General features: G+C 39.1%; 1 protein-coding gene across 2 annotated transcripts; it reads left to right on the top strand.

The window, feature by feature from the left end:
- The first annotated feature begins 1,500 nt into the window (after window positions 1-1,500).
- Window positions 1,501-41,759, top strand: LOC133994608 (disks large homolog 4). 2 transcript variants are annotated; one of them, XM_062433939.1, is made up of 22 exons: window positions 1,501-1,602; window positions 11,309-11,470; window positions 18,321-18,377; window positions 26,471-26,524; window positions 27,681-27,731; window positions 27,948-28,072; window positions 30,889-31,058; window positions 31,223-31,359; window positions 32,666-32,810; window positions 33,348-33,483; window positions 33,691-33,847; window positions 33,962-34,064; window positions 34,874-34,988; window positions 37,994-38,170; window positions 38,400-38,442; window positions 38,533-38,563; window positions 39,458-39,505; window positions 39,630-39,731; window positions 39,915-40,087; window positions 40,388-40,500; window positions 40,590-40,681; window positions 41,361-41,759. In XM_062433939.1, exons 1-22 carry the CDS (start codon window positions 1,501-1,503, stop codon window positions 41,465-41,467), a joined length of 2,400 nt encoding a protein of 799 aa, XP_062289923.1. In that variant the 3' UTR covers window positions 41,468-41,759. The 2 variants fall into 2 exon arrangements, with proteins under 2 accessions (XP_062289923.1, XP_062289924.1); XM_062433940.1 differs by lacking the exons at window positions 1,501-1,602; window positions 11,309-11,470; window positions 18,321-18,377; window positions 26,471-26,524; window positions 38,533-38,563 and adding an exon at window positions 22,614-22,703 and having other exon boundaries at window positions 38,400-38,429; window positions 39,450-39,505; window positions 40,391-40,500.
- Window positions 41,760-51,760: the final 10,001 nt, after the last annotated feature.

The raw sequence follows: 51,760 nt of genomic DNA, 5'->3' as shown, positions 1-51,760 counted from the left end.
ACTACAGAGAAGACTTTTCAAACCCATAACATGGTTTCCATGGATATTGCTTATTGCTTTGTAAAGCCGAAAGCTCTGTCCTTGATTGCGAAAGTGAATGTATGTTAATAAGGGGCTCACACTGAGCAGTGATGAATAACAGACCTGCAATAGGCCGTTTCTTCAATTCCCTCTAGCCCTCTTTAAATGACATCCACACAGCTTCTGGATGCTCCCCTTACTTCAAACTTTACTCTACAAGTCACTGACTGAGCTCATAGTATAGATTCCTAAGGAGCTTTTGACACAAGATCAGTCCAATATCTAATCATCCAATCAACAATCTAAGATAGCAGCCACATTGCAAATGGCTTATAGAAACAAGAATGGGATTTTGTATAAAATAATATAAAATTGTTACAACTTTTTACATTTTTATCGACTCTACAATACAACACAATTATACACTTTATTTGTCAGCTGGAGTGTGAGTGTGTGTGTGTGTGTGTGTGTGTGTGTGTGTGTGTGTGTGTGTGTGTGTGTGTGTGTGTGTGTGTGTGTGTGTGTGTGTGTTTCACAGTGAGATGACATTTCTTTTTCTGTTGTTGTGAATGAATTTTGTGTTGCTCATTTATTTTAAAAAAAAAAAAAAAAAAAAAAAGAAAGCCTGTGAAACGACAAACACTGGCGGCAGCCTTGAGTGAGAGCGCTGACGAATGACACCCGCTTTCAGCTCAATCACCAAACCAGACATGAAGACATTTTGTAGCCTTCAGGCTGTCCGCTGATTTGAAACATTTCAGCACCATGGACAGCTCCTCTGGCGTGCCACCGCTGATCCAATAGGGGGCGCAGTAGTCACACTGTAACGTGGTTGTGAACCAGGCGGCTTGATGTGGCATCATAAATACCTCCAAGCTACCACTGCTTTGAGATTAATGTGGACTTTTTTTTTTTTTTTTTTTTTAACTTTAATACTATTAGGAGTATTATTTGCATGCTGCCTCTGGGGAGAACGAGTGCTGTCTATTCCGTTTCCTCACCGATTTCTCCTCTGATTCCAGCTGCGCATAGAGTACAAACTTTACGGTCAATCATTAGAGAGAGGGAGAGGGAGAGAGAGAGAGAGAGAGAGAGAAGAGAGAGAGAGAGAGAGATGAGAGAGAGAGAGAGAGAGAGAGAGAGAGAGAGAGAGAGAGAGAGAGAGAGACTTTTGCATATCAGTGATGCTCCCGGTGTAAAACCATAGGATAGGAACAACATGTTAATATATAGCCACAGACCGACGCTTTGAACGTGACAAACATGCATTATCTGAAGTTGCATAAAAACAGGCCTATTGGACCCGAGCACCGTTAACGGTCACATTTCAACCTGGCAGCCCGTCTATTAACCTGCACCGCCGACCCCCCTCCTCCCCTTCCCCTCCTCCCCTCTCATCCTCCGCGGCTCATCTAATTGTATCGCGGCTCTGACTGAGTGGCGGCGGAAGGAGCAGCTCTGGTGTGAGGCTTTGGACTGATGTCTCTGCCTGTCAGGAATTTAAAGTGTCTCTCGCCGGTCATGTGCCAGTGTAAGGTCATCTGCAGCAACCGGACCCTCTCTCTCATGTTCGGGTGCAAGGTAGGTGTAAGCCTGGGGTGCAGCCGACGGTTGCAGCAGCAGCAGCGATCAGTTTATCTGTTGTGGGATTTGTACCAAATGTACAACAAAAACATAATGAGGGAGAGAATAGGCCTCTGTAGGAGAATGCGCGTTTTATGTTTATGCCAGTTGTGATTGCATTGCTTCCATCTGCTGTTGGGATTTTAGCTCATTTGAACCGCGCTTTTCTCACTGCACGGCTAGTATACAATTAGTACAGTGATCACACTCACCTACAGCTCTCTCTCTCCTGCTCTTGTGCTTTCAGGCTTTCAGGTGTCAGCTTATGCAAATGTATATAACCTTTTGCATCACCGCGTGGTCTAGTTATTGCGCTCATAATGGTCGATTTGGATTTACACAGAGGCAGGCTACAGCATCCTATGCATGCACGGTTGTGTTATAGGTGATGGCTTTTCTTTACCATAAACGTTTCTTGATGTTTAATGAATAGGACATCCATCCCCATCAGACGTCTCCTCCTTATCTGTAGGGTTGGTCACTTCAGGGCCAACCATATGGGTTCGTAAAGGAAACTGCATGGCAAGCTTTTGACCTTGGGAAATGCACTTTATTGCTCAGAGCCACTTTAACATCATTCATCATCAGGGAAACTGTACACCGCAAGAGAGGCTTTATCCAAGCTTGAAATCAGGTAATATGAACAGTGCCCCTGCTGCTTCCTGATGAATCAGAGCCAGGCTCTCAGCTGCTTTTTTAACAGCCAGAAAAATAAAAAATGAAAAGAAAAACAGGCTGTTTAGCTGTGCTTTTGCAATATGGTTTTGGCTTTTGACTTAATGCTGAGGGGAATATACTGTCTTTTTCCGTCCAACATTTGTCCACTGACGAGTCCATCACATACCAAATCCCCCTCCTCCTTCCCAGCTTCAGGTGTTTCCAGTATGGCAGCCAGCTCAGAGTTCCCCTCCACATGGCACTCTGTGCTGTTGGCTTTATGACGCCAAATCTGACTACACTGGTCCAGGAATTGTCTCGACACGTGCCAAAATGATGTGTACATGTGTACAGAGCCGCGGATAATTTGTTTGTTGATTCGCTCCCTACACTGTGGTTGGTGTTCTGCGTTGTTGCAAGAATCTTATTCACTTCTTCTATCATTAATTTGTGGATATTCTTATTGGTTTAGGTCATTGCTAATGATTAATCATGATTAGTTTTACATTTAGCCTTGTAGATGACACAAATATCTATATTTGAGAATCTCTGCTTGTAAAATTAATGTGGGTGTTTGCTTTCTAACGATGTGAAAGGGTGTCCTGCTGTGCCCACAGATAATACCATGTGTTTTTGTTTTTGTGTATATTTATATAGTGTTGTACCCTCCAATAAGGCCATATACTTCCTCTTTACACATACTGTGTATTTCCTGCAGCTCAGTAGCTCTTAAACAACTTTGTCCGGTCTGTTAAGTTCTCATGGTGGGTTGTTACTGGTGGTGTATCAATAATATGGCCGATATGGTTTACTGTTCCTCTACATCCTGTCTATATTTTTCTATACATTTCAAGCTTTCATATATTTTCCAGGATTGTCAAATGTTTGCTGAAAAATCTAGATTTCAATAGCTGCTACATGACTGGTCATTTTCCAAGGTGATCTTCCAAGGATATTTGTTTACTTTGTTCTTAAACAGAGACCAGCACAGAGCCTCCCATTCATTTCAAACTCAGGATCTTAATTGAAAGGGTCTTTATGTGGCTGGAAGCATCCAGGAGTGCTTTAATGTGCTATTTTATGCTTAATGCTCATTGATGGCCTCACAACATTTAATCAGACTGCCTTTAAGATATAATACAGTGAAGTACTTATATTGAAGGCTATTCAATGTAAACTAGCCAAAGGATAGAGTTTAAATGGAAACTGAGTATTAACGTAATTAATCATTTATGACTCAGGGATCAATGTGCCTTCATCTTAATATCAAGATCGATGACCCACTCACCCTGAGAGTCAATTCTCAAATATCTTTACTGGAAAATGGACAGGTAAACGACCTGCTGTCACTCATTACCAGCCAACCAATCAGGTGATCAGGAGTAACGAGTTAGAAAATATCTGAGGATGATACCAGAGCAGAGGTGGTTTGCTGTAGTTATGTGCAGTCTGTGTTCCTGTGTGTGAAAGTCTGGGTTTTACATTTCACATCCTTACTGTAACCGTTTTTATAGCTTCACAAACACACATTTCCTCGTATGGATTTGACCTATTTTATCCCATCATTTCTATCATCTTTAAAAAGAGCGAAAACTCCGACAGTAAGAAATGCAGCAACAACGCGTGGTGGTAGACATTTACTAATGCATCGTTCAGGTCTTAGATTGAATCTACCTTTCAAATGTTGTTGTGTGAGCAATATGTGCAGGTTGTAGGTGTAAGTAGCACACTCAGTGTAAAAGCACTGTACAGAAATGGCCCTTATCTATCTGTAAAACCATGCAACAACAGGAATAACAGCAACCGACGACCAGTAGGTGTTGCTCATCAAAGCAAACAGTGTCTTGCTGATGGGATGACACAGCAGAACATAAGGGTCTTCTGCAAGAGACCCGATGGTTCATTTGACAGAACTCAAATACTCAAACTTGGCAACACAATCTTTTACAATGTCGCAACCACCAGGATAAATTGCAATAATATGCAGAATCTTCATATTATTGCAAGATGTGTTGCCCACTGACAAGGTTTGCCATTTAAAACCTTGAGGTGAACACATCAGAGCTGCAGAAATGGTGATGGGCTACTTGAATAACCAATAGAGGCCTGTTTAATAGTTCAGAAGTGGAATGGCAGTTAACGTCAGATATTTTTAAATGTATGTCGATTGTCAGACGCTGAACAGATAAGAACATTATCTATTGAGAAAGTCACTCCACTACGCATGTGGCACAGATATGCATCATCAAGCTTTGAAATCAAATTTAGCGCAAGTGAAGCGCACAGACAGAATCAAAGTAACTCAACCTCCAGGACATGTTCATTCACAGAATGCAGAACACATAAATACACTCCAAGACAGCATTTTTCTCTAAAAACATGAGCAAACCACTAAACCATGACCAGAATCTAGCATAAAAATATTTTTTCCATCCTGAAATCAGCCTCTTAGGAGGTGTGTGTCGGTTGTGGCTGTCAGTATGTAGTTGCTACTGTATGCTGGATTTTAATGTGAGTGAGCTATGTTATCTGTATTTAGACTAATTTTTCCCAAATGTTAGAGATAAACTGATTCCCCTCTTTTACTGCATATTTGCAGCAAATAAACACATTTCGAAAGGTGCTTTTTGATGCTGTTTTTGCATCATAGGATGAAAGAATATACACACTGTTGCCATTGCTGCATGTTTTGTCTTTAGTGAAACCCGTAACCAGTCTTACGTGTGTTAAAATGGCCTCCGCTTGCATGTTTGTGTGTGTGGACAAAACAGAGGAATGGGGGGAGGGTTAACACTACAATCCCCCACTACAAGTGCAACATACATGAAAATGTATGTACTCAGCATAAAAACTGTGTGTGCATGCTTGCTCTGACAAAGGGGGCGGGGGTTGGGGGGAGATAATTAAGATGACTGAGTTTTTGTTTAAGCATGAGACCTGTGAGCAAATTAATCCTGAGTTTGACTCTTTTTTGAGATAATCAACTGTGGCTGAATAGTTAATGTGACAATTTTTTGGAGTATAGCCGTTTTAAAAGGTCCTTTTTGTTTGCATTGTATGATACAATGTCATAAAATATCCTAAAAAAAGTGAAAGTCATGTGTTTTTTGTGACTACTAGTTCAATAAAAAACTGCAGTTATAGCAGGTTTGGTTAAATTTGAGGTCCTTATGTCTGTGATGTCTTGTGTCAGTTTAAGTCAGGTTTAACTGAGGGTATCTTGTTTCATCAGATTAGGGTAAGGTATTTATAATGGTTTCACCTAGTTTAGTGTAAAAATTGTACCTCTGTCTGTCTATAAAAATATCATTCTGTCCTTTCTTGTCTTACAAATAAGCATGGAGTACAACCGCACAACCCTCAGTAGAAGCACTGCAGCCAAGGACCCACTATGGCACCATTTAGTGTATCTATGCCTCTAATCTAATTATTAAATTTGAGGATGATACATCTGTGTGGGTCTCATCAATGCTGATGATGAATCATCCCTCATAAATGAGATTCAGAATCTCATTAATTCAAGGACATAAATTAACAAGAGAATATTTTAGACTGAAATGTAAGAACGACAGAATGTTGGGGGTAAAAAAATCATTTTCCTTATGTATTTTTTATGATTTTTCCTGTTTCACTGTTGTAATACAGGCCTTCCAGTGGTGAAGGACGTCCAGAAGCACTTTAGGGGTATTATATTTGTAGAGACAGTCTTAAGTTTGGTTGGGACAGTAGTGTACAACTCAAAGTATTTTTTGGTAAAAGTTTAAGTAGGATAATCAAGGATGTCTCCTCACGACCACCTTAAAAGGACCTATTCTACACCATTTTCATACAAATCGGGGTGTTCTTGTGGCTGTTTTTTTTGGAGCATGAGTTATAATAATAAACAGACAAATATATTATCAATCATAAATGTCTAAAAATATTTCCACTCTTCCTTCCTAGCTTTTTGTCATTTGGCATGTACTTTTAAATTACGCTCTTAGAAAAAAGATGTCAATCTGAAAACTGCTGCCGTCCACTTAGCATGATAGCACTGAGAGGTGAACTTTAAGAAAAAATTCTGCTCCAAAAATATTGAAATGTCTCAAAATGTCTCTCGTATTTACTGATTGCAATGACAATGTTGAGGTTCAGCTTGTATTGATGAGTAGATCTTTCTATGGTAGCAGTGATGTTCAGGTAGAACCTTTGTATTTGGCTGTTTATTTTTCAGCATTTCAAAGAAATTAGAGCGACTACACCCGACAGCAGACTTAAATTTTGTGCGAAGAGGGTGAATCTAGAGTGTATCCATGGGGGGTATAAGAAGCTCTTCTTTGTTGCAGCCCCACGTTTTGATTTTGACTGGGTGGATTCTTACAGTATCCTGCCTGGTGCAGCTTTAAGCACTCTGCCCCGTGGTGAATGTAAAGTCTGTTGTTGTTGTTGTTGTTGTTGCAGCATACATCGCTACAGGATACTAACACTTGTCAAAGTGTTGTGGTGAAACACCTTGGAGAATAGTCTGAAGTTAGCATTGGCAGAAGTTGAGTGAATTTCCTGTCCTCTAAGGCATACATATACATGAAAAAAACAGTTGTAGTGGTAGGTGTTGGCTGGCAGCAGTCATCGTGATAATGCAAATGAGATGAAAGCTTTGTTGGGGTTTGGCACTTGAAAATCAACTGAGAAGACAACAATGGCTGTAATGTCATGAATCATAGAGGAAAAGAGAAAGTTTTGATGACCATCAGGGACAAACATTGTTCTCTCATGAGCATTCTGTTAACGTGAAAAGGAGTGATGATGCTATGTGGCAAATGTGTCATTTTTCTTACATGTGATCTTGATGTCTGACAGATGCTAAAATGTCTGCATGTGTTCAGCTCAATTGTGGCTGCTGTAATGGTGCCAGTGGGTGGATGTGAGGGTTTGGTCCACTAATATCCAGCAGGTGTTCTGGCCTACATATAGATTGTAGAGGGAGGTAAATTAACTTCTATACATCTACTGATGGATGCTCTCAAGCTAAAGCCAGATTTATACACCCAGCATAAAATCCGTCTGAATTCATCAGAGCAGCAAATGTAAAAATTAATCCAAACATAGAGAGGGAAAAAATGGATTAATCACAGTTAAAGAAAATGCAAATAGATGAACTTGCAAAAGTTTAAGTTCTGTGAAGATTCAGTGGGGTTTTACCATCTTTAATATACACCTGAGGAGCTTCTTATGGTTCCTGCAAATGCATTTACAGTCTGAGTTTCTTGGAAATTACATGTGTGAGAGGTGAGGTTAGCTTTCATTCCATTACCTAATGCACAGTAATTTAAAAGCTCAAGCTTGGTCCTTGAATTACAATCTGAGATGATGGTAGATAGTATTTGACATTTGCTCTACATCAAGTTACCTCATTAAGCCATTAAAGGAACAGCTTATTCAGCCTCTCAGTGTGCAATTCTTATTACACTACAGGAAGGCCGACACATGCAACTGCACACTTTGGAGACTTTCTATGTATTGACCTTTATAACACAATATTTCCTTTAAGATGTGCTGGATTCCTTCCACCATGATTTACTGATACAATAAAGTCTACTAAACCCAAAGGTATTTCGTTGCAGTGGTAATTTAGTGGACCACTTGTACAGTAAGAAGCAGATTTTAATTTTTGCAAGCTGTTAGAAATCCCCTGCTTGTACAAAAAGAACCCTGGGAAAATACATTTTATTGACATGATGTCCAATTATGTTTATTAAACAGAGTACATCATATCCTGTTTGTTTTGCGTGTACTATTCAAGCTCTGTATTAATTTAGTGAACATAGGAGTGCATGTTATTTATTACAGAATGTTTCCTCATCCTTATCTTCATATACCAACACAGATTGTAAAATATCTGTTAGTGCCTCTGCCTGATTAAGATATAATACATCTGGCAATATATTGTAAAGACATCTTTCAACTGTATGCAAGACATTAATACTTTTAAGGCTTTGACTGGACTTAATTGAGATGGATAAAAGTATATACAATGACTAAGGCTTTCGTATGAACAACTTACAGTCCAAAACAATAAAGGAGAATAATTTGCAGGCAGACAGGCATACTCACTGTCTAACTAAATTAGGGCTGCAACCAAGGATTATTTTCATTATCGATAAATCTTCTGATTTTGTTTTTGATCAATTGATTAATAATTTTGTTCTGTTAAATTTCAAAATTGTGACATATGTCAAACACATTTTCCTACAGAGCACAGTGACGTCATTGGATGACTTATTTGGTTCAAACAACGGTCCAAAACCCAAAGATCATAAATGTTCTGTAATGAAAGATAAGGAAAAGCAGCAAATACTCAATCTTCATTCTCCAGAACAAAGTCAGGAAAAAGGTGGCACTCCACAGTTAAAACACAGCAGAAAGAATGGCCTCATAAATTATGTATCTTTTAGAAAAATGTAATCACAATGAAGAAGCTGACAAAAGCAGCAAGTACTCTAATATGTGAGCCTGGAAGCCTCACATTTTTGGCATTTTTGCTTTAAAATAAGACCTAAATGATTAATCAATTATCCAAAAACATGCCAATTAATCTTCTGACAAATCAGCTCTAAACTAAATGCTTTAAAACAATGATAAACAGTATTTTTTTTAAAGCACAATAGATAACTGCAATAGTTCAGGCTGAACAAGACCCTTCCACTTTCACTATCACTGTCATGCATACATTATAGACATCAATGCATGACTAAGAATGACTTGGTGCTTTTGATTAATCCTTTCTAGTGATAAATGTTAATTTTAATATGAATTTGAATATGTCTTGCTCACTGCTGACCTGCAGTGCAACAATATCTTGTAACAAAGCTTTTTTGTTTTGTTGTTAACATGTGTTCCTGATTTAAATATTGGTTTCTCATACTGAATACATTCTGCACTTTTAACAATCAGACAATATTTTACAATGAGTGAATGTGTGTGAGATTGTGCAGCTTATGTGAAATGTTGCAGGTATGGACCTGTGTAAAACATTCATGGAAGGGGAAATACTAACTGCTGCTGCACTCTTCAGAGAAAAGGTAACTGTCGAGGTGTAATCATCTCAAGCAGAAGCTCAATGTCTTTGCTCCCAGGACTCAGAGCTGCTCATTTTCACTCAAGCAATCAAGGACTGATTCACACCTGGAACAGCAGGTGAATACATTGATGAGTAATGAACTGGCTGGAAAGCTGTAATGAACTGTGATGATACCCAGGAGTTAAGTGTTCCTGTACTCTCTCACTGGTTTTTGGCACTATGATAAATACTTGAAAAAGGCTCCTTTAATTTCACACTAATCTACAGTATTTACATTTCTCATCAGGTGTATGAAATCAGCTTTTTAGTCAAAATTCAATTCATCAGATAGTTGTTATTCACCTCCTAATAAATTCATCTTGGACTCACTGAGTAATCATACAAGAGGAAATGCACCTAAAGCTCTCTCCAGAAGGACACTTTGTTAGAGAGCTTAAGCATTGACGGTCACATCCCCCACCAGTGGGACAGAAGGCAACATGGCAGCATGAACGTTGTCATGCAGGAGAGGGGGAGGCAGCACAGACCAAAGTGCTTAGGGCTACTTTGTGCTGTGATTCATGTAATGTAATTGTTTTGTTTGAGTTTTGACTTAATGTTTTGTTATTCTATAAAACTTTTCAGAGTTTACTAACATAGGCAGGACTGAGAATAGTTCATTAACCGGCAGTTGTTCAGTTCTGTATTATACTGTATTTGGGTAGTTAATGGTATAAAGGTAGGTAATATTTTACAACCTACGTTTACATTACACATTGCACACAGTGATTGCAGAGCTTAATAAAGAAAAATCAATTGCTTCCTGCCTACTAACATGTCATATGGCATCCTGCTTTCAACAACTATTCATTTTCTATTTGGTTCATTGCTGCTGTTTTCTGCTTCCCTTTATTGACGCTCTCACCTTCTTTTTTTCATTTTACCCATCCCCCTCACTTTCTCCTCTATCTTCATCTCTATTTCACTCCTTCTCTTACTTGCTGTCTCAGTGTAATGTGATCCAGGACCGATGCTGGCAGCCCCAACTGTGGCACTGCAATCTCTGCTCTGCTCTGCTCTGGTTGCTAGGCAGCCTGTCTGAGACAGGGCTCGGTGGTGCACCTCCCTCTCCGTCTGCCTCCAAAAAAAAAAAAGAGAGAGAGGGAGAGAGAGTGGCAGGGCTGGCCATTAGGCCATCAGCCAAAATTCAGATGATCCCTCCAAATTTCTGTTTTCAGAATGAGATGCTTCACATCTGCAGTGCAGCAGAGCATATTGTGAGTCTTGGGGGTGTTAGGCGGGTACAGATTTGTAACAAAAACACAAGTGCAAACAAACAGGACAGCGTGGCAGATCTCCACTGTGATCGCTGCCCACCTTCTGATGAGTTTGTGATGGAAAATGCTGTGTGCAGATTTTGTGTTATCGCACCTAGAATGAAGCCTACCATGTGTGGCTACCACAGTGGGCTGCTGGCAGGCTGCCCAGGTGTGGGATATCGGTAGGGGAGTAAGGTTACTGGGAAGAAGCTGCATGATCTGCTACATTAGAGCCACTGTGAGTCATGGCTCTGGTTGCTCCATGTGGTTGTGGAGGACGACCGCCTTGCTCATCAACGCACAATGGTGACATTATAAAGCTTCTGTTTCTATGATGTCACTTGCACTTGCACTTGTGGGAGTCACACATGTTATGGGATTTACAAGATGTGGATTGTCCGCATTTGGCTAAAAATGAATCTGTGATGAAAATACTGGTCTTTGTCCTTGGAGAGGAGAGTTTGTCATATATATACGAGTATGTTCAAAGGACAGAAAACACCAGTGAAAGTCTACAATAATCAGGCTGACAGTAGATTCTATTTGCGAGTTAAACATTATCAACCTTCTGCATTGTTTTCTGCCACTTCTTACACATGAGAAGTTAGGACTAACAGCCGTGTCTGCATCTGTGTGTGTGTGTCTGCAGAAGTACAGGTACCAGGATGAGGAGACGCCCCCCTTGGAGCACAGTCCAGCACATCTGGCTCCAGGGAAAAGTGCCGAGATGCTTCACATGAGTGACAAGAACCTAGCTGCCATGGAGGCTATACATGGCTACACACCACACACACATATCTCTCCTGTCAAGGTAAGGCACATGCTCAGAGACACACACACTTTTGTACACAGTTGATCAATACCTAACAGCATTACAACAGCACAATACAGTCAGCTGTCAGCACTGTTACTGTGCTAGAATAAAAACACACTTCATCTCCTTGAAAGGTGAACATACGGTGACATATGGCAGCATGCGTCACACACACATTCCTCAACCAGCAGGTCACAATTGTACCTTTATTACAACATAATGTCTGTGACACAGTATAATTGCTGCCCTCTATGTCCACTGAGTGAGTCCATTTTCCAATTTTTTCTTCCAATCGAAAACCACATATAAAAGTATACTAACCATAGCTACTGAAGAAGTAGGTGATTGTATTGATTGTATAAGAAAGACTTAAAATTAAAAGAAAATGAGACGTGATAATGATAACCCTGTTCCTTACAATCGTTACCAGTTTGAAAACCTCTGGTTCAATCACCATACAGAGAGACAATAATGTTTTCTTCATTCTACATTGCTTCATTCAGAGACATAACTCTAAACTTGTAAAGTTTATAGTAAGAGTTCAATGTAGCCCATACACTGTTACAGCACATTATGTCATAATTGAAATGTTGTGTTGCCTTGAAATGAAGCAATTCTCAAATATAAACACTTTGATAGGAATGTAATATATTTATGAGGCAATTTGATATCCGATCTTAATTGCATGAAAATCAAAGTGCAAGTGGACACAAGAAGCGTTCAGGATTGAGTAATCTGATCCCCTGAACCACATCCACATCAAGATGTGGTCAGAGATCCATTTATTGTAATTGATTACAAAGTGTGGCAGCAGTAATGGTTTTTATTAACAGATGGAAGTGAAATCTCTTATTTGTTTTTGTTTTTTTAAATGAAGACACTATAACACAATAGCGTAATTGGCACATTACAGCTTTGCAGGAACAGAACCACACGCATTTATGAAGAAATGTCTGTGATTCCTCATATAATCATCATGAGACTGATTATTTTCCATTAAGCAACATAAAGATTTAACATTGGAAAGGGGAAGAGCTGCGCGGACGCTAATACGATATACAATCATTGTAGCTCCCAGTACAGACACTGAACATCTATTCAGACACATTATCTTACAAATGATAAATCTAATCGAGAGATACAAACCTCTATGAGACATCGACGCACACAACACCGGAGCCGATGGTCACGCGGTGAAAGCATACAGCTGACATCAGTAGGAACATGAGTGCAGTCACTTTGCCCCGGAGTGCATTAATGAATACATACTGCAGCTACAAACGCAAGCTATATTGTCCACTTAATAATGATCCATCTCATATGCCCACTCATGTTGTTTAACTGCCTCACTGGCTTTTAAGACTTAAGAGTTCCTGTATTTATTTGCTTGGAGGGGGAAAAACGTTTAACTATTTCCCACATGGGATTACCGTGAAGTCCCCGAGGAGCAGATATGTCCATTAAAATGCTCCTTTTTTTAATGAGCAGAGTCGGGGATGAGTTATTGTGCTTTACAGCTGCTATTTAAAACATACAGAGCCTGTTCAGCATGAGCTGCGGCGACACATGGAGAGTTCTCCTTGAGGGTGCTGAGAGGGTGCTCGGTTTAGGAACGCTGTCAAACCAGTGAAGAGTAGTGATATTACACAGTCAGTTCAGGTATCGTTGCTACCAGGAACTCATTTGATGGCACACGACTAACTCTCAAAGAGACAGATATTTAAATGAGCGTCACATCAGCATATCACATTGGCACAGGTTAATGAAACTGCACTGTATGACAGCAATCAGCTAAAACCTGTCTTATGTAATACTGTGTCATTTGAGACCTACAGTTTAAGTGCAGGTTACTTACTTCTGCACCATTACTTTTCAGTGAGTGTCCTATCCAAAGAAATGTACGTAATGAATCCAAACCACTAATCTGATTTACATTAATCCATTTTAATACTTCTTAAATGTTGCTTTGTCTTATGTTTTACACTGTGCGCTAGTATAAGCAGCGACTTGGAGACTGTTGAGTATAAACAACAAGCAACATATATATAATACTGAGTGAAAGCAGTGGTTGTTTTGTCAGTGTCCATTACTGGAGGTTCACAACAGAAAGGTGACACATGTGAGTCTAATATTTAATGCCAATATTAGACTAGTTAGTCTTGTATTTTAATATAAACAAGTCATAATGATAGAAACTAATTCTGTATGACATGTTGTCCCTTACTGACCCTTCTCACTGCTTGAATGAATTCCTCAGCAGAGTTTGTCATCCAGCACCATGCCAAGGGATCAGTAATTATTCAAGGTGGTGATGAGTGCACCATTTATTATGATGACAGGGACGGAGACTTGTTCCTTTCTCTAAAATCTGCCGTTATGAGGTAATTTAAGTCTGTATAAAAGAAAAATGTTTTATGTGGTGTCAGCCCTCTGGTGTTTCAGATACATTACATGACTCATTCAATCCTTTACCAGAGGCTTAAGTATTAGAAATTGTGACTGTTTTTTCTGTCAATGCATCAGCATGTCCACATACTGGAAATACAGTATTGTATCATGCCAAATAATAACTACATTGGAAGTAAGAAATTAGTATTTATAAAACATCTAAAGATACATTTCATGAAGAGATGAGGCTGGAAATATTCTATATTTTAATTATTAACAAATCACATGAAAAGACTAAAATCACCAGTGAATGTATGCTACAGTGCTAGTATTGTAGCCAATCAGATATCTTATTATTCTGTGCCTGTTTTGTGTCCAAAAACTATTAAAAAAAATCATCCATGAGTCATATTACTGCACTGGCTGATATGTTCCTTGTTATGATGATCATGGGCACCAAAATCAATGCGGAGTCATAAACTGTACTACTGCCATAAATACTCACTTAAGCACAACATGTGTATTTATCAACAGCTAAAAATAGTCCCCAACAAATGCACTGTTTACTGCTGTTTGAGTAATGTTTACTAAAAGCAACAGTGCCCAGCTGTTTTGTGAAATGACTGAGCCTTAAATCTAACCATGTATTTGTGACCTGTTTTAAAGATTTGCGCTTTCAGTAGGAAAAAGTCTTTGATTGTCACAACTGTTAACCTTAGCCAGTTCTCTCTTATGGTCAGACATTGTATACTTTTTACACTTTTTACATTTAGTTATGTCTTTGATATCCAAATTTCCTATGTTAGAGCTTTCCATAACTGGGAAATTAGCTAATATTGGTTATTCAGTTTACACAGAATATGATATTTACATCAAAAAGTCCAGCTCCTGCATACCTGACCTGCATAAAATGTTTGTTAATAGGTTATTTGATAAAAATGTTTCTGTAGGAGGCAAACATTTCATTGACGGACCTTCACTGAGCATCAAAAGTTTAATGTTTCTTAATATGCCCTGATATCCTCCACATGACGTCACAGCCAAATCACTTTACTGGCTGTACTACACATCTTGATCATTGTTATAATGATTTGTGGAGTGTTTTTTAGTTAGTGGACAAAGTGCATTCTGCTGGAGGGCTATGATAAAGAAAGGAGCAGAAACATCACTAATAGGCAGCCAAGCTGAAGAAGTTGCAATACAACATTTAAACTACTCATCAGTCAGTGGTGTTTTTTCTAACATGATTTTATGCCTTGAATTATTTCTTTCTGTTATGAGCCGAGGAGCTTTCACAAGTCTTTATGTTGTTTTACCCACCAATCACCAACAATAATTAAAGAATGACACAGGACCATATTTAGTGCTGAAACCATGCAGATAAGGAAGTTTATATTTAATTTACTGCTTGTGTGTTTGACTGCCATGTTCATGCTTACAGTAATACACATTGTTCCTTCCTTGATGTGGATTTCCTGTCCGTATGTGGCTAAACAATAATAATTAATATTAGTCTATTGCCCAAGTATTATGATATTTAGTCAAACTGCACTTGCACCAAATAATATCCACATTTTATCTGAATGAATCTTGAATGTTTTCTGTTTGTATAAAGTGAGCGTTTTGGAGAATCTTCTTTCAATAGATGATTTGTTTGGCAGACTCTGTAACTAGCCTGAGTGCATTAATTTACAAACATGTCACTATGACATACATAAACGGCAAATGCAACTTGAACATCTTTGACAGCTACAAATCAGAGATCTACAGTATAAGACTCTCTAAGTTTGGTTGGTCCCTCACTACCTTGTTGCCTTTATAGCACAAAAACACTTTGGTGTCTGGAGGAATGTGTGGTTTAAAAGAAACAGCAAAAACAGTTTCTTCATATCGTCCCTCCAGACATCTGTAATGCTTCTGTGCAAAAACCCACCTAAAATCTTAAAGTGGCGCTGCACCAGAAGAGTGTCCCATCCCTCCTCACTGCCTCACTGAGGCTTTGAATATTTCCTCCATTTGCAAACACCGTGTTCAAAATATTCACAGATAAACTCTGAATCAAAACTTTAGAGAAATACAAAACTGTCTAATGAACGGCAACATGCCATATATGAATGGTGGAGAAAAGTTAGTGAAATTAAAATGATAAAAACAATAATACCCACAGTATTATTTAAATCAGCCTGGAGGATATTGTTTTCCTACAACATGGACGAGAGCACGTTGATGTTGTTCACAATGTTTTGGGAACCAGGACTGGCCCTATTTCTATTTCTGGAATACTGCCATTATTTATGAAGTCGTGTGCTCCTCTTCTCGGAGAGATGAACGCACTGTGGAGCATAAAGGTCCAGGCTCACTTTGTTCAAAGTGAATTGTTTGCTCCATTATATCTGAGGTGCAGGGCTTCTTCAATATCAGGCTCAGGCAGATTGACGACAGGGGCCCACATGCTGTTGGAGCCATTTTATCAATGATCATGATCAATGTGTTCTTATACATGCAAGTATATGCATTTAATGCCTAATGTACTGTAATAGATTATCCATTATTTGGGTAATTGATGATGATGATGATGATGATGATGATGATGATGATGATGACGATGATGATGATTTGATGTTAGCTGGTTTATCTGTACTGTGTTACTCCTCTGCTACTATTCCCTCCTCACAGTGTCATGGTGACTTTTTTGTTTTGTGACCCTTTTTCATTACTGTGTGTTATGGTGAGTATATTCAATGGAAACCGTGACCTGTGTCAATTATTTTTTCACACCTCTTATTAGATGTATGCCTGTGCTTCCCCTCTCCCCACACTATACAGTCGCCCACCTGCACCCATCTCCCTGCTTGTGAGTGGGTGCCGGCAACAAAGAGGTTAAAGCCCCTGAAAACCTGATTTAAAACCTTAAGTATTTTATTCTAACATGAAATAATAATGACTAAAAAAAGCAATAATCAAAGTTTAAGTTTGTAATGAAATATCCTTGGTTATTATTTTTTTATTCAAGAGTTAAACACCTTTAAAACTCTGTCAATCTGCTTCATCAGGTTATTGTGGGTGACTGACAGTGTAACACATGTGACATCACATTTTTCTACTTCAAATCAGTAAAAGGGCACAGAGAACATACAAATACAGACGTCTCATGAAAAATAGCCCAAACTGTTCCAACTTCTGTTTCAATCTTCTGTTCACTCATAGTAAGAAGTCGATTGAGAAAAACAGGTTTGTAAGTCCTTTAAGGAAGTTGATTTATAAGTTAAAATTTGCCTGCATGAATCTCTGATGACTAAATAAATTAATAATGCTTCACTTTGTGCTACTGTAACTATTGCTGACGTGCCACTGAGCAAAGCACTGTCCAAAGTGTCTCCAGCGGAGCCATTAATAGTAGGCCATGACTATATTATGAAAGAGAGGTGCACAGATAGTACCTGTGAAAACCAGTATCAGCACTAATTCACCTCCTATGTACATGGATCAGCAACTATAGCTGTCCCACCATCCATACTTTAATGATGTGCTTCGCTGCAATATAAAGCTCTTCTGGTAAGTGTCTCCTGAGACATGAAAATTCTGCACTGCTGCTATCTGTACAGTTCATAGGCACACAGTGTGTTGTTTCTTGAAATTTAAAAAAAATAATTCGGTCTGCAATTAATAACAGAAATAATCAGGATCATATAAGTATGTGTAAATATACAAATTCATATACACACATACAGACGTCTGAACACCATTCTTCCAAAAGATATTGCCTCATTTGGACATCTTTGTGACAAGTTCACCCAAACCATGCCATCAAATGCCCCCCACAGCATACCAGGTCCCCTCAATGAAGGGGTCAGGCATTTAGACCTGTACAGTTTTTACCTTTAATTTATCACCCATCTTTATGTTAATGTAAGAAAGTAAAGGATTTAACTAAAACATCTAAAAGTATATCAATGAATAATAAATATTATGGGTTAGATTTATATGTATGTTAATGGGTGATATATATTATGTTGTGAATTTTTATTTTCTAAATCTGAAGTTTATAATGTCATCAAATAATAGATACAGGCAAGTGACTCGCGTAATAGTTTATAACAGTTTTAGGTGTGCAAATGTCTTTAAATTCATGTATGAAATCTACAAGGATGACATATGTTGTAAAAATTCAGCAGTAAGCTGTCAGATTCAAAGCCTATAGAATAAGGTTATTGCAGATATTTTTAAATGATATACTTTATCATCAATATTCATAGATTCAGTTTTGGTAACCTGGTTTTGGTGGATCTCTGCTGTGAACCCAGATGTGAATGTGTTAGTGAGTGTCATAAATGAACCTGTTAACATCCCCTCTGATCAATAAAAAAAACCCAAAAACCTGAAGCCGTACCCACTGTTCTTCCCCTGTGCCCATCCGCATGCCCTGCACAATTACCCTCTCCCTTCTGTTGTTTTGCAGCCAGTGTTGATGTCTACAGGACACACTCCAATGTACACCTCCGCTGTTTCCACACTGGTAAGAGCACAGCGACCCGTGCCGCTATGTCACCCTTAAAGTTTGCCGTATCATCATCAGTCATCACCATCAGACTTGTGTCCTCATTGCCCGTCGTTGCTTGGTTTGGTGTCTGATCACAACAAGCCAGCTGCCCAATTCAAAGCCATTTTATCTGTACTGCCAAAGAGTATGAGGTCATCTGTTTACTGATTATATCAGTGTGTTCATAGTCATTGTCATTCAAACCTTTTCTGGCTGAAAGATTTATGAACCTTGTACTCTGACTATTTTGGGGCCTGTAGTCACATGACTGAAACCAAAAACTTTTGAAATGTTGTGTATTTAAACTATAATGTGGAAATAATGTGCTGTGTTCTGGTTTCCATGAATGCAATTGTAAAAAAGTGATATGTGAGGAGTATATCAGAAAAATATGCATTGTGGATCAGTCCACTGTTTAAGTGTACAGAAGCGGCAATGGTTTTTGTAGGCGTATTTCTTCTCAATCAATTTCAAATGCAGATCAATGGTAAAGTACCCATGAGTCTATGAGACATAAGCAACGATGAAACTAATCCTAACATGCGTCACTACGTAAGCTTCTGCATGTCTTGAATGTGATATGTTGAAGATGTCGTGTGGCGTGAGGACTCGATGGACAGACAGATGTAATCTTTTTGCAGGGCAGACAGAAACCTGTAGGTGTCAGTGTTAGACTGTGCAGATTGATTCTCATAACCTTGAAAAGACGGCTATAAAACACCTTTTATGATCAGACCGGTTGCATTAGCCTCATGAATGGCCCACATGATCTCGTCAGTGGCCGAGGAGTTCATACTTAAGTGCAATTAGCCAATCACCCCAAACAAGCCACTTAAATCCAAACATGCAAGAATGCAAAAAATTTCTTATTATCTGAATAGAAATGATTTAAAAGGAAGAAGCGGAACATAATTTCTTGTCTTTGTGTGCTCACGCTGACCTTGACTACGCGCTGTCTAACAGTGTGGGCTTATAATTAAACTATTTAACATATGGGACATTCTGCACCCTTCAGCATTAAAGTCATCAGTCAGAAAAAAAGTGTTTGTATACACTCTCTCACACATACAGGGTCGCATACGTAGATTACATTTTTCCACACTGGTTTGGTACTGTAAAGTGTGTACTGTCTCAAAGATGCATTGCAGTGAAGCCTACGGTGTGGGTGTCTTTGTGGGTGGTGTAGTACTCGTGTGGTTGTCATTTATATGTGGGTGGTGTCGTCAGTCTGTCTCTTTATTGCTTCAATGGTGTGGGGTTTGCCAGTACCACTCCAGGCCCATTGATTTATGGGTAGGATTGTCTCTGGAAGCACTGCAATGGTTTGGCAAAGTGAGAGGAGATCTTTGGGTTATGTATATGATTTAGCTTCAAGTGACTCTTTTTATTTTTTTAAACGTAGGGCATAATGTAATTAGATTTTTTTTCCCTCATCGCAGTGCACAGAACTTCTTATATTGATTGTGCTCATATTAATGAATCTTCCCTCCTATTCTGCTCTATGTGACTCTATAACTTGGCTTATAACTTGGTTATAGTGTTGTGCGGCTACATAGTATGCTATGACATCATGTGCTGGACCATGTTGTTAAAAAATTCATCCAGTTATTGATATACGGATAAACTCCACTTGGCTGATGCCAGTGTTCAAGACATCTTCACCCTTCATATAAAGACAAACCAGAAGAGTGTGTGTAAGACGTGTCACAAATACCACAATTACCCCAAAACTCCTTTCATTCTTGATATTTTGGACGAGGTTCACTCACACGCTCGCAGCCCTGGAGGCAGAGCGCTGTGGCTGCTTCATTGACACAGATCGGCCTCAAAAATATTCTTAGGCAAAATGTTTTTTAAACAATGCACACGCTACATTTATCTTGACAGACTGGAGCTCTTCGGCTGAAAACATTACACAACACATTTGCCATTTATCCAGCAGGCACTGAAAGCCCCCACCGCCCAGTTTACGTTACACTCTGTCTCTTCTAATGAAAAGGGATGCAGATCACTTTCTAACCAGAGAAATCTTCCTATACATACTTTTCACACAAATTCTCCTCGGACTAAACAGTCAAACCCTCCAAGATGAGTTTGACACTTGGCAAAAAAGGCAATTTTTTATTTATTTTTTTTTAAAGTAAGGATTTAATTACTGTTTTCTGTAGTGTTTCCCCCAAGAGCTCTCCATTATACCCTCCCCTTTCTGCTCTGCACTCTTGTCTGGTCGGTATCTGGTTTCTATCTTCATTTTCTCCGTCCTCCTTACTTTTCTTTAATAAATGTTTAAATATGTCCCTGCAGCTTCGGTGTAATTACTGTGCAGCAGCAGCTCAGCTCCTTTGGGAGGGAGGGAAGGAGGGGTGGAGGAGGGGGGGGAGAGAGAGAGAGAGAGAGAGAGAGAGAGAGAGAGAGAGAGAGAAAGAGCGAGAGAGAGAGAGAGAAAGAGAGAGAGAGAGAGGTAAAAAGAATCCATGCAAAAGGAGGAGAGAGCTGCTCATGCTGAATGGCTGAATGGCAGAATGGCAGAGTAAGACAGATAGAGAGGGCCTTGCAATTGGAAGGGTGAGAAAATTAGATAGGTAGACGGAGGAATTTTATTCAACAAAATGAGAACGTCAGCTGACAGCTTGTCCTTCAGCGTGTCCTTACATAAGTCTGTTCAGTGTGTGTGTGTGTGTGACTGTGTACTGTATATATTACACGCCTGTCGATCCATCTGTCTTTCAGAAAGAGAGAGCTCAAGTGAGCTGTGAGAAGCTGACGATTTGAAAAGACAATTTTAGTCTTTTTTAGTGTAAGCAGTTGCGTGTGTCTTTATAAGGCTACATTGACCATTTAGCTATTTATTTAAGGAAAAGAAAAATGAATAACCAGCATAATTTCTTTTTCAAACATCCCAATCTTTTCACCACATTCAGCGTCTTTCTAGTGTTTCTTTCTAGTTCTGTCCATGGTGCTGAATTTATTGCCAGCAGCAGGGATATAAGGCTTGAGCAGGACTGTGCCAACAGCTGATTTATAATGGCTCTAATTGATGAAATGAGGAAAAAAATGTATGGATTTCTGTATTTAAATTTAAGTTAAATCAAAGTTGCAGTAATGCAGTATGAGCATCTTAGATTTTTTTTTAAGATAAATTACTGTAGAATAGTTGCAAAGATTTCTGATACTTACTAGACATGAAAAGTATCATGAGTTGCTGAGATGGATTTGGACTCTTTGGATTATTAATGGCAGCTGTGGAAACTTTGGGAACAGAAGAAAAAACAACAATGTTGAGGCTTCACTATTCTGAATGACTTACTGTAAAAATGGGGCTAATAGGCCTGCAGCCCCCTCTTAGTTTCAAGTGCTTCCCTGGGTCAAGTTAGGCCAGTTTGAGATGCTTGTCCTTCTAAGTTGAGCCACAGTATTAATCCTCCCCCTCTCACATCACCAGCATCGATATTATACAGAGAGACAGCTAAGTAATTGCCATCAAACTTCCCTGCTCGCTCCTTATTCCCTCAGCAGTGGGGAAGGGAGGGGGTACAGTACAGTAGCAGCAGAAAATATGAACTGCATTCTCACTGAGCACAGACCAGTAGCAGGGAGGCACCGCTATCACAGTCCACTGGCACAGATGACGAGGAATGGAAGGATTTGCTTGTAAAGGCTCATTTTTATTCTGGACGTGTGGTTTCTGAAAACAAGACGACTCAGTCTCAGATAATAACGAGCCTTAATGAGGATGAGTAATTTTTAGAGCTCAAGTCTTGGTTTGGGGGATGGAACGGGGCTTCCTCTAATGAAGTCTTCAGCACCGACCCAGCAAGAAAGAGGAGGATACTAATTGGGCCGTGCTGATTTTGCGATTCTGGATTTAAACATTATACTGTATTGGTGTGTATCCTCTGTCCAAAACATGTTTGTTTAGATTGAGCAGAGAGCAAAGCTGAAAGGGCACGTGCTGAGTTCAAATACATATTTTAAACTGAGGCGATCTGGACGCTCAGTGGTTTCTGATCAACTGTTATGGCAGGACTTGGACCTGATGGATCACTTTGCGGTAATGCTTGTGTGGTATTTTTGAAAGCGGACACTTCTACAGTGTACTGTAACTCTTCCAGCCACACACTCGGTGGGTGTGGATGTCATTGTGTTTTTTGGAGGCGAGCAGGGTTTGCTCCCCAGTCTCAACCACCATTTAGATTCCTGCGCTGAGGCATAATGTTCATGACTGTGTGGTACGCCAAGAAGATGGGCTGCCGCTTCCTCAACAATGTACGGAAAGCCAAGAAACATCGACATCATAAGATGGTAGGCATGTTTTAACCAGTTTGGTTTTTGCTATGATTGTACCTTTATATTTGGAGAATTATGCCATGTTGTCTAGTGGTACTGAAGTGATATTTGTGGTTAGTGTTGTAGTATTTTCTCAGATACTAAGCTCGCTGTGGCACAACCTATCGCTCATAATAGATATTTTAATCACAGTGAGGCTCAGTAATCAAATCTAGAAATACTTATCAGGACGTGTGTGTGCATGTGGGTGTGAGTCGGGAGGTGGGGCGTGTTTGTGAGTCTGACTCTACTGGTGTGAAGGTGCAGTGTTTTTCTTTCAATTCATATCCTAATAAACATGGATGTGTAGGTGGCCGACAAACTCCACACCTTGATAACCCACCCACATCCGCACGCACTGCCACCTTTTCTTCCTGCACTCCACACGTAACGTGACGTCTAAATTAGCCTCTATCACATCCTTGCACTCTGCAAACGATGAAACCCACACACAAATACAGGAGCATTAGCACGGCGTCACGAAAAAAAATCACGGCTTCACATTACAAAACACTTCACACGCTCGTCTTCTCGTTTCCATTCATTTGTCAGCCCCTGAGGTAAGGATCAGTCTGGAGTTTTTGCTACTGTTATCTGTCTCTAACTCTCTATGCTCCCTTAAAAAGGAAGAGCAGCAGTTTAGACACACATTAAAATGCTTGCATGCTTAATTGTTGCTGTAAAAAAAAAATCATTAGACACACACCAACTGCTGTGACATTGCGTATTTCAATAGAGGTCATTATCTTGCTTGATGACAGGATGGCTTTTACGTGTTAAGGGCTGCAAGGTGTGCAAGGTGTGCAGGACGTGCAGCGTTAAAGCCTCTCTAATGCAACCTTTGGTTTCTATCCAGCGCCGGCTCACACATGACATCATCCCCTCTGATGGTATTGAAACACTGTTTGCACACCAAGAGAGCAGTTGGTGTTTTAATTATCATCAAGCTTAATGAAACAGGTGATAGACATATATTATTATATTGTTATTTTACCTCCTTTGGCTAAAAATGTCCATCATACTGGAGGCGGCTAGTGGTGTGAGCATGCATAGTATGTGTTATGAGCGTCAGACGGACAGCCACAAATACAGGGATGGAGATTGTTCAAATTATTATTATAAGTGTTATGATTCACATACTCACAAGGGAGCAGTGCAGTACAATATGCAGCCTCAACAGATCCTGAACCTTGTGTTTTCCACTTCCAAATTGCCAATACTAACAATATTATTTAGCTCTAAATGGAGAGAGGAAATGGATTTAAACACACAGCTTCACTCTTTTGCTGCTCTTTCCTCTGTACCGTGTATGCTAAAATACTGCTCGGTCTTTTTTCTTTATTGTTGTAATTTGTCATTGAATATACACAATCTGTCACTTAGCTTCCTGCATATAAATACAAAGGTCTAAGTGTGGATGTAATTTGAAGCTGCCTGCAGAGACATGGCAGAGGACGGGTAAGCTGAATAGGTGGTGCTAAAATATAGGTGGGCAAAGGCAGCCAAACACCATAAATCCTAACAACCGCGACGTCCAGCGACTTGACAGAGCAGAGAGAGGCAGAGGGGCCTCTGTCAAAAATCCCCGCAGGGAAACTGCCTGCATTGGGCTTAGATTTCTGCTGGCTATACTCATTATTTCTGTCTGCAGATAAGGGGTGAATTTGACGTAATGTTCAGCAGCACGGCCCGTTGGACACAGCTACACGGTGGAGCTCTGCACGGCCACCGTTATAATCGAACAGTGTGCAGTTAAAGCTGAGCTCTGGCATTTTGTGGAGGGCTGATAGTTTTATGTCTTTACCTTATGTGGAAGAATATTTTCTCTTTATAAGGTTAGAAATAACTAGTAGGATTCAACGTGACCAGTAATGGAAAAAAGGGGCTTGGAGCATAGGATGGTTGTGTAAAGAAAAGGCTTTTTTCAGAGCATTTTTATGACATGCTGTAGCTGGAAAAGCACAGGTGTAATTAATAGCCTTAATTACAACATAAGTGTGGGTCCTGGGCCCTTGTTATTGCATATGCTGGCTCACTGGGACACTGATTGAAATGGAACCATCGTTAATGTCATTACTCACAACTGTGCCTTTCCTGCAACGGCATATCACAATGTCTGCTGTGAAAAAAAAGGCCTGATGAAAAGAACCAACAGAAAGCTGCAATGATCTTTATATGTTTTGTTTGTTGAACAAGATTAGTACTTAATATTCATATTTAAGAATAAAAATTAGATTATGGAGATCTTTAATTTAGGTTAAACAGCCATACTATGCATATGTGAGATTTACAATTACTTTTTTTTTTTTTTAGATTTTAGGATATTTGAGGTTGTAATCAGATGCTATAAATGTTACTTGATAAATGACTTAAAATAAGCAATAATTGATTAATAATCTGTCAACTAATTGATAAACTGACTCATAATATTGGCACCTAAATATGCCTTTAATGCATCATTATAGGACTCAAACTTGACCTTATTGTTGGTCATCTACAGTATTTTACTCCAGTTAAGCGTTTTTTCTTTGGGTTTCCATGACAACTTAAATCTCTGAGAGTAACAGACAAAAAAAAAGTTACTTCCCATTGCATCACATGAAGATCACTGGGTAAATAGTTTTTCTTAAAAGCGGAGAAAATGTATTCAGTTGTGTGTAGTTGTTGTTTGTGTGGGACTAAGAGCTGTCAGGTTTGTGAAGGTCAGCACACTGATTTATGTTGCTGCTGCTGTTCAGTAAGCACTTTAGATGCGTGGCGTCTTTCCCATGCTAATCAGCGTGGTACAGAGCAATGACAGAAATAAATACAGGAGTTTAGATGGGGAAGTCCGACCCAAACAGTACTGTACATCACGGAGCATTACATCTCATACCTTCATGATAAGAGTACATCCTGGGAAGAAGCATGAAAGTGTGTGTAGGGAACAAAGTTATAAAAGAAAGTGGATCAAAAGGAGAAGAACAATGTGTAGAGGTTAACTGTCACACTTCAGATGAGATGACTGAGAAAAGCCCAAAAAGGTAAACCCAAATCATTTCAATGCTGATATCTCCTTTTGTTGAATTGCTGTCTTTTCTTTTACTTTTTTATCAGTTTGTCCACAATGACTTCCTGAAATGCTGAGATTCAGTCTTTAAACCATAATGATTGGAATATGATTCTGGACCTAATTTAGAAATTAACAATTGACTATCAAGCAAGCTGACGATATTGGGACTTACTGTGGTGCCTGTCACCACCTTGTTACCAAATCACAGTTTTTTCATGGTGTGCTGCGAGATTGCCACCATGTGCCGTCAGTGTGGCGGCACATGATTCACTGAGAGGTTTGTTTTGAAACGGGTGGTGGGCGGAAGGCGGACGTCCATGTCCACGGTATTCACTAGATCTCCATTTACTGCTTCAGTAAAACAAGCTATACTGTAATTTAACTACTAGCTGCACCAAGATAAGCCAACGACTAAGAGTTAGGACAACCGGCAGCTAGCATTCATTTTTTCGTGTCCATCGTGGACAATAATAACAAATTGCTCTGGAGTTGCGCGCTCTATCCTTTAGCGTGAGAGTGACAACCATAGCAGAGTGAGAATAGTGTTATCACTGCTAAGAGCCAAAATGGCCATCAGTCTTGGCTGTGACTGTAGGTTTCAGGGATATACTGTGAGCTCATCCAGGAGCTGCCTCATCTTTGAGGTTCTGCCATTATTTCTTAATAATATATCTTCTCTCTCTGCCTCCAGGGAAATACTCCTCCAGTGGTGGTGAACACTGATACACTCGATGGCTCCCCATACGTAAGGATTATGTTTAATCTCCTCTTTATTTTATTATTATGTTAGGCTCAACCATAGGACAAACTTAACAGCCTTCATATTCAGTCTGTATTATCAGTAAGTCTAGTCATCTAGCAGCATCCAGGTAGGTCTTTACTCATTGTTTTAATCTGAATTATAACAGTAATGGATTTTACTTATTTTAATTAAAATTAGGTTTCTCTGTTTGATATATATTGGACAGAACAGAGGCATTACTTTAATTGATTTATCGTTTTTTAAAGATGTAGTTTTCTAAAATGAAAACAGTCAAGCACCTCAAACATATTATTATTGGCTGTGAGGGATTACAGAATGAGGTTTCTCAGAGAGAAAGCCTCCCATCACGGACCACTATTTTTACAGCACTAAGAAAAGTTCTTTCTAGGTCAGACACCAAAACAGTAAAGTTTGAAGATCCTTAAATTCCCTCCTCCTCAGGGACGAGCTTAATTGCAGAGGTAAAACAGATGTGTAGTTAAGTTGCTCAGCCAGGAGGCGAATTAGACTAAAAGAGCAGTGTTGCTATTATCAACCAAGCATCAAACTGATCCAAACATGCAGCGTCTCAAAAAGGAGCAGAACTATGTGAGTGGGCAGAACTATTGGTTAAAGGATGCATTTAATTTTGGTGATGATTCAGGAGCCTGTGGGAGGTCCTAACAAAACCTCATTTACTAAATACAAACATGATCAAGTGTAGACGGCAATGCTCAACCAACGTTATCTGACCATTTAGAGGTCCCTTATTTATACTAGAAATTAGGGACACAACTAACTATGTTTTCTTATTATTGATTAGTCTAATTATTTTCCTAATTAATCAATTAATCTTTTGGTCTGTAAATGGTGAAAATGCCATAACAAAGTTAACATATTCAAACGTGTCATTTTATTATTTTTTTTAAAAATGATATTTATATTAAAAGTACAAAAGCCCTGCAAAATTCAGTTATTTTTTATATGTTACAAGCAAAAACATCAAAGTCACTTTTTCCAGTGAAATTTATTATCAAAATAGTTACCTATTAATTCTTCAGACTAATCAACTTATCGTTTAATTGTTTCAACTGTACTAGAAATCCACTAAAATCGAATTCTCTCTGCATGTCAATTAACAAACATCTTATTCTGACAGGTGAATGGGACGGAAGGGGAAATCGAATATGAGGAGATCACACTGGAGAGAGTGAGTCTGTGAATCTGATCTTTTAAACTTGATCTTGAACATATTCACAGTGCATTTATACTTTTCTGTAGTTATAACATATTGATTTTTAAGCAAGTCATGAAAACATGATTGATGCATGATCATTACAGTCTCCAAACCCCTAAAGCTACACTTAGATGCCCCTGATGTCATGAATTATATGCTGTGTGTTTTTGATTGTATTTTCTGCTGCAGGGTAACTCAGGCCTGGGCTTCAGCATAGCAGGGGGAACAGACAATCCCCATGTGGGCGACGACCCCAGCATCTTCATCACCAAAATCATACCTGGAGGAGCTGCGGCTCAGGATGGGCGACTGAGGTAAAGCCACACACACAGTAAGCACACAAAGCCAGCTTGCAGGTCTACATACCACAAATATGACAGCAATCAAAATCTCACGTATACAGTCAGGCCGACTCCAGTTACAGATGACAAAAATGCTTGTGTAACACTGTGGTGCCCAAACTTTTTTAGACCACAGAGCCCGTTTCCTGACACCCGAGGTACCCAACCTCCAATATGACTTGCAGAGCCTACATGTAGACAGAAGCTCATCAGTTTTAACTATTTCTTTAACTATATTATATTTTATTTATTATTTATAATTTCAGTCACACGGAATGAAAGCCAACAGGTACAGGTGCATATTAGATTTATAGATAACTACAGATACATCTATATGTTAATATGTTAAATGTATTATTTCTTTCATGTATTTCAATTAAAGTGAGCTTATATTTAACTCTACATAGAAAACAAACAAACAGAGCCCTAACAAAAGGTTTTGGGCATGTTGTTGTTCAGTTCAGAGTCAGTCGTCTCTGTGTTGAGAGCTGAGATGTTTCAGCTTCTTCGAGACGTTTTTTGTGTCAAATCTTTCCATCACTGCTCTGACGCTCACTTTTATTCTCACTACTGAACTCCTACTAAACTCTTGAGCTGGAAAGCATCTTTTGGTACTATGACAACTGGCAACTATGAGATATCACATAACCTCCAACTACTTGCATATCAATTTAATACGGTGATTTTAATGATTATTGTTTGTTTATATTTTTTTGTAATCTTAAAAGTAGTTCATGTATATGTTTGTAATTTTTAATGTAGTGAAACATTATTAAAAACATACAGTAGCTGAACAATGATACGGTTAATTTTGCTGCACCCTTTGCCTGCCCTCACCCATCCACTTTAGGAACCACAGCTCTACCATTCACCCCGTCTTCTCTCCACAGCTTCCAGCACAGTTTCTATTCACGTACAGTCAGTCACTTTTCTGTCAGCAAAAAACACTAAAAGAGGAGAAACCGCCCAACAAGAATGCACCTCTTCATTTTAAGTCTAAAGTATTATACCACAGTGCTACAACCTACTGACTGTCAGCATCATTGCCTCAGATAGACCAGCCTATTTAATTCAAGACCTGAATCCCTCATCCAAACACTCTTTCCACAATTTTATTTAATTGTATTGTTTGTATTTTCTCTGAAACTGTTATGTTGCTCCTTTGTGATTTTGAGATCATTTTTGGGAGGTATAATAGATTCTTATGTACGCTGTAAATGTTAAAAGAAGTCCAATTTAAACAAATGATATGGCATGGTAAGAAAGGGCTAAATAATAGATAAAGGGTTTTTTTCAGTTTGTTTGAGTTAACATCATAAAACTCCAGACTAACATTGTAAGTAGTCCATCTTTTAATGGAGAAAATGTGTAGAAGCTGACAGCAGCAACATACTTTAGATGAAAGTAATCTGTTCTCAAAGAAACTGTGACAAGTGACACCTACAAAATAAAGCCCAGAAGGATCAAATTGTGAAGCAGCCCACAGGAATATGTCACATTTGCTTTCCCACTTTTGTAAGAAGCTGTAGTGCAGTTTTCTTTTCTGAATAAAAACTGTACTTTATAAGCCGTTTTCCCGATTACACTGCAAAAAAACAAGACATGTATGTAGGCATCCTCCTCATCCCCCTCTTTACAGTTGACCTACAAACTTCCATCTTGAATGACTTTAGTTCAAAGCAGGCCTCGAGAGAAAGCTCATATTTGCCTGAATGCAGGTTTTTTTACTTGATTTTTACTGGCTGCTAAAGGCAAATAACTTATAATACTATACATTATTAGTGCATATCTGAAGAAAAAAAAAGAAAGAAAGAAAAGGAATTCCTTACAAACATTTTTTTATTAAATTTGGGGGGAGGGTTATATGACAGGTTCAGATGGTTTGAAATCTCTAATTGGTGACTCAAACACAGAAATCCTCAATCATTCTTTCTTTAGGCTAACTCTTCAGCGCTGAATGACTCAACAGCCCTCTGAAAATTATTTGAAAAATCCTTGAAAATCTGAATAAAGAACCCCGTGAGGCTTGTTTAAGCTTGATTTATAGTCCTACTTTGTAACATTTTATACTGTACATTTACACAATCTTAATAAATGTTGTACACACCCCGATGAGCACAGAGCTACAAAGAAACACAAAGGGACACTCTATGAGTTGCTAGAAGTGCAAGCATTAAAAAAATGTGTTACTGTACGATAAAAAAGCTCTACAAAATTTATATTTAATACTGCCTCACAAACAGTGTGAAGCTCAGACTTGAAGATGTCAGCAACCATTTGTTCCCTGCTTTTAGTGATGTATCTCAGTGGTTAAACCTCTTGCAGCCCTCAAGAATTATTTCCGTCTTACAAAATTTTACACACTATAATTTACATGGCCGTAAAATCAATTTTAAGCACATGAATGGAATAGTGATAAGTAGAGTTTTTAGGCCCTTGGAGGAAAGAATGTCTACGTCTTAAAATAGCTATTTCATCCAAATCTGCTTGCTTGAAAATCTGCTTTTCTTCTGCAAACAGGCTGACACTTTCACTCCACATATCAGCTCATCATTTTCAAGAGCAGTTAACACAAATAGAGCTACACTTCAGCTATCCCTCATGCTGGATCCATTTCTAACTTCTGGGTGGAAAGACCAGATGTCTGTGGTGAAACTAGGTCCCCAACACAGCCATCGTTCTAGACCGACTGCTTTTGGTGGCATATTACACCCAATTCACCAACACAAAAACTCATGCTGTATTTTCCTTCTCCCTCCCCTCTCTTTGTCGCTCCGTCTGTTTGTTAGTGTGAATGACTGCATCTTATTTGTGAATGATGTTGATGTGAGGGAGGTGACACACAGTCAAGCTGTGGAGGCTCTTAAGGAGGCAGGTGCTATCGTCCGCCTCTACGTCCTCCGCAGGAAACCAGCAGCAGAGAAAGTCACTGAAATCAAACTCATCAAAGGGCCTAAAGGTATGTGGAAGTGTTGACTGTGTACAGCACAGATGCTTTTGTGTGAGCTTAAGGATGCTTTATACCCGGCTAAGCTGTGCCCTCTGGATTTGGAAAATCTTCTCTGTGTTAACCCATACCTCCTTTGCTAACTCTGTGCCTCTCTCATCGCTCCCTTTTCTCAGGATTAGGTTTCAGCATTGCTGGAGGGGTGGGAAACCAGCACATACCAGGAGATAACAGTATCTATGTCACCAAGATCATTGAAGGCGGAGCAGCTCATAAAGATGGGCGTCTGCAGATCGGGGATAAGATCTTAGCGGTCAGTCACTCATATATGATAACACTGTCACTGACTCAGACTCTCACCTATTAAACACACCAACACACATACACACACATGCACACAATTGCACACGTGTGTGCTTGAGCAGCGCTGATGTGTTAAGAGACGAGATAAATTACAGCTGTGATTTTCATGGTCTGGAATTACTTTCATTAATATTTTCATAGATGTGTAGGATGGGATAAGTGTTGAACTGTAGTACTGCCACAGTGAGTCTTGAGCAGCATTACTGCCATCTGCTGGACAAGAAAGAGCGGTGCAGCTGACAGCCAGCTCAACACCAGCGACCTCAAAATGGTGCTGGGTTTCTACTAAATGGTGTCTGAGGCAACGCTTTACCTCTAAATGGGATAAGTCAATATGCTTCTGCTCATGGTGAATCTGTTTAAAAATACATTTACGATATTGAAGTCATATGTAATAATGCTCTTTTTTTATAGCCTTTTGTAGTTAAGGGTGAGAATCTGCATAATGCCTTTAGGGACCCCCAAACCAGGGGGGACCCTTCATAGAAGAAGAGAACAGAGGAAATATTCAACTGTATATAAAATATAAAATATTATCTTTGCTGGAGAACCCACTTTAATGTTTAGCTTTGCATACAGTAATAAATAGTCCTGTTTGGACTGGTATATTGTAGTTTAGGTAACTAATTACATTAATACTTAGACATTTTACTTGTAATTTCTAGAATAGAGGAAGAATTGATACTATGCTTTTCCGCTCATTTTATAATGTGTAATATTTAAACTGATGTATAAGAAATTATTTGAAGCTCATTGTTCTAGCATTGAAAATGTGCTTTGGCAATTATTTCCATTATCGATTCATCTCCTGATTATTTTTTATTTTCTCAGTTAAGCAATACATAGGCGTGTCTGACAAAGACAAAGATTTGAGAAGCTGAAACCAGCTTATTTTTTAGTATATTTGCTTAAAAATTACTTAAATGATCGTTTAGTTACTACATTAGCTGCTGATTCATTTGCTGTTGATCAACTAATCAATCAATTGACTTAATGTTGCAGGTCTAATGTACTTTTTAGTTTGTCTTGCATTAAGTCAGTTCATCATGACTGTTGCTAAAATCTAAATTTGATCAGCTGGTGTTGTCTTGATAAATAAATAATAAATAAATAAATGCTGAGAAGCGCTGTAAGCGTCTTTAGTTATGAGCGTCTATCAGACCCTTCATGTGGGAGATCCAGTATTTGGTCTGAGGAGCCATGCTAACCCTTACTTTGCATTTATCATCTCTGACTGTGTTGCTGTGAACCATCAGGTGAACAACGTGTGTCTGGAGGACGTGATGCACGAGGATGCGGTGGGGGCTCTGAAGAACACAGCCGAGGTGGTGTACCTCAGGGTGGCCAAGCCCAACAACCTGTTCCTGACCAACTCCTACAACCCTCCAGACCTCACCAGCAGTAAGCCCTTCAGTCTTTTTGTCTCATTTTCTTATTTCACAAGGCATAAGGACACATTTAGTGGGTTTAGGGACAGCTGGCTGGTTAAAATCAGACCAGACTACTTTAAAACAAAATGTCCAACGTTTGAATTGATGCATTTCCAAGAACGTACACCCACAAAAATGACAGCTTTTTCTTGTTCTTTCTAAATCACTGAGATCACTGTGGGAGTTCTGTGAGAATTCAACGCTGAGGTGTACAGGTTTGGGTTTTTTTTAGTTTGTTTGCTTTCTCACAAAAACTGAATATCTTCCCTTGACCTGAATCTGTCACTTGATGAAAGCCTGCCCTTGTAATAAAGAATTACAGCACAGAAATACTCTTTCTAGTCTTTTCAGGAGATGATTACAGAGTACTTCATACAAAACATGGACAAAATCTCACATTCAACAAGTACATTTAGTCGGTGAAAAAGCAAAAGGCCTTGAGATATTACATAGCTGTGCACAACACCTGCCTGTTATATCTCTTTAAATTTTGTGTGTATTTTTCCAGCATATTCCCATATGGATACTGAACTTAGCCACCCAAACTATCTTGGGTCAGATTACCCACAAGCCCTCACTCCCACCTCACCTAGTCGGTTTTCTCCCGTTCTGCATGGCCTGATGGGAGATGATGACATCCCCAGGTGAGCAAAGATCATTCAGCTCTTCATCATGTAAATTGATTTATTGGCTGTTTTAGTGTTAGCAGTAAAAGTAGAAGTAGAAGAAGGATTAGCAGTATTAGTTTTAGTATTTGAGTGTGGATTGTGTATATTATTCAGAATCACAATCATATTAGTAGTTAATAGTTATTTTTGGTAATTTTCCTTTGTCCCCTGTCCCTTTTCTAGGGAGCCTCGCAGAGTCCTGATTCACCGAGGCTCCACAGGTCTGGGATTCAACATTGTCGGGGGAGAGGATGGAGAGGGAATCTTTATCTCTTTCATCCTGGCAGGGGGGCCAGCTGACCTCAGTGGAGAGCTGCACAAGGGCGATCAGATCCTCAGTGTAAAGACGCTTTATCCTCATAAAGTTGTCACACACACAAACACACATACAGGCGCTCTATAGTGGCACAGTGGTTTTTCACTGTTGTGAACAGTCATGTTGTGTGTGCATCAGGTGAACGGCGTGGACTTGCGTATGGCCACACATGAACAGGCAGCTGCAGCACTGAAGAACGCCGGGCAGACAGTGACCATCATCGCTCAGTACAGACCCGACGGTAAAGCAACAAGCCGCCACACAAAGACTGTGTCATTGTTAACACATCCATTCCAGTGCAGGAAACATCTGTAACTTTAAAAGCATTATGGTCACATAACATAGTGACAGTATTTTGAAATAATCATATGACACAATCAAATCATGTGTCGAGTGTCTGTGTGTTTGTTTGGTTGTTAGCAGGATATATTGGCTGCAAGTAATAATTATTTTCATTATTTCTTCATTGATTTTTTTCAAAACATCAAAAAAAAAAAGTTAACTTTAAGATGTTTAAATTTGAGAGGATGAAAAACATTCAATATTTGGAATTTTTGTTTTAAAAAATGACCTAAACAGTTTATCAATGATCAAAATAGTGAAAATACAATAAAGTTAATAATAAAATAAATAGTAAAGATCGTAAATTAGTAAATAGTAAAGTAATAGCTTTACTGATTTCTATAAAATAAAAGGTGAAAATTTAGGCCATGGACAAAGACACATGAAAGTAGTAGTAATTAGTCATTCAGTACTACTGAAAACAAATTCTACATTATACAATGAGTTGCATTTATTCTGTCCTAGTTGGTGCCACAGCAATCCCTCACCTTATTTAACATAACATAAAATGATTCAAATGAGTTCCATGCAGTAAACAGATTTTAAATTAGAGAAAAAGAGAGCACTGATCAGGATTAGTAATTGTTCTAGCTGAGTTGAGGAATTGGTATCGGTAGAGAAAAAGTTGGATTAGTAGAACCTCATCCTTACTTATGAATCAAGCTGTGACTTGGTCAATAGATCTTGTTGTGTATTTCTCTGTTTCAGAGTATAGTCGTTTTGAGGCTAAAATCCATGACTTGAGGGAACAGCTGATGAACAGCAGCATGGGCTCTGGGACTACGACGCTAAGGAGCAACCCAAAGAGAGGCTTCTACATCAGGTCTGACGCTCAAAGTATAAACAGCACAGATAACACAAGGTTTTAAGGGTAACGCATCCTTTAGCTTCCATTTTAGTGGTTAGAGGTCCCCAGCTATTGGGTAACAGTGGTTGTAATTATATTTCTACATTTACTGTCAATTTCAACGTATTCACGTAAAATATGAGGGCCTAGTTTAATCTTATACTGCTTTTGATGAAGAGATGATCATTTGAATGATTTTGAAGAGATAAGCTTTGATAGTTCATGTTTGGCCATTAGTGATCTTGTTGCAAATACAAACACACTAGCTAACATTAGGTTAAGCATAGTTAGCCACACCAAATATTTGTTAAAGTTGCCTGGATTTTTCCAATTAGTTAACTAGCGTCCAATGCAGCTATTTTAGGACCATAAACTGTCACTGTTCTTACAAAACTGATCTTTAAAGGTATCTCATTTTGTAGCAAGATTACAAGATTGTTTAAGCAATGGTATATGGTGCAATACAACACTCATGGTAGGTTTATTTTAACTTAGACATTGTGTTTATCCTTCAATTACTGAAGTGGTACTACACTGCATACAATATGTCTTGGAAGCTTCCGAGCTGTGTGAGTGGAAGCCAGAACTACAATACAAGGCACACAAACAATTGCAAAATGCTACACTGCATACAAGAAAGAGGAACATGTGATTGTAAATGGTACTGGTTAAAGTTGACTATGAGCTCAGTCCAGTATGTTCAAAATGTCTTCTGGGCTGGGCAGTTTATTCCCTCTTAACATCCAGTTTTGGCCTTTTCATGTTTTTTTAATAAGGTCATGTTTCATGTCTTTGCTTAGGCTGGTTTGATTCATGTCGTAAACTCTTAATAGACGGTTTTTCTGAAATGTCTGAGGAGAAAATAGCTTGTGAATCACAGGCTGCGGAAAAGAGAGCGGTCACTTCAACAACCCTTTCGACAGGTCCAAAGTCAGGCCTGGATTAACACAATATGGTGCCCCAGGGCATTCACACCAAATGTGTATATTAACAAACTGTAAAGGAATAAATACCCTACCATTGAGCCATAGTCCAACTACAAGGTTATGTAATTCAACAAACAAACAGACATGTACCACAGTACCACTTATGTGGCTTTACATGTATCTAGAAGATTTAAGATACTGCCCAGTCTAGATTTATTGTAGCCTAAATACCACAATTGATTTACAGTGCTGTTTACTGTATTGTAGACTATAGATTTAAATGCTCACTGTATATGGTTAAAAAAATGCAATTTACCACACAAACTTGCTATGTGTACTGAAGAGCTCAATGCTGCCTTACAAAAAAACATCAGTGTTTGAAAGTATATTGCTACTACACAAGCTGCAGAACAGAAAGCAGTAGGGATCATCCCATGCACATTTCACTTCTGTTTAATAGTATAAATGCCAGCAACGTGACAACTGCAGCTCACCACTGCTTCAGCACTTCAACAGGGATAGTCCACTCATAACATCAAGAGTAATCACACCAACCACCCAACTCCATAATACAGGACAATTTGACAGTGTTTATGTGAAGAATATCATAGAGACATTAAAACATTATGTTCATAATAAGCATCATTATCTGTGCAAACAGGTCAAACCATACACAAAAATAATGGACGTAGCTACCTTGACGTCTCCCACTGGTTTTTAGACTCCAGTCTGAATATAACTCAGATAGAAGATGTGGAAATGTTTCTGTACCTGTGACGTTGAAGCACCGATGTTGGCATTTCGACAGTCGCCATCTTGGATGTTTGGAGCCATGGCCTGAAGTGAAGATACAGCTAGATTGGAGCTGACCCGGTGCAGTTAACTGTGATAATGCTAATTTTTGCCAGAGAAAAAAATGGCTAAAACCATCAAAACAAGATGTACGTACCGGAAAAACTGAATATCCAATTCCTTAGAGGGTCAGTTAGTTAGTTAGTCAGTTAGTTAATACGACCACTAACTAAAATGTTACAATTAACTGTTACATGGACTGAAAACACACAGAAATAGCAATAGAAACAGCTATGCCTGGACTGTGAAATCTGGGTTTACTTTACGTTACGTCGTCGCCGTAATAGCGATGTGTCTATTACAACGTAAACACGCCCCAAAGCACCCTGCTTTATCGTCAAATTTAAATTTAATGGGACCGTTTCATTCTTGTATTTTTTTTAATCAAAAGTTTTGCATCTAAGGTTAGTTTTTTGTTTAGTGGGGACACGTGTGTTAATGTGCCAGACCCACTACAAGTCAGTAGGAAAAAATGACAACGAGGAAGTAAACATGGAGGAGCTTGTTGCCGCGTTTCTGGTTTGTTTGTTCGTGTACATGGTGGTGGACGCTATAAACTTTTTTCCGGCGGTGGAGACGCTTTCTACTATCGTTCTTCTTCTGCTGGGTTTTTTAAAATGCCGCTTATTTTGGCGCGTTTTGTTGACGAGTATAACCAATCAGCATCGAGTCAACCTCAAGCCCCACCCAGGATCTTTTGGGGTCGAACCATACGGAGTACCTACCCTGCAGCAGGGACTCGTTTAGCCCCCGCAAAAGTTCTGGGAGAGGTTCCTGCAATGGAGACACGCACCAACTGCCCGGCCCCGAAGTTCCTGCAGTGGAAACGGGGCTATATAGAGCTAGAGCAGTGCAGCCTAGAAGCTGGTCTTCTTACTGGTGCTGTCAGGGCCAGCATTAGGGACCAGGTCTATAGAGTTTCGTTGAGTAAAGTTAGTGAGAGAGCGAAGAGCATTATGCATTCATTCATATGAGTGTTATATAATTAAGATTATAGAGTATAGTACACAGAAATGTGGCAGCCATGTTGAATATTACATTCAAGATTAAAACTGTTTGTGTGAGTTGGAGGACTTAAAACTATAGCAATATAGCAAGCAGTCACAATAGGCTACAGTTGAAGTTTTCAAACAATGTAGAGAAAATGTGACATAGAATTTTTACATTAAGTAACTTGAATTTTCATAACTTTTGATCACTCAGGGCCCTTTTTGACTATGACAAGACTGCAGACTGTGGCTTCCTCAGTCAGGCGCTGGGCTTCAGGTTTGGGGATGTGCTGCATGTGTTGGACTGTGGAGACGAGGAGTGGTGGCAGGCTCGTAAGGTTGCCCCCCAGAATGAGGCAGAGGAGGTCGGCTTCATCCCCAGCAAGCACAGGTGAGCCACATTTTTCACTGTGAGCGTGTGTGGGAATGGAGCGATCTTTTATTGTGTTTCAAGAATACTCAATGTCTTGATTACATTTTCTACTTAGTGTGTGACTAAAAATACTCATACAGGAGTTATTGAGCCTTTGCTGACAGCAAATTAGAGATAATTATGTAAGTCATATACTATTTATCCGTAACTAGACATAATAGGGTTTTTTTCCTCCTCTACCCTACAGGGTGGAAAGAAAAGAATGGTCTCGTGCTAACACCAAAGAGAGGGTAAGTTCATTCATCACAGCTGTTTGAATGAGGTTGTTTCCCTCAAACTGTCTCCCAATGTGTAAATCTTTGCTCTCTCCTCTGCTACAGGACCATGGTCGGGACAGCTTGAGCACTCAAGGTAATAAGTGTATAGTATAGTGACACTGGAAGCTAACATTTACACAAGTTACTGACAGCATGTTAACACTGTAGTAATGGGCAGAACACAAGTAACATGGGAATAATATTTAACATTTAAAAAAGGTCGACTGCTGGCATGTGTACAAACACCTTACCATTTCATTAACATTTATTCAATGCACTTACTTTTATGGTTTGTTTTGCTTTGGTTTGTTTGTTTTGCCAAATTTAAATTAATGTTAACAGCAACAGGACACACTTTGTATACTGTGATGTGTATTGAAGGCAATTATAAAGGACAGGTTCACATTTTTTCAAGCCTTAAAACAACAGTCAGGTGCCCAAATGAACATTGAAATAGGTTTTTCTTGCTGTGATCATACCTCCTGTTCATACTGACCATTAGAAGATCCCTTCTTAATGCACTTAGACACAATTAGAACCACTTCATTAATCCCCCAATGAGGAAACTCATTTGCTACCAAACAGTCCATGTAAATGTTGGAGGACAAAATCTACAGCAAGCCTGCATTTGTGCAAACATGTATTTAAAACTTAAAATTAGTTTAACTCCAAATTAGTCAAATCAAGTAGAAATCTTTCAATGTGACAGTCTTTTTACTGTTTTTTGTGTTACTATACATCCACCACAGCTCAACAAGGAAAAAACTGTCTGAGGAAACAACAAGAGGCAGATTGATCCTAAAAACAATGTAAATGTGATATAAATCTTGATATAACTAACTAAGACTGCTGAAGCCTCATATAAGCTCCTGATCATCAGCACACACAAATATAGACACACCCACACATACAGACAAAGAACCTGAATGTCATTTGATAATAATGGTTAAAAGAATTTCTGCTGAATGTTTCAATGTTCTGTCACCAGGGAGAGATAAACCCTCACACAGTTATGAGACAGTCACCCAAGTGGAAGGTAAGGTCCTGCAAAATAATGATTGAAGTCCTTCATTTAAAGCTTAAAGTTTCTTTTCTGTTTTGATTGTCTTTTGTTGACTGTGGCTGCTCTCTCTTCTGTCCCTCTCTGTTCATGAACTTAGTTCATTATGCGAGGCCCATCATCATTCTGGGTCCTGTGAAAGACAGGATAAATGACGATCTGTTGTCTGAGTTCCCTGATAAGTTTGGATCTTGTGTACCACGTAAGTAATTATGCTGTCAGTCACAGACACAGATCCCTTCTCTGGTTTTTATTTAATGTCACTGCTGCCACCTGCAGCCATTTTCGGGTTATGTCTGCATAATGCATCCCTCTCAGTGAAATAATTGCTTTAATTTGAGGATCAAAGTGCTGTGAGCATATTGTTTTGTTCTTCACTTGACAGACACCACACGGCCCAAGAGGGAATATGAGGTGGATGGGCGGGACTATCACTTTGTGTCGTCTAGGGAACAGATGGAGAAGGACATCCAGAGTCATCGGTTCATCGAGGCAGGCCAGTACAACAGTCACCTGTACGGCACCAGTGTCCAAAGTGTCCGTGAGGTGGCTGAGCAGGTGTGCAGCAACGTATTTTATCAGAGTTAAAAATGAATGGCAATGATCAAATTTTATAAAATAGGGTAATTACTTCCAAATCCATTTAAAATGTTAAAACTGAAAGCTGAGGAATATAATTGAAATGTGATGAATTTATCAGTAATTGACTTTTTATTTTCAGGTGTTATAGATCCGTTTTAAAAGGTGATAAGATAAGATAATCCTTTATTAGTCCCACGGTGCTACTGATTGTACTGAAATAACAGTTTGTGTTTATTAATCCGTATCATTTCCCCCCCTGTATGTGTGCACAAGTAGCAGGGGAAGCACTGCATCCTGGATGTATCAGCCAATGCTGTGCGCAGACTACAAGCTGCTCAGCTTCATCCAATCGCCATCTTTGTCCGGCCCAAGTCACTGGAGAATGTCCTGTATGTACTGTAAAAGTTATTTTCATATTTGATACACTGTTTATGAAAATATGTGCTGTAATAGATGATTTTGTGCATGTTGTAAACAGAGAGATCAACACTCGCCTGACAGAAGAGCAGGCCAGGAAAGGAATGGACCGAGCCCTCAAACTAGAACAAGACTTCCTAGAGTGTTTCTCAGGTAAAAGCAGAGAGCCTCTGTCTACATGACATGAACGCACAGAAATGATGTGCACACCAGGCAACACACAGAGATAAGGATTTTTAAGTTGCAAATTGGTATCCTGCACTGTTTAAACACCATTTATACTCAGTAGTGGGTTTGGGTTTGGATTATGGCAGCACCAGATGGAAAACATAAGCTAATACACCTGTGTTTGCACCTCACTGCACACTCGTAATCTGTTTGATTTGGAGTGGCAATTGTGCTATTCTTTCATTTTATTGCAGCAAGATTTTACCAGCAGGTTTTTACATGTATTCACTGCAGGTGTGCATTTTAGGGCAAATCACAGCAGTTGACAGAATATAAATGTTATGTTTCCTCCCATATCCATGGCTGCCTGTAATTTATAATAAATCATGAACAGATGCTTACTGTAACATTTTATCAGCCTCTGAATGAATATGTGGAGGCTTTGTAGCAATCATCATTGTGATTGTTCATCATTGTGATTTTACACAATATTGACAATGTACACAGATAGTTAAACCACATTCATGATTTGCATTGATTATTCCTCACCCCCCCTCCCCGGCTTCCTACTGTTTCTTCTCTCTTCTTGCTTGCCAATGTCTGTGCCATTCTCTGTTCCTCATTGTTTCTCTCCTTCCCTCGCTTACCCTGTGTCCTACTGCAGCTGTCGTGGAAGGGGACAGTTTTGAAGAGGTCTATCACAAAGTAAAGACAGTGATTGAGGAGCAATCAGGGCCTTACATCTGGATCCCCACTCGGGAGAGGCTGTGATGCTGCACCTGCCCAACTACCCCTCCCCTCACAGCCACCAACCAACACCACCTTTCACCCTCACAGCCAAGCCAGCCTCGCCTGCCTGTCTGTCCTCCAGCAAAGTCAGTGCTTAGGCAATCACAGAGAATGACACAGAGAGACAAACGCATACTAAGACAAACACAGGAAGTGACACCACGAGGCAAAGAACAATACCAAAAAAGAGACTCTGAGACAGATATGAACACAGTGATGTGTAATTAGACTGAAACAGACTGAGAGAACAGACTTAATCACTATTCCACTTTAATGAGGCAGGACTGAGTAATGAGGCCCTGTTCACACTTGGAATTAAAATGCATCTTGGTCACAGGTGGACAGCTCTAAATACAGCTGTGTTTTCACCCAAAACTGGGGACGCAAATATCCTAAACACAGTTTATGTAGTGATGCCAGACAACTTAGACAGCATTTTGATGTGTCTATAAAAGGTGAGGTACCTTGTTCCTCGTCCCTTGTTGTATGGCAGAGTGTAAACGTGTGTTTTCTCCATGTAGATGCAGTTGCTGTTTCCCAGCAGATAAAAGCATATGTGAAGTGAAATCTAATCACAGAAGAAACAAATTTCACATGCATTCTGATGCCGAGTGTGAACTGCCGTCCATCTCATCTGGATCTAGACTCAGTCTGGATATATCTGGACATGAGACCTTAGTCTGAGCAGGGCTTTAAAAGGGAGTAGAGGATGACCCAGCAGGGATGGACCCTGAGGTAGTTTTAAGCCCGCCTCGTCCTTCCCACCCCTCTCAAGTCTCACGCCCCCATTGAACGCCTCCACGCAACTATGTCTGAGATGGAGGTGTCCAAAAAGACACTGGCCCCTCTTTTTATATCACCTCCAGGCTTTCTCTCCTCCTCCTCCTCCTGTCAGCTTTGCCTTGTTTCAGGACAGAAAAGGGGGAAGACTGAGAACGGGGCAACCATATCCCCCTCGACCAGGAGTCTTTTCTCGACTAAGAGTCCCTTTTCTTGTGAATCTCTTCTTGGTTCTAAGTGATACCTCAGCGACCAAGACTGACATTTGCTCAATCGCCCATGTCAAATATTGCGAGGCATTATTTAAAGGCAGTTCAAATAATTATAATGAAGAAAAACTCATATGCTGAATTTGTGCATGCATCCTCAAAGACAATGGAGACAGGAGACAATGGAAAAATCTGACTTAAAAAAAGAAAAAAAGAATAAGAAGAAGAAAGGCGAGTAAGTAGGGTGTGTTCTCCTTCTCCACCTCCTTATTGTGGAGGAGTTTTTAGCATGTCTCATGAAGGAAGAAAAGAAGAGATGCACGGTCATGAGATATGGTCATTAGAGGCCAGTCCTGAGCGCAGTAGATGCTCTAACATAGCCTCTGCTCTCTTATGCACACACTCACGCTCACCCACACACAAACAAATACACTCTCACACCCATCCACCAAAACACACACACACACACACGTAGAGTTGTAACCTCAGCTGTAACCTAGCACACTCCTGTACAGGGGGACTGGCTGTTCTGGCCTGCTTGTCAGAATCCAGGATGAATGTTATCTCTCTAGGCACAAACAGCAGAGCTGTTAGCTTCATCGCACCACAGCCAACTCACCGACCACTCTTCCAAAAGAACCCCTCAGCCGCAGACATACACACTGTTTCCAGTGGCCGCAGTAAAAAGCCATTGCGCGGGTGTGTGTGTCTGTGTGTGTTTGCGTGTGTGTGCGTGTGTCTCTGTGTGCACGCCTTTGTGCACATTCTGTGTGGGAGGAATAGGTCTTCTTTTATTCTCTCTCTTCCACTTTTTCTCTGCTTCTTTCTCCCTCTTGTGTCCACACAATTTAAAGCTAAGTCATGTTTAACAAATAAATGGCCTATATATATAGATATAAATATATATAAATATATATATATCTTTTTTATGACAATTTCTAACGGGACTAAGTCTGTAAAAATCAACATCTCCAAACAATATTCCATGGATTCCTTTGGGTAATATTGCAGTTTGGTTGTTGAATTTACTCACCTTCCCATTTTATTGTTGTCAGAGACAGAAATAACTGAAGCATTGAAGTCGATGTAAAGCAGACCTCAGTAGAGCTTTGAACTGACATATTTGACGTGTTCTTGTATACGTTGAAAACAAATTGAAACTCTTGTACAATGCAGCCGTGTGTGTCTGAGTGACTGTGTGCGAGTGCATACTTGTGTTTGCTACTTGTGTGTGTGTGACAAGAAAGCGTGTTGCGTATGAAATATAAATGATACTATATGAGAATATCTATCGTTTATAACATCCACTGGTGGTTATAATGTATAATACATAAATGGGTGATGTGCGTATGTGTGTGTGTGTCAGAGAGAGAGAGAGAGAGTGAGACACGCACATGAAGATGTAGTGCAATACTGCTATGATGTTATGCAATGAAGATGGTTTTACGTGTGTCTAAGATTAAAACAGTATTTATAAAGTTTGCACTGACGGCATTATATGCGACAGGTATCATCAGGAAAAAGACAAATGAAAGCAAAAGGACTCTAAGGTTTTATGAGCATGTTTGTATTTACTTATAATTTGTTCTGAATTATAAGAGTGAAGGTGGAAGTATTGATTGAAGTGACCATTCATATTCTTTTTGCTCACTTGCTTCTCTCGCTCAAGGAGGAACAGCTGAAGCTTGTGAACGAGTATCAATTTCTGTTTGATTTACTATTTATTTAGAACTGTCACTGATTCCATCTCAAGTCTGTATATTTTTGTATTTTTTATTTTATTTTTTTTGTTCCACATTGAGAGAGTTTTTGGGTCTTGGCCAGAAATGTTGTAAATATGATAGAGATGTTGGGCGTGCTGTGTGGCTTTAGATTTAGCCATGCACAATGCTGAATTGATGCAAGTGCAGGATCCATCAGAGCCACAGCCCAGTATAACTGCTCCAACACAGTAACAACATCTTCACACTTCGGGTGGGCAACACACACACACACACACACACACACACACACAGATATCAGCACGTCCACACATCCATTTACATTTACACGATGAGAAATCACACAAACACATGACAACACATCCATGAATGGAATAATATGTTTTCAATTTCTTTATTTGAGGTCTCAATGTATTTCTTAATATCTCTCTCAGCCATCCGTATCATAGTGTGATATTCCTTATAAAATATATGAATTTTTACAGAAAAGACGGATTACAAAGTTACAACAAAGTCAACTGATGCAGAAAAATATATTTAACAATGACAATATCAAGCAAAATAAAATGTTCCAGTTCAGTGAAGCGCTTGTTGTAAATTAGCTATAAAATAATAAAATGAATTTAAAAATGCTTTCTGAAAATGGACTCGGCAGCCTTGTTTTTGTTTGTGTGTGTGTTGATGGTTTGATGATTCACAGTTCCACAGGTGACGACTGCGAGACAACAACAGTGCGGCCAGAGGAGGGCACTCATTCTCCATTTTCAGCTGCTTATACAAGCTCTCAGCTGCATTTGCAAAAATACTTGCTCTGGCTTGTATTCGCTGGCCTCTCCCCACCTCCCTCTTTCTCATCGGGGGAACCATTTTTTCTTTAGAAAAGCATACAATGAGGATTCTTTCATTTGATCAAATGCAATGCTTTAGTGTGTGTGTTTGTCTGAACACAGACATTCACTGTGTATACAGCTGCCATGATCATATATCTTTGTGCTTGCCTCCTCTTTTAGCATATTTGTATCATTTGTGCAGCTTATAAAAGCACAATCTGTAAGTCAAATGTAAATTCAAGATTTAAATACAAGGTTAATCCAGCTACCAAAACCCGAACCATCAAATGTGATTTGTCCCTGACACCTGAAATCTAATTTTGTCATGTTTTCTGCTGCTATAAGGTTATGGTTTTGCCATTTTACTATTGTGTGTTAACAAAGGTTGAACCAGACTGACATGACATCTGATTGATTAAGGAACACACTGACTTTTAACCATAGTCCAAAGTCTCCGTTTCTGAAATTATTTCCAGTTAACAGAGTCTTAGAGTTACATATTTCTCCTTCAGATTTCTGTTTTAACACTACAAAGGCAATAGAGAAAATCCAACAAGTTGTTAAATTTTACTGATTGGTGGGTCAGTCTCTACAAACTCCTGCTGTGAGAATGATTGTCTTCAAACCGTCAGAGCTTCTTGCAAATTTCAAGTGTAGATTTTTTTTTTTACTATTCTTTCCTAACACATCAAATACATCTGGCTGAATTGTATCTGGAATGTGTATAAAATATTTCACACAGCGTATACATAATTTTAAATAGAATAATACACAAAATCAAAGAAACGCACCTAAAACAGAACAAAATTGAGTGTCACAGAATTGAGCAGGGCCTGTGCAGATAAAAGACCTCTAAGATACATTCTTTGTAGCCAGAGGCATTATGTAGCACCTACCTAGATTAACTTAACTCTGTGATACACAGAGCTTTCCTCCTCACCCTCTGTTCCCAAAGAATCCCCAACTGGCTCTGCAGCCTTGTGAGTTGTTTACTTGCCACTTTGATGACCCACGCCACCTTTCTCCTGTATTTCCTCACAATCTTAATGACAATTGTAGAAACTACTTGTAAAATGTACTGCTTTACACCAAAACTAATATGTCATTTTAGCAAATGACAATGTTGCAAATTTCTATGGCTTATATAACTAACTGAGTCATTGTGGGAAGAGATTAATTCTCCAGCCTTGAAAATATAGCAGGAGAAAAATGGGAAATCTGCATGACTATGAGACAAAACATTAATCTATTCAATTCCATTTTCACAACTACTTGTCCACTTCAGGGTCATGTGGAGGCAGAGGTATTTCACCCCTAAAATTCTAAACATCAATCACCTCAGTTGAAAGTGATAAGACAGAGCAAGAAAGGGAGGACATCCAACAAAGGTCATAAACAGATTTTAACCCTGGTATGTAACTAAGGCCTTCCAGCCATCAGATTATCCATCCACATGTTTCGGATATCCTCCTATCAACCATGAACAAGTGCCCACACCGTATAGCAGGCCATGAAATGCATGTATCCAGAAACTGCTGAATGCACAGTTGGATCCTGGGCAAGACAGATGTTGGGCAGATGGATTACTGTAAAAAAAAAAAAAAAAAAATCTGCAAATATTGTGGTTACTTACAATTAGAACCTGAAAAGCTCTCCTAATTAAGTAAGTGACTCACTTGGTAAACTCTCTCTTTAATCATTAAAGCGATTCATGTTTTGAAAATCAGATTTTTCAATTTAAGATCCTGAGCTGTCACAGATTGTGTACACACAATCCACTGCAGCCACCCTGCTTTACTGCCAAGAAAGACAGCGGTACACTTAAACTCAGAAAGAATGAGAAATGAATGTCTCCAAATGGAATTATTAAATCGAGGCAGTGATTAGAATCTAATTTCATCCCAAACACGAAGAAATGAGGAAGGTGGCAGATTGAAATTAGTGAGATAATAGTCAAACAGTTCAAACTCACAACTTTTAGTAAGATCAAGGTGATGTCATTACACGTTGCGACTGGGCCCTATTATTGTATCACTGGCAATTATTCGCAGTCTGTTTCACAATAGGCCGATAATAGAGTAAAACCTCTTTGTGCTTGCTGCTGAGGTCCAGACAAGGCTGAATTTGGATGAAATAACATCTGACGTGTGTGTGTCTTGTAAGTGTTGGAAAGAGAAACTCAACTGAGAATTATATCCAAGATTTCAAAGCAACATCAAAACCGCTCCTACTTCTGTACAGGAAACCGGTGACGGATTTCAGTACAACCCAAGCTATCACACAATTCAAAGGCAATATTGTCAGTGGACCTGAAGGCACACCAGCCATCACCAAACCTTTACTTTCTTTATTCTGACTTGCAGTACACATCCCAGACTTCAAGATAATCATGTTAGGTGCTTTCAGTAATGAGGTCCACATACTTGTGTCTCTGTATCGCAGGAATTTTCTGATGGGTGGACCTTTATTCTTCGGCACAGATTTATTTATTTAATTCAAGAAAATCTCTTAGAGCCAGGATGGTTATGTTTATATATATATATAAAAAACATTTGTTATGCCCTGCCAAATCTAACAGTTTCAAAAACTGCAACAGGAGCTGTTAGTCATAGATTCCAACTAGACATTCCAATCAGTCTACCAGACATTTTGGCTACACACAGGAGGCCGCCATCATCATTTGTTACCTTTAGTACAACATGACAGCTACAGCCTGCAGCAGAGGATCAAACACTGATCTTTTCCATGTTCATATTGTATTATTAATTTCTTTTACTCGCCCACTTTTTGTCCCCTCTTTTTGCTCCTCCACCCGTGAGGCCCCAGCTGGCGCCCTTCAGACTGTTTGTGTAGGATAACTTTTGTTTATGTCTTTTGCTGTATTAGTATAGCTGGGTGATGTCATTTTGCCTCTTTATCTTTATATCTCACCGGCTGCACGAAGATCAGATGATTCATCCTGAGATTGGTACATGGTAGGGTGTGGTGCAGGATTGTAGTGTTGAGACACTGCTTTATGCTGTTTGAAAAGAGCTGCCTTCTAAAGTTTGTTGACCAAGACAATACAGACTCCTGTGGTTTTGTGCCAGAGCTCTCAGACTGATGTTGGATTAAATGTAATGGCTTTCTGACTCTTAAAGACTTACTCTGACGATATTTGTATTCTGAAGTTAGACTATGCGAGAATTAAATTAAAAGGATTGTGAGATTTTGTTTGGCATATTGGCTTCTGTTTAAAAATGTCAACCTTGTGCTCATGCTGCTAATTAAGACAGGACATGTTACCTTCTGCAGTTCATATTTAACAACCTTGAAATTAATTGAAGTGACAAATGACAACAATATTTTGGTTTTACATAGTTTTACCAAGCAAGAAAAATGACAGGAATTTTAAAGCGAAGCCCTCTGGTGTCATTTTATAAGCTGCGTCTGCAAGGGCAGAGCTTAGCCCATGAAGGCTTATAATGTCATCAAGGCCAAATGCACCCTTCATTTTGTAGTAGCAATGATGACATATGGTCCAAAATTAAGATGATAGCATGCAGGAATATGCCAACACTTTGGCTAATACACCCATGTGCCTACTGAAATAATAATAGATGTACCTTGAAATACTGAATACACATTTAAGGATGTACAAACTGCACTGATCAACATAATGTAAACATGCAGACCTCAGAGGACATTATGGACGTTTTTCTTTTACTGTCTTTGTGGAAAAGAGACAACTTTTGAAATTAAAATGTCTCTCTGGTTATTCCCTAACGAGTCAAGAAAGAAGCAGCAGCATTGTCCCACAATAGGCTTCACAAAATGAATGCTATCTATTTTTCAGCAGTTGTGGCATACAAGTATACTGTCAAATGTTTTTTTAATACCGCCTTTTATGCAGTATGGAAGAATACAAGGATAAACACTAATGCAACCAGGGACAGCTGTAGCCCAGGTAGAGGGGGCGGAGCATTCATTACAGGGCCATTCAAATAAATCCCTGGTTCATCCTGTCTACATGTCAAAGTGTCTTGGAGCAAGACACTGAACACCAAACCGCTCACATTATGTGTAGGCTATGTGTGGGTAAACAAGAGTGTACAACCATAGCAGCTCTGTGACAGGCACAATGGAACTAAATGCTTGCATTATAATGCTAATATGCTCATAATGACAATACTAACATGTAATGTTCACTAGGTATAATTTTTACTGTTTACCACCTAGTTGTTAGTATGCTAACATTGGCTAATAAGCACTGAATACAAGGTACTTTGAGGCTGATGGCAATGTCATGGTTTTGCAGGTATTTTATTTGGTCAAAGTTTCAATTTTAATTTTGCATCCATAGAGCCATATAGTTTCCACATGGCATCAACTAGGTTGAATCAGCTTTCACATTTTTGTTAAGGTAAAGCAAGGATTGTGGTTATGGTTACAATTGCCGGGGTCCATAAAGTTTGTTGAAGTGTTTGCTCTACTCTGCTAAACAAAACTCCTTCTCTTTCTTCTAGGTAGAGAAATCCCCCCACCCCATCCCCACCGGCAAAATCAAATCTCACAAAGTTGTGCCTTCTTACAGACTTTTGAGGATTAACAATCAGCAAAACTGAAATATATTCAGATGTTTGATAACACAGCCTCTGCAAAAAGAAGGAAAGTGTACACAATAAGCTGACAAATAACCATGTTTTCTCCCAGTGGGAGTTCACTCGAATCCCAAAGCTCCTCTGCCTTACATTTGAAAGATTCCACATATTCTTAGTGGGAAGAAGAAAAATTGAACCTCCTGAGGAAATTTCTCAGTCTCGTTTGTTTCACAATTATTTCCTGTTGAAGCTCCCACTGCAGCCTGCTATTGCTGGAAGCAACTGATATGAGTCATTGACCTTTCTTATTAACTTTATGTACTGTGATTTGTTGCCATACAATATTTGAAGGACACAAATACAATAGGAAAACGAAAGCAGCACAGATTAACAATGATACATCCTAAATGTACTGTTTCTATCATTTCATCCTACTCATCATAGTTTGATGTTTGTAACTTTTCAGAATCTTTCTTTCGGGATTTGATTATTATGGGATCTGTATCATTTTGGAAGATACAGCATTGCACCATATCTAGAACTAACATTGAATTACTTTGAATCAAGTCTTTGGTGACATCAATAGGATGGATAAATTGATTACAACTCAAGAGTTTCACCCATTACTGACATAAAAAAATTAACAACCCAAGTTGAACTCAGAAAACAAGAAACACTGGTTTAGCCTTGCCAAAATTAATCATTGGTCCGATCTTGTTAGTAAGCTTGAATTGCTAATGTATTATTTACATTTTGTCATTTAGACTTAAAATTAGCATTTTCTCTTATTTATGCTGCTGTCTTTCCCAGATCTCCTTCAAAAAGTGATTCCATTCAGGTCCCCTTGATGAAAACACCCATTAATTAAATAAGAAAAAAACCAACTATGTTGCAATATTGATGTAATGAATCAGTAATGTTATAGCTGTCATTAAAATATTATATAGTATTCAGATGGCTAGTTCCAAAATATGCACATTTCAGAGGGAGATGTCATAAAACAGACAAGTTTAAAAATGGTCAGTTAGGTGGCACAAGTGCATAATGGCTAACACTAGTAGGGTTTAATTATGAAACATCCATATTATTTCATCAGGCTGCAAGAAAACAGATGTCTGCCAAGACAGTCAAATCTGCCAAAGGCAGTATGGCAGCAGGGTTGCATCATAAGTCAGCTGATGTACTGGTTGGTCTATCTGTATTTTGCAGACTCCAGCTTCATTGACCTTAAATGGAGACCATTTAAATCCCCTGTGTCAGAAGTTATCAGCCCTGCTGAAGTGTCCTTGAAGGACTATTTCAGGGTGCTTTTCTGCAGCCTTTAATGAGTGACTCTTCAAATGTTACATGATTTTAATAAAAAATGTATTTAAGGTTCACAATCAGATTATTAGCCCCAACAACTGAGTGGGGCCAAGATAAACAGACTGCACTGATAGTACTTGTAGATAGGATGGATTTAATTGTTGTTTTGAAGTCAAGACAGTCTGAAACAGCCTAAATAACACCGGAAGTCGTGAGAATTCGTTATCAAAATAAAAGTCTTCCCTTTGCTTAATGTTTTTAATCTGTGTCAAGCTTCATGTCAAGAGGAATGAGAGAGGTGCATTTGGGTAAAAGACAATGAGACAATGAGAAGAACTATTGATGAGATATATCGGCAGTAAAGGTTAGCTCAGCAAACGGGAACTGTGCTTAGGGTTTACTGTTGATGGCGATCAGGGAGCAAGATAACTGAGGCTAAATGTAGAGCCTGATGTTATCAGAAAATAGGTTGTCACACACATTTGTCCTTCCAAGCTTTCTTATTTAGCTGGCACATATGTATTATGTATGGTGTTATTTTGTACTGTAAGTAAATAATGTGTGCTGTAATGTGTACAGTATAATTTAAGTAACAATTTACAGCATGGATGGTGTGTATATATCTCTGTTTTTATTTATCTTGCTTCTTGTTGAATGGTAAATGCTCATACTGTATAAAGTATTTAAGTCTTGTTATGTTCTATCCATAAAGATTTGTTTTACTTTGTTTTCACAATGTTGCTGCAATAATAAAGTCATCTTATTTTTACTAACTTAAAATTCTCCACTACTCAAAAATATGTTTTCCTTTTTGGCCATATAAATGAATGTTTGAGCTTCACTGTATAGA

Source organism: Scomber scombrus, chromosome 14 (assembly GCF_963691925.1).
Source record: "Scomber scombrus chromosome 14, fScoSco1.1, whole genome shotgun sequence".
Lineage (NCBI taxonomy): Eukaryota > Metazoa > Chordata > Actinopteri > Scombriformes > Scombridae > Scomber > Scomber scombrus.
Note: the sequence above shows the minus strand (reverse complement) of the source record. Positions and strands in the feature narration are given on the sequence as shown.

Excerpts from the sequence above, each read along its gene's own strand:
- LOC133994608 (XM_062433939.1), top strand. The coding sequence starts at position 1,501 with ATGTCTCTGCCTGTCAGGAATTTAAAGTGTCTCTCGCCGGTCATGTGC. Across the intron at positions 1,603-11,308 it reads CTCTCATGTTCGGGTGCAAG|AAGTACAGGTACCAGGATGA; the intron begins GTAGGTGTAAGC and ends GTGTGTCTGCAG. Across the intron at positions 40,088-40,387 it reads TCCGTGAGGTGGCTGAGCAG|CAGGGGAAGCACTGCATCCT; the intron begins GTGTGCAGCAAC and ends GTGCACAAGTAG.